Source organism: Panicum hallii, chromosome 9 (genome assembly GCF_002211085.1).
Source record: "Panicum hallii strain FIL2 chromosome 9, PHallii_v3.1, whole genome shotgun sequence".
NCBI classification, from domain to species: domain Eukaryota; kingdom Viridiplantae; phylum Streptophyta; class Magnoliopsida; order Poales; family Poaceae; genus Panicum; species Panicum hallii.
In genome coordinates, this window is record NC_038050.1 from 41,406,159 (window position 1) to 41,477,324 (window position 71,166).

The following is a 71,166-nucleotide window of genomic DNA, read 5'->3' on the forward strand; positions in this document are numbered from 1 at the left end:
AATCGTGCAACTGCTCCCAGAACCGTGAAGTGAACTGAGATCCTCGGTCAGATATAATCTTCTTCGGAACGCCATGCAGACAGACAATCCGGGAGATGTACAACTCTGCGAGTCTAGCACCGGAGTAAGTAGTGTTCACCGGAATAAAATGAGCAACCTTCGTCAACCGATCCACTACTACCCATATGGAGTTGTACCCTTTCTGAGTACGAGGCAAGCCAACGATGAAGTCCATAGTGATTTCCTCCCATTTCCACTCTGGAATCTTCAACGGCTGCAATAACCCTGCTGGCCTCTGATGCTCTGCCTTGACACGCTGACAAGTGTCGCAAATAGCCACGTACTCCGCAACGGAACGCTTCATTCCATACCACCAGAATCGTTCCTTCAGATCATAATACATCTTCGTGCTGCCTGGATGGATAGAATATGCTGTATCATGAGCCTCACTCAGAATCAGCTTCCTGAGGTCATGCACATCTGGCACACATATACGGCCCTTGTACCACAAGGTACCCTGATCATCCTCTCTGAAATGAGGAGCCTTGCCAATCTTGAGCAACTCCCGAATCTCCTGCAGCTTCTGATCCTCCTTCTGATGCTGCCTGATCTCAGCCTCTAGAGTGGGTTCCGCCTCGAACGACGTACCCAAGGTATGATGCAAGAAACCCAGGCTCAACTGCTCAAACTCCTCGCATAACTCCTGAGGCATTTGAAAAGCCACGGCCATGTTAACATAGCTCTTCCTGCTCAGAGCATCCGCTACAACATTGGCCTTGCCCGGATGATAGTGGATCTCCAGGTCGTAATCCTTGACCAACTCTAGCCATCTTCTCTGCCGCATATTCAGCTCACTCTGCGTGAAAATATACTTGAGGCTCTTGTGATCGGTGTAAATATCACACCTCTGCCCAAACAAGTAATGCCTCCATATCTTCAGAGCATGCACAACCGCGGCTAACTCCAGATCATGAGTGGGATAATTCAGCTCGTGCCGGCGCAACTGCCGCGAAGCATAAGCTATCACTCTACCTTCCTGCATCAGAACGCAACCAAGACCATCCCTCGAAGCATCACAATACACTGTGAACCTCTTGTTCTGGTCTGGCAGAGTAAGGACTGGCGCCGTAGTCAACCTCTTCTTCAGCTCCTCGAAGGCCTTCTGACGCTCATCAGTCCAAGAAAAACCCACATCCTTCTCCAGCAAGGAAGTCAAAGGCTTCGCAATCTTGGAGAAATTCTCGATGAATCTCCGATAATAACCTGCTAAACCCAGAAAAGAGCGGACTTCCTTCACCGTCTGCGGTACAACCCAGTCAAGCACATCCTTCACCTTTCCGGGGTCCACCGCAATACCTCCCTTGGAGATAACATGACCGAGGAATGGAACCTCGTCAATCCAGAACTCGCACTTGCTGAGCTTGGCATACAGCTTGTGCTCTCTGAGCCTCTGCAACACGAGCCTCAGATGCTTCTCATGCTCCGCTTTTGACTTGGAATATATCAGGATATCATCAATAAATATCACCACGAAGGTGTCCAGATAATCCATGAAAACCTTGTTCATCAGATGCATGAAGAAAGCCGGAGCATTAGTCAAGCCGAAGGACATGACCGTATACTCGTATAACCCATACTTGCAGGTGAATGCCGTCTTCTGAATATCCTCAGGACGAATCTTCAGCTGATGATAACCCGAACGAAGATCGATCTTCGAGAATACACAAGCACCCTGAAGCTGATCGAAAAGATCCTCAATACGGGGCAATGGATGCTTGTTCTTGATAGTGACTGCATTCAGATCCCGATAATCGACACACATCCTCTTCGCACCATCCTTCTTCTCTACAAGCAGTACAGGAAAAGCCCAAGGAGAGAAACTGCGACGGATATAACCCTTAGCTAGCAACTCGTCGACAGTCTTCTTAACCTCCTCATGCTCGACAGGAGCCATACGATAGGGCCTCTTAGCAATAGGAGCTGTGCCAGGCAAGAGATCAATAGAAAACTCAATGTCGCGATCAGGCGGCATACCTGGCAAATCATCCGGAAAGACATCTGGGAATTCGGACACCACGCGAATACCATCCGTGGGTCTAGCCTCTATCTGATGAAGAAATCCAGAAGGCTCCGTAGCTCCAACAGTAACCTCCTGACCATCTGGTGCTGACAGAAGAACCGTCCTCTGAGCACAATCTATCCGGACTCCCCACTTAGCAAGAGTCTCCATCCCAAGGATCACATCAATGCCCTTGGAGTCTAGCACCATCAGATTCGCACTGAAATCTACCCCCCTTATGGCCACACTGACTCTGGGGCAGAAGACATGAGACCTCAACTGCCCTCCCGGTGAAGACACTATCATGCACCTCTTTAATGTGCTAGTAGGAATACCATGATGCTCAACAAAAGACTGGGTGATGAAAGAATGTGTAGCACCAGTATCAAAAAGCACTATAGCAGGATGGGCATTAACCATGAACGTACCAATAACCACGTTGGGAGCCTCGGCCGCTGACTCGGCCGTCACGTGGTTCACCCTGCCCTGAGCTGGGGCCTTGGGCTGTGCTGCACGTCCCTGCTGTCCTGCCTGCGCCTTCCGAGGGCAGACGTTGGCGTAGTGCCCTGGCTCGCCGCAGTGGAAGCACACTCGAGGAAGTGCCGGAGCCTGCTGCCCAGGAGGAGGAGTGGGCGCTCCCTGCCTCTGAGCTGGTGGAGCCGGAGGCGCTGGAAGCCTCTGACCCTGTCCCGTCTGCTGCTGCTGCTGAGGACGAGGCGGAAGCTGCTGCCGCTGCTGGTACTGCTGGGGCGGCCTCTGCTGCTGCTGCTGTGGAGGGTACTGGTAGCGGGGACGGGTGTTGCTGCCCGAAGAGGATGGAGCCATCTTCCTCTTCTTATCCTCAATCTCCCGGCGCTTGCGCTCGGTGTTGAGGGCCGCATCAACCAGTTGGTTGAAGTTATCGAAGCGGTGGTTCAGCAGCGCATACTGGATGTGATCATCCAGTCCCTCCTTGAAGTACTCCTGCTTGTCGCTATCACGAGCGACGTCAGCAGGGGCGTAGCGAGCAAGCTGAAGAAAACGGTCACGGTACTCCGTCACCGTCATGGATCCCTGAAATAACGAACACAGATAACAAGGATGGAAATTGCTCAATTGGTCAGGTTACAAAAGAAATCAAGGAGGGATCAAGCTCAAAAGGAATGGTAGGGAATTCCGTTAAATTTTACCTGCTTAAGAGCACGGAACTCCTTCTGCTTCATCTTCATGATGCCCTCAGGAATGTGATGGTTCCTGAAACGCTCACGGAACTGGTCCCACGTGAGAGCCTCACGATCTCGAGCTGGGTAGGACTCCCACCAGTCAAGAGCGGAGCCTCGCAGCTGCCCTGCTGCGTACAGAACCCGCTCTCGGTCGTCGCACTGCGCAACAACCAACTGGCGCTCCACCGAACGAAGCCAGTCGTCCGCCTGGAGTGGGTCCGTGGCGTGAGAGAAGGTCGGAGGGTGACCTCTCAGGAAGTCCGCACGCCGGTCACGGGGCTGAGGCGGCGGTGGAGGCGGTGGCTGAGCGTGGATCTGCTGCAGAGCCTGAACGGTGTTGTTCAGGGTAGCCATCATCTGCATCTGGAGCTGGAAGAACTGCTCCGGAGTCAGTGGTGGCGGCATCGGCAGCGGCTGACCGGTACCCTGGTCGTTCTGCTCCTGCTGGTCAGGACCGGAACCGGTGCGCCTGGTGTTCACCATCTGATTGCAACAACCGAAATTTATGAGAAAAAGATATCGTGCCACTGCGGGGATGAAACTTCGGAAGGATATGACAGAAAGAAAAAGAACATAGGTTTTACCCCCAACATTCTAACTCAATTTTATTATTTAGTTCGAGTTGGGTTAGGTCGATTTGCATGAACAAGTTTAACTACTAGCCTATGCAATCAGCCAAAAATCCAAATCAAACATTTGCATAATAACAAACATTCAATATTCACAAATTAGTCGAGTTTTCCACACTACTCGACCAACACACTCGTTCTAGCGTATTTTTATCGGGACAACTTAAACTTATAACTTATGAGATTAGGCGACTCAGGCCAACGTCTACGGAAAACTCAAGCTATTTCTCAGAAAAGACAGGAGAAATAGCAAATCAAGGGTTTAAGACTCAAGGAATAGAAGCAGAAACGTGATGGTTGAGGATTTGCGGAGGCAAGCAAGAGAAAAGAAGTCCTAAACTCGACCAATTCTACCTAGGCTTCGTCCTACAGTCGACACGGCTCTGATACCAATCTGTCACACCCGATTTATAAGAACATAAATCGAGCAATCATATATGCGCCAGGATCAAGTCACGCATATATACAACAGACTATCAAGATATCACAACACATGCCACGAATAACATTAATATAAATCGTAAATGAATCAATAAATGAATTATTTGTTACAACCGAATCAAGAATCGGTTCATGAGTTGCGGAAGCGTAAAAGGAATACATGAAGAGCTGGGCGCCACAGGGACGTCGACTGGGAGACAAACGCCTAGAAGTCGTCGAAGCCACTGACGTAGTCCTCCACATTGCCGGGCACTGAGCAGCAGTCGAAGATATCCAAAATAGAACAGAAGAGTAGAGAGGCAAGTGTGAGTACAAACTCGTACTCAACAAGTATAACACGAGCATGAGGCTCTAAGGTTAGCTGACTCAACTGCATTAGCTTTTAATCTTGGCAAATTTTATTAAAGCTAATTACTACAAGTGGATTGGTTACCATAACCCAAATTGCATAAGAATTAATCAATATTAATTAAGAACTACTGAGAACCACCCAAACCAAACCACCGGGGAATCGCCCTCGTCAAAGGTTGATAACCCCACTAATCAGACGGAGGATCTGGGCCGCTCATGACTGTGAGCACAGCTGATATATCAGTTTTACACTCTCGAGAGGTTGCACAACTTTACCCACAAGTCGTGAGCTACGCTAGTTGTTCATCACACTTCCTTAGGTGAGATGGCTAGCAAGCACACTACGAGACCGTTACAAAGGATCACGTTGGTAAGGTGTAACCGCTAAGGATTCTGGATCAGCGACGATGGGGCCCACCTCCGGGGGTACAAGACACACAGCACAGACCAAGCCGGAGGAGCAGGGACCATTGAAGCTTACCACCCCTCTTGCCCTCGCAGGTAAGTTACTCCCGAACCAAAATGACCTAATTAGTAAGTCAAGACCGTCCCATTCCAGTCTTGTGGTTGCGCGGTTGTCCCAGGTTGTCGCTCTATGAACCGGTCCTTATGGAGAGTGGCCAACCAAGCACTAAGCACCGTGCTGGCCCCCTAAACCATGTTTCTAGCAAAAACATCTTTTAAGGACGCACAAACCACTCAAGCACACAGCACAGAGGGTCGGCTCCAGAATTAAGTTGCATAAGACCATTAATCAAATTAATTAAAAAGGACCAAGTGTGTTATAGCGCAGCAACCTAGCACAACTAACCACAATGCAACCAAAAGGATATATATATATAGGATATAAAGTGGCTAGGAAAGTCCTTATAGGCATACAGTATTAAAATGCAGTATGAAATTGTATTAAAAAGTGATAGGAGGTTCATGTTATACTTGCCTTCCTCGTACTCTCCCGGCTGCTGCTCGAACTGCTCGGAAGATGGCTGCTCCTGGTACTGCTCCAAAGGCTCCGCGTCTACTCACGATCATCAAACATAGCCCACACATACACACATGCATAACAAGAACAAACTATAAGAAAACAGTACAACATTACATAGAAACAGCACACAAAACTAGTCTAAAACTATTCTACGCGTTACAACGATCGCGTGCATATAAAGAACACTTAAAACGGAGCTAAAACGCGAAAACTGCGCTTAAAACAGGATCCAGGGACCTATTTGTAAGAAAAACCTAACTTCCAGGGGCTTCTGCACAAAAACCGAGGACTAAAACCTAATTTAAGGCTAGACACAGGGGCTAGCGCGTGAAAACGCCACACATGGACTGCGGGTTCAAATTCCAGAAAGCTCAGGGGGTCAAACGGAAGGAAAAGGACCTATCTGCGATTATTTTTGACTCACGGGTGGACGGCGGGTTGATTCCCCAAAAAGGCAGGGACTCTTTAGCAAAAGGGGGCGGCTGAAGCGGTATGATCTGTTCTGGGCCCTTGGATCTGATCTGTGCGGCTGGGATTAGATTCTTAAAGCGAAGGGGTACGCGTGGATCTGGACGCTTGGATCCCGATCGGAGGGTGATGGAGGATCTAGGGTTAGCACTCACGAGGGCCACAAGATTTAAATCGGGCGGCCGGGATCGCGTACCGGTCTGGATCTAATCCAGACCGTTGGTTTGGATCGGACGGCCAATCGGGCTCCGGCCAGCTCCGGTGGCGGGGAGGCGCTGGGGGTGGTGGATGCGGCGGGGGTTCGCCGGAGGACGTGCGCTTGGGCGTTTGCGGCCCTGGTTCGGGGCACGGCCAGCACGGGGAGAGAGAGGGGGGCACGAGGAAAAGGTCCAGGGGTGTGCGGGGAGGACCAAGGTGGCCGTAGCGGCGGGGCGGCGGCAGCCCGTGTCTTGGGAGCGCCGGCGAGCGTGCGCGGTCGCGGGGAGACGAAACCGAGGAGAAAGAGAGGCGGGAAAAGTTTCTTACCCCACCGGGGTGCTGCGACGGTGGTAATGGCCGAGGGTTAGCGGCGCCGGCGTCGTCTCGCGTGGCGCAGGAGCTCGGTTGGCGGCGGCGCAATCCCGAGCGGGTGGCACGGCGGCGCTAGGGCACAGAGGGGAGGTGGGGAAGGTGGTTGCGGCTGAGGAGGGACGCAAGAGAGAGAGACCGCGGCTAAGAAGGGGGGGGGGCAGTCCTCGGCGTGCGTTCCTGCGATCAACGGACTCCGCTCCTCACGGGGTTGCCACGGCCCGATCTAATCCGAGCGCGGCCGGCTCCCAGAAGGCTCCGGACGGGGGGGGCTGGGCCCGCGTGCAGCTTGGCCAAGCACCGCGCAGGGGGGAAGGGCCCGGGATGCTGTGACGCGGCCACATCCAGCGGCCAGACGACCGGAGCGGCGAGGGGAAAAAACAGAGGAGGGGGAACTCGGGCGCTGGGAGGAAGGGGAAAGGAAGGCGCCGACGTGTGGGCCCGGAGTGGCAGCGAGAGGGAGAGAGCAGGGAGCGCGGGCTGAGGGGGAAACGGGCCGGGGTCGTGGCCCACGCGGGGAAAGAGAGAAAAGAGGGGGTGCTGGCCCATGCGGGAGAGAGGGGAAAGAGGAGAGAGGGGGAAGAGATGGGCCGGGCTGGGTTGGGCTGCCTCCTTTCATCCCTTCTCCTTTTCTTCTTTTGCTTTTCTAACTCCTTAATTCAAACAATTCTAATTGAATTCAAATGCAATTTGAATTCAAACCTACCCCCTCAACACAAACAAAAATAATGCACCAGCATGAATGCACAACCAAGTTGATCTTATAATAAATTTTATTTCCTTGCGTTATAAATTGCTTTAAATGCCACGAAAATTAAAGAAAAGCATGGAAAATTTATTTAAGCCCAAATAAATTCATTAAAATTAGGGAAAATTTACCTTAGGGTGTTACAGCTGTTGTCGTGGGCGCTTGCCTCGGGAGTTCTAGCCCCTGGTCATCGCAGCAGCAACGGCCGGACCCCCTACCCGTGACTTGTCAAAGCCACAGTTCTTCTTGTTCTTTTTCTTGCCACTGCCGGGGGCAGCGACACTGGGCCCGCTTATCTGAGTGGGTCCTGCCTGAGTTGCAGAGTGCCATGCACGGCCTTCTGCAGCCCTGGTGCATTTGTCCGCCAAAGCGTACAAGGTGGTGATGGTTTCCACCTGATGAGTCACCAGCTTCTCCAGCATCTTCTCGTCACGGACCCCCTGACGGAAAGCTGTGATAATAGATGCATCGGAGATACGTGGGATGGTTCCACGTACCTTGGTGAAGCGGGAGATGAAGGCCCGGAGGGTTTCTCCGGGTTGTTGCCTCACAGCGTGGAGGTGAGCCTCCACGCCATGCTGCTGGTACACACTGGCAAAATTTGCCATAAACTATGCGCAGAGCTCACCCCAAGATTGGATGGATCCCGGAGTAAGGTTCATGAGCCAGGTCTGGGCTGGCTGGTCAAGGCTACATGAAAGTAACTTGCCATGACGGCTTCATTACCTCTAGCCGCCGTGATGGCAGTTATGTAGACCTGCACGAATTCTGACGGGTTGGAAGTCCCGTCGTACTTCTCCGGCAGATGTGGCCGAAACTTGGACGGCCAAGCCACTGCCCGAAGTGGTCTGCGAGCGCTGCGCAACCCACCTCGACCATCGGTGCCTGGATAGGTCCTTGCGGCGTGGGCGCTGCCGCAGCAAGTTCGGCATCAGGTCACGACCCTCGATGTTGAGCCGGCGGTCATGCGCCCGCCCAATGGCGATGCGGGCGTCCTCTCCCGCACGTCTGCGGTTGAGCTCTGCCCGGAGGTCCTTGGTCCGCGCACTCCTCACTGATGATGAGTGCACAAAACCGGATGCGCCGCCCTGACGACAGCGTTGCCTGGACACAGACCCCCCCTGCTGAGCCTGGGGAACCCTGCACGAGGTTGAGGAGGCGGTCGACGTCATCATGTCATTGCCTCTGGGCGTCAGGCGAGGCTGCCTCACCAGGAGGGTTGCGGAGCAACTCCCTGGCTGCCACGAGCGGCCCAGTCGGTGCAGGCACCGATTGGGCCACGGAAGCCCGCTCCACAGGACGCTGCAGAGCAGCACGCGCTGCCACCCTGGAGGGCACGCGCTGCTCATCATGACCTTGCTCAATGTAAACAGGAACGCAACAAGCTCCTACGGTCCTACACACACTGTTTCTTCGACGTGCGTGCCACCATTGTGAATATCTCGGAGGAGGACATTATCGACTGCTTCTACAATAGCATCACCGACCTAGGCATCTACAGAGACTTTAGGCGGAACAAACCAAAACCTATTGCAGGACTTCGTGACATGATGCACGACTGGTCCGAGCAAGAGGAAAAGATGTGGGAGCGGTTCCTGAGGCCCAATGACATCAACCTGAGGCGCACAAATGACAATCGTACTGACAAGAGCCAGCGGGACTACTCGGGTCCATCCCGCAAGCGCAAGCCAGATGACCTCGTCGTGGGTGTGGATCATCCTTCGCGAGGCAGAAGAAATGCCCATGGCATCCAGGTGCCAATCATGCGGCAATTGATTGCTATCACCTCCGGAGGACATTCAGCAATCCCAGCATCAACAAGAAGAACAAGTCAACGGATAAAGAACCCAAAGAGGATGACCAAGGGGGGAAATCGCACATGCCTTTAATACTAGGTTTTATATTTATAGGTCCTAGAGTGTTAATGGGGTGAAATGGGAGATAGCAATAAAACCTAGGACAACTATAATACTAGGTTTTATATTTATATTACCATAGGAAAGAAAGTGAAAAAGATAGGTTAAATCCTAAGAAAAATAGGTTTTTGTGTAAAATAGGGACCTATGTGTAAATAAAACAAAAACCATAGGGCCTTTTATGTAAAATAGTTGATGTGTAAAAGTAATTTTCATGTTTAATTAAGGGCTAACATGTAAGAATACAAGTCATCATGATATCTCATGAAAACTTGTAAACATATCCAAAATTTGATCAAATCCACTTTGGTAAGGACAAAGGTAATTCAAATTCCACCTTTATTCAAAACTTAACATGTAAAGCTGAAAACTTTGAGTTTTTGTCCTTGAACCTTAAAGAAAAATTGTAGAGCTTGAAAAACTCTACAACTTTCATTTTGGGTACTTCCTCATTAGAGTTTTATATCAACGTGGAATTTTACTTTACAGGGAAGTCCCTGGATCTTTTTAATTTTCCACATGAGCCCCTCGGACTTCCCCCTCCTTCTTCTTCCTCTGAGCCCCCTCTGCTCCTCTGCCTCCCCTGCTCTGCCGCCGGTGCAGCTTCCCTGGCCGCCGCTGTGTAGGCCGCCGCCATCCACCTCCTGCTCCCCTTCCTCCCACGCGTCGTCCCCTCCCTGCCCCTGACCTCTTTCCCCTCCCCGCTGTCCCCATTTACGCGCGCCACGGCTGCCGGGAGCTCTGCTCGGCCGCCACCTCGCCGTCGCCGTGGAGAGCTCACTGCAGCACGCCAAAGCCTTATCTCTCACGCGCAATAGCACTACCAAAGCTCCTACATTCTGTTCTCCTGGTTCTTCTGCCAATTCCCGAACCCCAGCTGCGATTTCCACAGCCGCCTTTTCTTCTTCCACTCCGACGACTTCGGCTCATCGTGGGCAGCCACGGTCGACCGCCCACTGCTCTTATCGATCCCCTAATCAGCTTCCCCGACCTCTGCTCGAGCTCCCCAGCCCCCAGCAGCCCTCCAATTTTGACCGGAGCACGGTTGCCGACGATCGTCGTCCGCCGCCGGCCTCGACTCACCGTGGGCAGCTCACTCCGAGCCTTCCCGCGCCACTACAACCCCTCAGCCAGCACTACATCAACCCCGTGAAGCTTTACGACCTCTTCGTTAGTTCTTTAGTGCACTGCATCGCCTTCCCGAAGCTCGCCGGCATCTACCTCCTCCGCCACCGTCGCTGTCTTCGCCGGTCACCTCTAATCCGAAGTGTATGCTCCCAATTGACGACACCAATACCTTTCCCACGGCTCACTGGTGCTTGCGTACAGGTTCTTCGCCGGTGTTGGCCGCCGGAGCATCGCCGTCGACGTTGCCCCCTCCACCACCACTTCGGACTCCCGTCGAAGTCACCCTTTCCGGTCACCCCAATCCTCGACACGTGGTGCAATCGGACCACTGTGAGCTCCTGAGACTTTCCCTCCCCTCGGACCTCGCCGCCGGTGACCCCCCCCTCGCCGGAACATGGCCGCCCAATCCCTGCTTCTCTTCTGCCCCTAGCTGAGGACCTCGGGTTAGAAGATACAAAAGTCCAGGGGGTTATTTGCAAGACTTGTGGCTCATAGAAATAGTGCTCTAAGGACCTCCTGATGTAATTTATGCTGTCCACTTTGAAATTCCATATCAAATCAAGGAAAAATCACAAAAATGCCAAATAAAATTTGTTGGAATCCTCTTTTTAAGATCTACAACTTTCATTAAGGGATGAATTTCAGTTTCTGAATATCTTGTGCTCTAATTTAAGTGTTAAGTTTAATTAGTTGTAGGATTAGGAAATGCTTAGTAATTGATAGAAAAATGATAAAAATGTGAAACCAATTGCATTAATCTTGTGTTGTTATGTAGTATCTAGGAAAAATAATTAACCTACTGTTTATGTAATATTTTCTTAATATGGGGTTTAATTATGAATAATGTATGGTTAACCTTGTATATTTAATATCTGTAGTTTTAAATGCTCAAAAATCATGAAAATAATTTTGAGGTACTATTTTAGAGTGATGTAATCTGTCACTAAATTCTCACCCTAGGATTAGGTGTAAAACCACCAAAACAAATAAAACATGTTATGATAAAAATTATGCCCTTATCTGGATAGTATAAGTCAATAGTTAGGTAATAACCTAGAGTTAGTATCAATAATTAGTTAAGAAAATAAATGAAGTTAGTAGTGATAATTAGTTTAAATGTTTAAAGCTAACCCAACCTACTACCTAATGCCATTAGTTCAAGGTTTGGGGTAACCAACACTATTGCTTAATGTAACTAAACAAAATAGTTAATACCCAATAAATGACTGCCCAGTAGAGAGATAAATGATATGGGTAAAAAGTAAATCATACTTTCGTTGGATTGCAACTTTATTGTGAAATAACATAAAAGATTATGCACTCCTTGACTTATAACCTTGCATATCATGTAGACTCGACTACTCTCGCCGACGGTGACTACGAGCTGATCTCGGATCAAATCGTAGAAGTTTCTGAAGACCCCGGGAACACCGTCGAAGGTCTAACTGAAGCTCCGAACCAAAGTTCGGAAAACTTTGACACCACTACCCCCAACCCTACGCAAGAAGGCAAGCCCCGGTGCATAACCCAGTATTTCAAATTACTACATTATGCAATCTTATACTTATATATTATATCTTGCATTAAGTCTAGGAGATGAAATGGAACCCTAGATGCATTAAATCCTAGGAACCTATGTATTGTGCGTGAGTCCTTATCGCATAGGTGCTCTGCTAATAGGACCGATAGAAGTCGGGTGATTTCCTGTCACTCGCACGATATAGGAGTTGCAATGTTTACATTCCTGTAATCACTATAAGGATGATGGACGGGATTTATGTGAGGTATCATGATTGAGATGATACCCCATCTGTGTTGGTGAATTTGATAAGGTCGCAGTGTGTGATAGCGGTGGTTAAGCGTTTGAAAGTACTAGCCACATGCCGCGAAATATGGTAAGCGGTAAACCTAGTAACCAATCGGCCCGAGGAGTGGACATACCTCCCACCACTCGTATTTTGATTTTTCCTGTTACTCGATTCGACGTGTGGGAATACGTGTTGCCGGGCAACCAGGAGTACAGCTGTGTAGTCACTCTACAAGCGTACGTTCTGCACATTGGATGTGCGTATGGTCCTGTAGTCGCTTGTGGTGGATCTGATCCACGAGTCGGAATGAAAGGCAAACGGTTGCTTCGGAACAATCTCTGAATGTTCCAAGTGTGTGAGTTAGGTTTACCTTGCAAGGCTGAAATTCGATTAAGGAATCGTCCATTTCTCGCGGAGATTGAGACTACTTGATCCCTTTACCACAGAGAGTAACAAGAGTAATTGTATGGTTATCAAAGATGATAATTGGATAAAGATTCTACCATGCTTGATTAGCTATATGTGCTTATCTAGAATGGATAATCACATAGAACTTAAAAGCTAAAAGTTAAAAATAAGGACCTACTTTTTGCTGCTTTTCAGCTGAAAACCCTACCCAAAATCTAAAAGGCCTTCATAAGTCTAGTTACATGGCTATGTATACCATGAACGGGTAAGCCTTGCTGAGTATTAGAATACTCAGTCTTGCCTTGTAACTTTTGTTCAGGTAATCTCCCTGACGACTCAGCTCTGCCTATACTGTGGCCCTACTCTCTGCCTGATGGTTGGTCCGTGGAATGGGACCCGTCCCCGGCCAACACAGACCCTCCGAGTGATATCATGCCAGGGCTAGCATGATATCTGAACTGACGACGTGTACAACGTGTACAGTACCCGTGCTTTAAACTTCGCTGCAAGACTTGGAACTTTAAACGGTTTTGTAATAATTTCCATCAATTGGTAACTAATGTTACTTTTAAAATACTCATGTATGGTATCTGCCTGTGCTGTAAAAATATGATGGTATTTGTATCTCTGAACTCGTCTTCGTGCGAGTTACCTTGTTTGATCCTGCATTCGGTGGTTTATCGGGACGTTACCCGACAGGCCAAGGGATTATACCGTTTGAAGCACGTTGAAGCCCTCAAAAGTGGACTCGCGTACTTGAGCTGTTGTAATTCAGGTTGTTTCTGCCACAGATTTGAACACCTTAGCTATGGATTAGACTCCATCCATAGGACTTAGAAATCCTAAAATCTTTAAACTCACAAACTTATTAGTCCCATTGACTATATTATCATACAATCACCTAAATTACAATAATAGCCTAATGGGATCGCCTTCCTTACGCCGCTCGTATTCCTAGTGTATAGGTACCAAAAACCATACCTGGAATGTACAAATATATACGGTCCTCATTCTATTTGGCTGTAATAATACAACAGTACTATGTTTCCTCAAAAAAAAAAAACAATACTACTCGCAGGAAATTACTTTCCGCATTCTATCGGTCTTCTTCATCTTAAATTTGGCAATTCGGAGTTCACTTATCCCTCGCTTCCTTCATAATTGTTGGTTGCCGCTGATTTTTTCTTTCACTCTGCAATATTGTTAGAAAAGCTCGCTCTAAGACGAGTCATATTTTGGATGTCCGTTGACCTCCGCTTCAAAGCTCTGTAGTCCGGAGCCTCTTTGCAGATGTGCTGAAAATTTAGCTAATATATCCAGCTCAAGGATTGATGAGTTCCGTGAAAATTCAAATAATCCAATCACATATTTATTTTCTAAGAATATTATACCCATTTGTTGCTACGACCTATGTGAGTATCAATTTTCATCATATTAAATATTTGTAAATGACATATGTCAACAGATATACACCTTGAGGTGAACAATATTCATGTTCAATGTACGTATTTCAAAGTACACAACAAATAATTAGACATGTGTGAACGTAATAGAACAAACTTCGCTTTCTCCTTTGGACATGTGTGAACTCAGCAGGGAAAAAGCTGCCTGCATGTCTCCTCCTCTTTCGACAAAACACCCTTTTATTGTTGAACATGCAGCCAACCTATTTTTTGTTAAAAAACAAGAATCGATAAGTACATTAACGGATATATTTTCAATAAAATTTAGATAGGAGATGTTTAGAAAAAAGAAAAAAAAATTGTCAAGTCGTAGATGACATAACAATACCTAATCTTCTCTTTTGCGGGCTGTGGTGAGAGAGAAAAAATTGTCAAGGATTCCCTCCGCATAGGTGCAGCGCTGGCGCCGGCGCATAGGCATAGCATCCCATTCTATTATTCCATTCCGTCCCCATTGCGTTTGCATTGCATACACACCGGCAGCAGGTAGCATGGGCTTTTGTAAGATAGTTATGTGCTATGCTTTGCTACAGGTGATAAAAAATAATTTCACAATAATATATAGAGAATCAAAAAACATAAGATTTAAGGTCTATTAATATACACACACAATCATCCAGATAATAGTTTTTAAAATTAAACAAATCAAAGTACATCATGATATCCAAATTTATGGTTTTTTCCTATGATGCAGCTAATATATTTCTTAACACATTGACCATCAAGACTCTGACATGAGGTGCAATGAGAATATAAGCATGGCATTAGAGGAGTGATGCATCGCTCCCTAACCTCCTGGTTTGATGGTTCATGCACGCCTGTTCCAAACTGGTTCATTACACCTTGGCCCAACTGAATCGTAACGGATGGATTTACCAAGTGTTGTAGATCAGATATCCATAAGTAATTATCAAACAAATCAAGTCCTTGTCTTATGCGTTCCACTTCCACCTCTCTTGCAGGTCCTTCACGTCTAACCATATTAAACAACCACGTAATTTAAATAAGAATACCAATCATAGCTTGACAATTCTTAGCCTAGACTGCAAAAAAACCCTTTGCATTTTAGTTGCTTCCCAACTTGTTAGCAAACAATGTGAAATCATATGGGCAATAATAATGGAGAGAAGGATGACTTATCTGACAGAACTCAGAAATGAAATCATATGGCTTGAGTATCCTGTATAACTTGGTCACCAATAATTTCCAACATTTTTCAGTGCATACTGCAGGCAATGAGATCTAAAGTTTAAATTGGAAGGCACCAGATAATACATGTAGGCTTACAGGTAATGTATGTAAAATTACATGAGAGTTCTATAAAGCGACGATTGAAGAACCAAGTGATAAATTACAGCGTCCATTTAAGTTAAACATGACATGTGGCTACTGTATAAAAATGCTCCCATGTCCATCGGGAATAAAAAATATTCCTTTGTTTCAAACACATTACCACAAGGGAAAAGCACCGGTAATTAACTGAAATATGTGATTCACATATAAGAAGGTCCAGAGCCAAGCATAAGATGCACGAAATTAGCAACAAGATCAAGTTGTGCCTCAATGAGATTGAAATATTGAATACAAATACCATGATCTGCGTCAAATTTAAGAAAATTGGGGAATTGATCATATCGATGGTGTGTGTTGTAACTGATCCCAGAAGCTAGCTGTTTCACGGATTTCTGTTTCCCTATTCTACCAGATGTACCGGATGTTCTCTTTTGTTCAACACATATTGTAAAGGTGGCATGAGACTTGAGAGCGACTACAGATAAGCAGCCCCATTCAAATAAAAGTTATCCGAACCCAATATGGTGAACAAACAGAATAGAAATGTACTCCACACTAATGGTCCTGACAGAAAGAGACTTCATGTATGCACATTGTACCTTGTCTGCCTATTCATATTTGTGCTTGCTGTTGCACGTGACAAGGAACCACGTATCAAATATGATGCCATTTTTTTCTTTAGACTTCACCTTAGCCTCTGTGACGCCAGCAAGGGTTATGCCTCCTGCTGCAATCTCTCAAATTTGAATCGGCACTCTGGCAGCAGGTGTTGAAGATTTGGGTACAGAGTCTGAATTAAGTCTTACAGCAGCATGATTTGAATCGAGCAAATCAAAGACTTCTTCCTTGAATATCTGATAACCATAGCAGCAAACCACAGAATAATAACAAGCTAACAGCTGCTGGTACGAATAAGAAAGAGGCAAGTGCTACTATCTTACCTCAATAAAAGACACCCTAATTAAAAACTCTGCGCCATCCTTTGAGGTGTCAACTTTTTCTTAAAAATTGTCTCCATAACTTAAGGAATTATCCCTCCACATTTATCTTCACCACTATAATCAGTACCCATTGTATACGTCTTGCCAGAACCAGTCTACAATTGTCAAAGACCAGCAACTAAGTAACAGAATAATCATCTAAAAGACAGTCAGCCTACCAAGAAACAATTAAGCGCCTGTTTGGATGAATGGGAAAGAGAAAGAGAAAGTGCAAAACTTTTACTCTTTTACACTTTTTTTGCACTTTTGGATCCAAACACCCCAAAGTGTAAAAGGGCAAATGCTACCGTAATTTTGCTAATTATGGATTAATTAGGCTTAATAGATTCGTCTCGTCATTTAGTCCTCATCTATGTAATTAGTTTTTTAATTAAACTATATTTAATACTTATAATTAGCGTCCAAACATCTGATGTGACAGGAGCAAAAATTTTACCATTTACCTTTTTGCCATTTGGGGGTGGATCCAAACAGCACCTAATTTCATCATACAACAGTATTGCACCTGTGCATATGCTAGAACAGTAGCATTGGATATATGTTCCCCTGTGGTTCCATACCAAAAAAAGTGACCCTTACTCCCTTTTTAGTAGTAGAGCAATTGGATATATGTTCCCCTGTGGTTTCACAGGAATTGAAAACGTTTTTACGGTAAGCTGAACCTTTTACTATCGATACAACTGATGTGTGGAATGGTCAAACTTGCTAAATTCTAACTGAAAGATGGTTTACAAAGAATCTGCAAGGTCAAAATCATAAAGTAATAGGCAAACATGTCTACAGACTGAGAATTAGTTTCTAGCAGTTCTACATAGTAATACTGAAAATGGTAAAAGGGCAGAGTGAGACACAATTTAAACAGAACATACAAGCAAAAAACATATTAAATTCGTAAGTACAAACCTTGCTCACAATCTTCCCCTCTGGGCCAGTTTGCTTCTTGACCTGAATCTGGCCTAGCGTTTTACCTGTAGAAGAATACCAGTACAACTCACTCAGCGGTGTAAATATATGAATTGACTTGGACAAACTAATAGCAGACATCAAAGTCAGAGTAATATAACACACAAAACCAATCAACCAATACATAAAACCAATAAGTCAAAGGAATACGCAAAGGAATCCTTAAAATTCGCAGTATAGGTAAGAATACAGTTATCTATACAGGTTGCAATAATCCCAATGCAGATGTGTTTAGGTTAAATGTGAAGGTATCAAAGTAATCGTCCTCACTCATATGAGCAGAATTTCCATGATAGCACCTAAGAATCAAAAGTAAACATTGTGTATGAGATTAGAAATTAAAAAAGTCAAAAGTAAACATTGTGTATGAGATTAGAAATTAAAAAAGTGCTTGTTCTTCATGTGCGTAGGAGTGCCAAAAAAGATGAGCATAAACAAAGGAACTCAAATTGTAATGACAGAACACAGAAGCCACTATAATACATACCAACAAAAAAAATGCGTAAGAAATCTCAGGAATTCTAGGAATAACTGTTATACATATATACATATTTTTACGCAGCAAGCCACCAATACATAATGAATCCATGTACTCGCTATGAATGCACTTACTTGCAAGTCCTTCAGCTTCCTCAGCCTTAACAATATGAACACCACCGTTCAGCCCACTTTTGAAAGTGCCCAATCTGCGGCCTCCAGCAAGGGTTTGACTCTTAACAACTATCTGCAATGAAAATATCCTGAGTATGTAAATGTGGCTAAATTGCAAATTATGAAATGCCTAATCTTCTCTTAGATTATAACAAGATAGTAGACGCTGAGCTATATAAATTTGTACTGCTACTCCAAATTAAGAATATTTCCCAACTATTTCATAAGAAGCATGCATGCTTTAGAGATCAGAAAGATAGCACACAGCTGTGAGCACAAGCAGTATCTAAGATTACTCGAGGCACCTAGGCTGTGCCATGACTCCATTTGCACGAATATACTGATATAACTGTAACTGATCTATGCCGAATACTATATACCCCAACCAACTATGAAAATCCCCTTAAAAATAGCCCCTTAGTCACCGGAAAATTCCATAAAGCCATCAACATAAAAAAAACATCAATTATCATAGATTGCTATCGATGCACTGCCTGCTCAGTATAAACTCGAAGTAAACTACATTCCAATGACTGTCATATCGACAGACCCTATCCACGGGCGGCTGACATTTTGCATCCACGGAGTGAATAAGATGAAATAACATAAGATAAGGAAGTTGTGGCATTGTCGCCTGTTTCTCGTTGGGGAATACGTTCTTCAAGGCGTCCTTGACCTCCTGAGCGGACCCAGCCGTCGCGCCCCTGGGTGCGTTGATCCCGTATTTCCCCATCAACTCCGCGCCCTGCAGAATAACACAATCCGCAATCCCTAATCCGTCAGCCCTAACCTCCAGAAATGGACCAATAAATTCCACGAAACCGGATGAAAAATGGGAGGGCAAACTGCGGGATCCGGGGGGCGCGAGGGCACCTGGTACTCGTGGATGTTGAGGCGCGAAGCTGCTGATGCTGCCATCTCCCGGCGACGGAGAGGGTGCGGGACGCAAGCTTCTCAAGCGATCCGGAACCCTAACCACGAATCCTCCAACCTGATTAGACAAGAAACAGAAAAATACCCCCAATACGCCAGGACGGGGACACCTCGCGGCGGCGGGATGGCAGGACGGTGGCGCGGCGGGGCGGGGATGGCGCGATAACGCGATGGCGGCGGCGCGAACTGGCTCGCGGGCTGCAGCGGCACGAGGGGAGGGTGGCAGCGGCGGCGCGAGGGGGAGCGAGGGGGAAGGCGTCGTGAGGGGCCGAGCGTCGGGAGGTGGAGGGCGTCCGGGCGGAAGAGACGGGAACCAGAGGCGTGCGGGGTGGGAGGGGCGGGTTGGGGGAGGAGGTGGGAGGCTTAGATCGCACGGGAAGATAATCAGACGGCTGACGTACGCCCGCGCACGAACGACGAGGGAGGGGGCGACGGATCGCACCTGAGTGTAGAGGAGCGAAAAAAAAAAGTCACCCTTACTCCTTTTTAGTGCTAGAGATGTAGCAAAAACTTTTTTTTTTATCTTTTCTGAAAGAAGTAGTAGAGCTTAGAGTTTAGCCGTACAATTGTTAGGCAGGCTATGGTATGATATTTTGGCACGATTGGCACGGTCGAAAGTATGGCACGGTAAAAAACTTCAGGGCTATATTAGCGTAACATCAATGGTTGTGTCGTTTCTAAGATATCAGTACGGTACAATCCGTATTTTGTGGCATGATTGGGCACACGTCGTAAAAATACCTTGTCCACCTAACACTGTTATCTAAGAAAGAAGCAATTTACGAAAATGATGAATTTTGCGTTAGTCATGCTTGGATCTGGTAAAAGTTTGTCATGCCAGTACGGCACGGCATGACGTGCCTAAAAGTCGGAGACACAGCACGTGGCACGAGAAATGCAATTTGAAAGTTAAACTCTCTCTGTCTCTCTGCTCCTAAAAGTATGGTTGCATTGTGGGAATGAAGTGGATTTGGTGCAGAGGTCCAGGTGCCTGGTTTTGCATTCAGGCACGTAACCATGAGATGTGGTTGTGTGAAAATGGAGCTACAGTTGTCATTAACCAAAGAGAGCTTAATTAGGGTATGCACTGGATTAAAGTTGAAGAAAGAGGAAAGAACAAGGCCACCAAAACCATATTGTACAGATTACTATATATAACAGAGAGAAAGTAGTGGGAGACTCATTCGGAGGACGAGCACACAACACGACCTGCTAGTTGGGGACAAAATAAGCACTAGAGTAGCATGTATGCGTGCTCCAGGATTACCTAGACAGATTGAAAAATCTCCAAGTAAGACGAGAACCATGCTGACAATCTGAAATCTGTGGTGTATACCCATCCCAGGTTCTGTCTCACCCAATCCCCTACTGATGCTTTGGATATGGAGCAGGTAACGACCCTTAACCCCAACCACTACCCAAGTTTCCATCAGCTTTGACCTTTAATCAAATCCTAATCCATCCGCGTTCTCCAACTCCATCATCGTCTCCATTCTCCAATCTAGGACTATATATATGCATGCATCTACGCCGTCATTCATAACCCAAGCAAGAAACACACAATCTAGCTAGCAAGCAGCAAAGTACACACAAGGAGCTAGCAGCAGCTTAAGAAGCTAGCTGCTACCACCTGGCCGCCATGGAGCTTCTCCCTTGCATTGCCACCCTGCTCCTCCTCTCTTGCTCCCTGACCGCAGCGACGACGCCATTGGGAACTATCGAGCGCGTGACTAAGCAGCGGATCCTCGCGAGCATCCCGCCGGGCGGGGGCCTACCCGTGCTGTTCCTTACGTCGCCGTCCGGCAAATACGCGGCCTACTTCGTGCGCACGCACACCCTGCCGGGCGCCGGCGGTCTCGGCGCCGACTTCTGCTACGTCGAGGTGGTCGACGCCACCACGGCCGGCGCCCACGGCGGCGCCGTCGAGGGCGAGGAGGAGGGCGGCGTCGCCGCCGCCGACAGCGGGAAGAGCGTGTGGGAGTCGGAGTGCCGACCCATCAGCACGGTGAATACGTGCTCTCTGCTCTTCTCGTGGGACGGGCTGGAGGTGTTCGACGGCAGCGAGGAGGTGTGGCACGGCGAGACCAACAGGGACGGCACCAACTTTCTCGAGACGCTCGAGCTCGTGGATGACGGCGACATGCGCATCCGCGACAAGGACGGCGAGCTCGCCTGGCGCGCCAGCGACGAGCCGCGCCACGCGCAGCACTGCGGCGCGCCGGGGTCGCCAGGGCTTGCCGCCGCGCTCCCGCCATTCGCCGAGCCCCTCGGCTCGCACAGCAGCAACCTGCCCTTTGGCCAGGAACCTGACGGCAATGGCCACTCGGCCGAGCTGCCACAGGCGGCCGACCTCGGCAGCGGAGCAGCGGCCTTCGGTGGCGCCCCAGGGGTGGCCGGACCTGGGCGCGGCCAGGGTGAGCACGACGCGGCGGCCGAAGTCGGGAGCGGAGCAGCGGCTTTCGGTAGCGCCGCGGGGGTGGCCGATCCTGGGCTCGGCCAGGGAGAGCACGACGTGGCAGCCGAGGGCGGCGCCGTGGCGGGGTTCGGTGCCCAGCCGCTAGTGGACAACAGTCCCTATGACAGCAGGGCCTGGAAGGAGGGCCGTGGGACCCACATCACCGCCATGGGTGTCGCCCTGTGCGTCTCAGCCGTGCTTGGCGCCATGGGCGTGGGTCTCTAGACTTGCTCGTGGCTGACGGTGGTGTGCTGCAATTGCTTGGCGAACTGATTAAGCAAGAGGGTGGGGTCGGTGATGCTTGGTGTTGCATTTGGTGATGGGAATTAGTGGTTGTGTTTCTTTTTTCCTATTAATTATGCGCATGTATTCAATACTGTTGTGTAAGAAGGGATGTTTATTTGTGTTTGGATAATTGGGGAATCAATATAGCACATTGTGACGGGTAAATGTACGCCATTGCTTCTATGAAAATGAATATAGTAGCAATTTAATTCGGGGTTAAGACTAGTCCGTGGATTTTGTGCTGTTGAGTTATTGAAGTTCACTTTATTGCTCACTAGTATATTTAAGGAAAAGAAGAAGAGAGAAATTATAGAATATGCCTCACTCCTGCACAGAGAACACCTTTCCTAATCCGTACCCAGGAACAGATAAATATCCAAATCGGCTATATTTTATAAACATTTTACAAAATAATACTAGTCAAGTTTGTGTTCTGCAGATCACATCAATGTCTAGAATGTCACTTATTTGTGGCCAAGGAGAGAGTGCAAAACTCATCAAGAGGGAGACGCACAAGCAATTAATTTATTAAATCATAAAAATAGAAGAGGTTTGTTTACTTCGGAAAGCAAAGAAAAAAATAAAGCATTGCTGCAAAGCATCGAGCAATTATCTTATGTTGGGAAAATATTTAAGTTTGGCTTTATGGGTTACGAGGGTCAAATTTACTAGATGAAAACGCGTTTTAGGTAATGTGGTATTGGTAACGGGCGTTTTATGCCCGATACAAGAAGAAGAGTTAAAGGTAACGGCCATTATTTAAGCCTGCTACTAATAAATCCCATCCGACTTGACAATATTGACGTCCGTTACCATTAACTCATTATTATTAACGCACGTTAACAATGCTCGTTACCAATATCATTAGTAACAAACTTTAACAATGTTCGTTACCAATATGACGCACATTGGTAACGGACGTTAACGATGCCCGTTACCAATATGACGTACATTAGTAATTAGTAATAGACGTTATTGATAACGGGCGTTGTTAGCGTCCTTTACTAATATGGTGCACATAATTTTTTTATTTTCTGATATTTTTGCTGGAACGACGAGCACATAAGTGATGACCATAAAAAAAATCTAGACCAATCAGACTTAAGGTGTGACCTATAGAAATTCAAAAAGATTTAAAAATATTAATATAAAAGTATTGCATCCCTCTTTGAATCATAAGCGATTGTGTGATGTAGTGGTTAGGAAAGGTTTGCGCGAACTAGGAAGTCCTCGAATCCTAGAGGAGGCAAAAATCATGTCCCTTCAAGTAAAAGAAGGCTGGTCAAGTGGGGGTGCCACTATTGGGTATAGAATTATTTTGCTGCCATTTGGTATTTTTACAATGCGATTTTTAATATGTCATTGGTTAACGGACATCAACATAATACCCGTTACCAATGACTATTATTGGCAACTGGTTTATGCCCATTACCGATGATGAGTCATTATTAACACAATAAAGATAACGTTGACCGTATCCGTTATGAAGGACTATCTCCGCCCGTTACCAATGTGCATTTTTCTAGTAGTGAATTCATTGATCCCATCGTCCAATCTTTTTCTTATTTGCCTTCTAGCTGTGTTTGGGGTTCACATCTTCGTCGACAAGCAAGCTAGCTCAAGCTGAGTTCGAGATTCGCGTGTTCGCCAACAAGCAAGCTAATTCAGGCTTCCGTCGTCGTTTCCGGCAACAGGCAAGCTAATTCAAGCTTCTATCGATGTTTCCGGCAACAAGCTAATAACACTTCTTACTTTATCTTTTTATTTGTTGATCGGCTGATTTGTTTTCTTCCTTTCATTGGAGGACTTGTGTCTTGATCCATAGTCCGCAATGACAACGGACGTAAGATGGGTTGGTCTGCCAGGAAGCCCCGTTCGGAGAAGTCCCATGGTGCCCATGAAGGTCAGAGTTCTTCAAGCCGACGCAATCGCAACGCTGGGGCGCGTCTCGGTCGTTACACTGTGTACGCTCCGCGTGGCGAGGAGCTATAGCCAGAGTTGAAAGTGAATCTTCTCGACGTCAACGCACCAGGGAGGTTTCGGCAAGGAGGCTGCGCATGCGCCTCGATATATATAAGCAGTGATGAGGGCGACCATGAGTCTCCTAAGAACTCTACTGCAAGCCGGAACAGGCACGCGACAACGAGAGCGCTCCTCGTAGCAGGCGTGAGGGCAAACTGCCTGAGCACACTTTTATGGTGCTGTCTCATGATGACAAGCTTGACAATGAATTACCCGAGTCGTCCCCTAAAGAAGGGGAATAAGGCAAGCAACGATGGGAAATACTCCTCACTGTAAATCCACTGGCTGGTCACCCGAGGGTTCGTCCAAGCCGGCGCGCTACGCTAAAGTCCAGGATGACGCGTTAGTTGCACCAACTCGACCTTTAGCTGTTAGTTCACTACAGGAAAACAGCAAACTTCCGACGGCCAAAATAAACTTTCAATGGCCCCGTCAGAATTTAAATAACTTCCGACGGCCAAGGAGACAGCTGTCGGAAGTTACTTAACTTCCGACGGCCGGACAGAGAGCCGTCGGAAGTTAAGTAACTTCCGACGGCCTAGGGCGGGCCGTCGGAAGTTGAGCGGACCGCCATTACCCCCCCGGCCGGGCTCGCGTTATCTCCAGTCTATCTGTTTTCTTCCCCCAAATCTCGCGATCTCCCGCCGTCGGCCCCAGCTCGCCTCGCCCGCCGCGCCGCCGCCCATCCCCGCCGCCACCCCGGCCACGCCGCCCGTCCGCGCCGCCGACCGCCCCAGGCCCCGTCCGCGCCGCCGCCTCCGCCCCCGGGCCGCGCGCCCGCCCGGCCTCCCGCGCCGCCGTCCGCCCCGGGCCCCGTCCGCGCCGCCGTCCGCCCCGGGCCCCGTCCGCGCCGCCGCCCGTCCTCCGCCCCGGGCCCCGTCCGCGCCGCCGTCCGTGCCGCGCGGCCGCCCGGCTGCGCCGCCGCCGCCGTCCGTCCGCGCCGCCTGTCCGCGCCGCCGCCCGGCCCGCCACCGCCCGACCCCCCCCCCCCCCCCCCGCCGTCCAGGTTAGTGCAGCACCATCGGAAGTTAAATAAAATATTGTATTTGATATGCATATTATAGTGATTAAACAGTAATCGCTTAAGTTTAGTAACTAAAGCTTTAGAATTATGATATATCTAATTTAAAATTAATCGCTCAAGATAACTATATTCTAACTTTGCAATTATTTAACTTAAAGTATGGGTGAGGATCGACGATGGGTGTACGAAGGTTGGCCTAATTTGTCAGATAAATGGATAGCTAATACGGAGGAATTTGTTAAGCGTGCTTTTGCTATGTCAAAGAATGGAAATGATGTGAGATGCCCATGTAGCCGTTGTCGTATTTGCTATTGTCAGACTAGGAAAGTTTTATCTTCACATCTGATAAAGTATGGTTTCATGCCTAACTATGAGGTGTGGGTGTATCACGGTGAAGCTTTACCTCCTCAGAATGCACCAGAAGTCCCAATACCATTAGAAGTGGCGACATCACCACAAGTTCTAAGTAATGATAATGGAGAGTATGATAGAATGGATGAGATGCTTCGTGATTTAGGAGAAGATATGGAGCTCCCATCCGAGACTGAGGATCCACCCACGTCGGAGGCTAAAAATTTTTTCGAGCTCCTTAAAGCTTCGGAAGAGCCGTTGCACGAGCACACAAAAGTGACTGTCCTTCCTTTCGTGACTCGACTCATGGCTATTAAGTCCAAATTCACATTATCTCACAATTGTTACAATATGATCTTGAATTTGATTGGTGATATACTTCTGGCAAATCACAAGATGCCTAAAGATGTCTACCAGTCAAGAAAATTGTTGTCTGGGCTTGGTATGGACTACAAAAAGATTGATGTTTGTCCAAATAACTGTATGCTTTTTTGGAAAAATGATATAGATTTGAAGAAGTGTCGAAAGTGTCAAGAATCTAGGTTCGTGGAGGTTGTAAATGAAGATGGTGAAAAGGTGACTACAGAGATAGCACAAAAGCAACTTCGCTACATGCCTCTTATGCCTCGGTTGAAGCGGTTATTTTTATCAAAGAATACTGCTAAGCACATGAGATGGCACAAAGAGAGGGTGCGTGCAAACCCAGAGTTGATGGTGCACCCTTCTGATACTGATGCATGGAAAGCTTTAGATGATTTTGATCCAAATTTTGCTAGTGATGCGAGAAATGTTCGGCTTGGTCTGGCGACAGATGGTTTCTCACCTTTTAATATGACTGCATCATCATATTCTTGTTGGCCGGTATTTGCTATTCCGTACAACCTTCCACCACATCTTTGCATGAAATATGATTATATGTTCTTGTGTCTTGTAATTCCTGGTCCGGAACATCCTGGAACACGACTTCATGTGATGATGCAACCTTTAATCGATGATCTAGATAAGTTGTGGCAAGGTGTTGAGGCATATGACTGTTACAAGAAACAAAGATTTACCCTTCGAGCTGCATTTCTATGGTCGATCCATGATTTCCCGGCATATGGTATATTTGCTGGCTGGAGCTGTCATGGACTTTTAACGTGTCTGACCTGTGGTAAAGATACAGACTGTTTCCGCCTTGAGTTCGGTGGTAAGATATGTTACTTTGATTGCCACAGACGCTTTTTGCCAGAGAATCATCCATTCAGATTTCAGAGGAACGCTTTCAGGAAGGATACTATTGTCACGAAGGGGCCACCGAAGCGTATGAGTGGAACAGAGATTCTAGCTATGTTGAAAGATTTAAAGATGAATACAGATGGAAATGGATATGTTGGTTTTGGAATTGAGCACAACTGGACTCATATATGTGGATTATGGGACCTTCCTTATGTCAAAGCGCTGATTCTAATGCACAATATCGATTTGATGCACTAGGAACGTAATGTTGGTGAAAGCATTATAAGTACGTGCATGGAATTCACTGATAGAATGAAAGACAACGTAAAGGCCAGAAAGGACTTAGCACAGATTTGTAATCGACCGTCCCTAGAGTTGACTGAAAGTGGTGGTAAGCCATGGGCTGCTTTTTGTCTGAAATCCAAACAGAAAAAAGAGGTAATGAAGTGCTTGAAGAATTTGAAGTTCCCCGATGGTTATGCGGCAGGTTTTAGGAGGGCTGTGAATTTGAAGACCGGAAAAATAAATGGGTTGAAGAGTCATGATTACCATATAATTATGGAGAGACTTCTTCCTGTTATGTTTCACGGATTTGTACATGATGATGTGTGGAAAGTGTTGGCTGAGTTAAGCTACTTCTATCGGCAACTTTGTGCTAAAGAAATCAAGAAAGAGATGATGGAGAAGTTGCAGAAAGAGATACAATACTTTTATGCAAGTTGAAAAAAGTTTTTCCTCCAGGCTTTTTCAATCCAATGTGATAGAGTCGGAGTGCCCGATCTTTCGGTGAGTGGAGATAATTTCGATCTGGTGGAAGATGACCCTCACGATTCGACTACGACGAGCAAGCCCGAAGCGCCAATGCAATCGCTGAACCAACTTCCTGTGGTTACCGACCTTGTTGATGCAAGATCATCCTGATCACGAAGATCGTTTCCTGCACGCAATCGAGGAACGAACAAGAAAAAGATGCGAGCAATCACAATATCACTCGAAGGTGGAGTTCTGAATCTCACGAGGACAGCGCGTATTTGCGCGTGTTCGAGAGTAGCTAAAGCTAGATGTAAAACAAAACTCAAGTCTGGAAAGCAATGATGCCTCTATCTAAATAGAGGAAGAGAGGGGTGCAACCCTAGGAAAGGGACGGCCAGGGAGGGGGCGCAGCCCCTAGTGGTGGTCAGCCCTAGGCGCCCACGCAAGGGCCTCAGTTGGGCCAGCATATTCTTCTGGGCCTTCGTTCTTCAGTAGCATGACGAAGTTCAGTTCTCTTGCACGGGCCCGAGTGATTGGCCCAGAAGGAGGTGGCACCTGGGGTGGGGGAGCATCTGGTGTCGCTGGAAAAGGTGCTGCTGGCGTAGACGTACTCGTGTTGTAGTTGATGTCCTCATCATCCTCCCCTTCTAGAACTGAAGTCGTCCTCGACGGCAACTCCTCATCCTCGCCCACATATGGCTTCAAATCTGCAACATTAAAACTAGTGGAAACACCAAGCTCCGCAGGCAGGTCAAGGACATAAGCATTATCATTAATCTTGGTTAGCACCTTAAAAGGACCAGCAGCACGAGGCATCAATTTAGAACGGCGTAAAGTAGGAAACCGATCCTTTCTCAAATGCAACCAAACCATATCACCAGGTTCAAAAGTAACAAGTTTTCGACCTTTACTACCAGCAACCTGATATTTAGCATTAGCAGCAGCAATGTTTTGTTGAGTCTGTTCATGCAAATTAATCATGTGTTCAACATGGGCAACAGCATCTATGTGTGGGGCGTCCGCAGCATCAAGCGAAAACAAATCAATAGGCGCCCGAGGAATATAACCATAAACAATCTGAAAAGGGCACATCTTTGTAGAAGAATGTGTTGCATGATTATAAGCAAACTCAACATGAGGCAGGCAATCTTCCCAACGTTTCAAATTTTTGTCTAAAACAGCCCTAAGCATGGTTGACAAAGTTCTATTAACCACCTCAGTTTGTCCATCAGTCTGAGGGTGACAAGTTGTGCTAAACAGCAATTTAGTTCCCATTTTATTCCAAAGTAATCTCCAAAAATGACTGAGAAACTTAGCATCACGATCAGAGACTATTGTATTCGGAATACCATGCAAACGAATAATCTCTCGAAAGAACAATTCAGCAACACTGCTAGCATCATCAGTCTTATGACATGGTATAAAATGAGCCATTTTGGAGAATCTATCAACAACCACAAAAATGCTATCCCTCCCCTTTTTAGTTCTAGGCAATCCCAAAATAAAGTCCATAGAAATATCAAGCCAAGGGGAAGTAGGGATAGGCAAAGGCATATACAAACCATGGTTGTTCAGTCGTGACTTAGCTTTCTGACAAGTAGTGCAGCGGGCAACAAGGCGCTCGACATCACGGCGCATCCGGGGCCAAAAGAAGTGGGCAGCCAGCACCTCATGCGTCTTGTAGACGCCAAAGTGTCCCATGAGACCGCCTCCGTGTGCTTCCTGTAACAACAAAAGACGAACCGAGCTTGCTCGAACACACAGCTTGTTAGCGCGAAACAGGAACCCATCCTGCATGTGAAATTTGCCCCATGGTTTGCCATCCATACAATGAGCTAAGATATCTTTAAAATCAGCATCATCGACATATTGATCTTTCACAGTATGCAAGCCAAAGATTTTAAAATCTAACTGGGACAGCATGGTATATCGACGAGACAAAGCATCAGCAATGACATTTTCCTTCCCATTCTTGTGTTTAATAATGTAAGGGAAAGACTCAATGAATTCTACCCAATTAGCATGACGACGGTTCAGATTTGTTTGGGTACGAATATGTTTCAAAGCCTCATGATCAGAATGGATGATAAACTCGCGATGCCAAAGATAGTGCTGCCATGTTTGCAAAGTGCGAACTAAAGCATAAAGCTCCTTATCATAAGTAGAATATCTCAGGCTAGCACCGCTTAATTTCTCACTAAAATAAGCAACCGGTTTTCCTTCTTGTAACAAAACAGCACCTAGCCCAATACCGCTAGCATCACATTCAAGCTCAAACACTTTATTAAAATCAGGCAATTGCAAGAGGGGAGCATGTGTTAACTTATCTTTCAAAGTGTTGAACGCTACCTCCTGCGAGTCGCCCCAAGCAAATGGCGCACCTTTCTTTGTAAGCTCGTGCAAAGGGGCTGCAATGGAGCTGAAATCACGGACGAACCGACGGTAGAATCCTGCAAGTCCAAGAAAGCTCTGAATCTGTGTAACCGTCGTCGGTGTAGGCCATTCCCGAATGGCATCAATCTTGCTGCTGTCCACCTCAATGCCCTGTGGAGTCACAACATAACCAAGAAACGAAACACGTTGCGTGCAAAAGATGCATTTTTCCATATTACCAAATAAGCGAGCTGCACGCAACGCATCAAAAACAGCACTCAAATGTTCTAAATGCGCTTCCATAGTCTTGCTGTAAATAAGGATATCATCAAAATAGACAACAACAAAAAATCCTATGAAGGGCCTTAGAACTTCATTCATCAAACGCATAAAGGTGCTGGGAGCATTAGTCAAACCAAACGGCATAACCAACCATTCATATAACCCAAATTTCGTTTTAAAAGCTGTTTTCCATTCATCACCCAGTTTCATTCAAATCTGATGGTAACCACTATGCAAATCAATTTTAGTGAAAAGAATGGCGCCACTAAGCTCATCTAGCATATCATCAAGGCGTGGTATAGGGTATCGATAACGAATGGTGATGTTATTAATAGCGCGATAGTCTACACACATACGCCATGAGCCATCTTTCTTTGGAACAAGTAACACAGGAACTGAGCAAGGGCTAAGAGACTTACGAATGTAACCCTTGTCAAGCAACGCCTGCACCTGGCGCTGGATCTCCTTCTTCTCATCCGGATTTGTACGGTATGGTGCGCGGTTCGGAAGCTGTGCACCGGGAATGAGTTCGATCTGATGCTCAATTCCACGGAGCGGGGGAAGACCTGGTGGCAAGTCTTTGGGAAAGACATCAGCGTACTCCTGCAAAAGGTTAGCAACCGCAGGAGGAATATCCAAAGACGGTGCATCATCAAGTGAAACGAGCATACTAGAGCATACAAGTGCATAGCAGGGCAAGTGAGCATCGCGGAGATCATCAAAATCAGCACGTTGAGCAAGTAAAACAGGAGCATTCAACTTGATTTCAGAATTAGAAGTCGATGGTGATGGTTCAAGTTGTTTAGCATTCCTAGCAGCTCGAGCAAGATCATCTTTAACAATTTGTTCAGGTGTCATTGGATGTATAATTATTTTCTGACCCTTAAACATGAAAGAATAATGATTCAAACGACCATGATGCAAGCTATCAGTATCATATTGCCAAGGTCTACCAAGTAACAAAGAGCATGCTTCCATGGGAATAACATCACAATCGACAAAATCAGAATAAGCACCCATGGAGAAAGGGACACGCACTGACCGTGTTACTCTAATTTTTCCACCATCATTAAGCCACTGAATGTGATATGGATTCGGATGCTTACGAGTGGGTAATGACAACTTCTCGACCAGCACGGTACTCGCCAAGTTGTTGCAGCTGCCGCTGTCGATGATGATGCGAATCGACCGCTCCTGCACAACGCCCTTTGTATGGAACAGAGTGTGTCGCTGATTCTTCTCGGGCGGGACGACCTGTGTACTAAGAACACGCTGCGCAACAAGACTTTCATACCTATCGGCGTCGCCCGGGTTTACATGTACCTCCGCCTTAGCTGCATGGTCAGTGGCAAGCATAGTATGATGAGTGTCCTTAGAATCACTAGCGGACGAGTACTCACCATTGTCACGTATGAGCAAGGTGCGCTTGTTTGGGCAGTCCCGAATCATGTGCCCAAATTCTTTGCAACGATGGCACTGAATATCCCATGTACGTCCTGTGGAAGGAGCAGCGCATGTGGACGGGGGTGCTGCAGGTTTGGCCAGCCTCTCGCGCGGTGTAGTGCTGGTCGTGGATGGCGCATGCAGGGCAGGCGCTGAGCTGGTTGCCGGGCTTCTTCCTGCAAAAGAGTTAGAAAATGTCTTCGAGCGGCGACCCTGCACTTCATGTTCAGCTTTGCAAGCATATGCAAACAATGTGGTCATATCATTATATTCCTTATAATCAAGTATGTCCTGAATTTCGCGGTTCAAACCACCGCGAAAACGTGCCATAGCAGCGTCGTCTGTCTCAAACAAACCACAACGAATCATACCTTTTTGTAGCTCCTGATAGTAGTCCTCAACAGATTGTTGACCTTGTCGAAAGCACTGCATTTTTTCAAGCAAATCTCGTGCATAATATGAAGGGACAAATCTGTGTCGCATGGCAGCTTTTAATTGAGTCCAAGTGGTGGGAGGGGAATGTTTTTGCTTATATTCATGCCACCAAATTAAAGCAAAATTAGTAAATTCACTAATAGCAGCTTTAACTTGAGAACTAGCAGGAATATCATGGCATGAAAATTTCTGGTCGACCTCTAGTTCCCAATCAAGATATGCAGCAGGATCATATTTGCCATTAAAAGATGGAATTTTAAATTTAATCTTAGCAAATGGGTCATTATGTTGGTGACGTACCACACGGCGGGCACGACCGCGGCGAGCTCCCTCTTCCGGCTCCGTGTCACTGCCATAATCCTGCTGCAACTCCATGATCGTTGTGTTCAATGCGTCTAGCCGTGCCACGATGGTGTCGAGCGTGGTCCTAGCGGCCGTCTGAGCGAGGTCGAGCTGATCGAACCTCTCGGTCGATGACGTGATCGTCAAGTCAAGCCGTTCATGCATCGTCTTGATGTCCACAGCAAGTCCGTCAACTCGTGTCCGCATGTCCTGCAGCTGTTCATCCGCTGTGCCTTCATCTCCTGCCATAGTTAGCGCAAACACAAAAACAAAGCCTACGACAACAAGGGTGTAACTTCTCACAAGGCGCTCACAGTAGTGCTGTTATCAAATTCTTATCCGTTCTTACCAAGCACACAGGGGTGATCTGCAACCAACAGGTAGAACCGGTGAAAGATTGGAGGAGCGATTGCCTGGAGAAACAAAATCTACTCGTCGTAGAACTATGTGGAGTTCTGGGTAGGCTGCACTCAATTCAAGGGTTAGCACAATCAAACAATAATGCAAGGTTGAATTATAGTGCCAAACACGTAATCAAAGCTGCTGGAAACAAAGTGCAAAAGTTGAGCAAGGGTATGGGGGGCAAAGGAAAAACAGAAGAGAGAAAACAAGGAACCTGGGCGTCCTGCGGAGTACGCCCAAATGAAGGTAACCTCCTTTCGGTTTCCCCCTTTTTTGTTTCTGCGTGTCTATTCTTTTTTTTTGCCAGGAGTCCTCAAAACTGATAATATGAACACAGAGGATCTAAAACAGCAAGTTACGACACACACTTTTTCCGAAAATACAGGGGTATTCCGGTAAAAAGAAGATACTCTCTCTCTCTCTCCAGAGTAAGGCGAACCTCAGAATATGGTACCAAGAAAGAGAGATATGGATATGAAAAACTGGCACGGCGTGGAGAAAGGGGGGGGGGGGGAATGTGACCTGGGCAGGTGACCGAGTCGGTCACGGTGCGTTGTGGAGGTGGGGTGGAGGGAAGGGGCGATCGAGTCTGAATCGGTCCCGACGTGTGTACGGGGGATTTGCGGCCGTCCTCTGCCCGGACTCCTTTCCCGTTCCTCTTTTTTTTTTACTTTCCTTTTTTTTGATTGCTTTCTTTCCTTTTTTTTGACTTGCCTTTCACACAGGCGTGCGGGAGGATGAACAGGGCCGGCGGCGCTACGGCACGTGTGACCAGGGCGCGATCAGGGGAAAAAGGTGCGGCGTGTGTGGTAGGGTTGTGGCGTGCGTGGGGCAAAAAGGAAGGCGAGCAGCAAGATGGAAGGGCGGCGCACGAGGTGTGAAGAGACAGGAACAAGGCGATGAGAAAACAAAAACACAAGTAACCAGCAACAATTGAAGTGTATAGCACACAAATTCAACAACGCAAAGTATTGAAAGAATGCGCGAGGCTAAAAAGGTTGCTGGGACAAGATCTAACCTGAAAATAAATTTTTGTTTTGGTTTTTGTGGACTGTAGGACGGGAAAAAAACACTCGAGAAACTCACCGATCAACCTGGAAAGCTGATACCACTTGATAGAGTCGGAGTGCCCGATCTTTCTCACAATGCAACATCTAGTTGTCCACCTTCCATATGAAGCTAAGATAGCTGGTCCGGTCCAGTATAGGTGGATGTATCATATTGAAAGAGCGTTAAAAAAGCTTAGTGCAATGGTTGGCAATAAAGGAAGAGTTGAAGGATGCATTGCGGAAGAATTTAAGTACAAAGAGATATCATCCTTCACAAGTGTATACTTTGCAGAGGAACACAATGTGAATGCACCTAAGTTGCGTTACCATGTAGATGAAGAAGTTCGATGCAGTGATCTTTCAATTTTCGAGTGCAAGGGAAAGACCGTTGGAGCCTCTACAAGATGTGACCCTGATCGTGAGCAAAATTTGTCTGCTTTGCTCTACATGTATGCTAATATTGATGAGATGGCTCCATATTTCAAGTAAGATTAATTTTTTACTTAATTTATTTTGTTAGTTATCGTGGCCGATATCTCATCCGTTTACTTGACAAACAGGGAATTTGAATTGCAAATTTGGTCATCTAGGCATAAATTTTCTTCGAAGCAATATGAAAACATGCTTCGATATTGTAGAGATGTGAAGCCAAATTTTCTTAATTGGTTCCGGGATTATGTAAGAATTTATAATTTTCTGTGATATTTTCTTACTATATTTTAAATATCTAATTGAGTCATATAATTGACAGTGCGGCAGAATGCCCCACATACACAAGGATTTATGTCAGATGTCGCTTGGCATAGTAACTGTTAGAAGCTATGGTCGGTATGATATCAATGGGTTTCGGTTTCGTTCGACAAAATTTGAATCTACTCATCCTTTAGTAGCCACAACAAATACTGGAGTTGTTTGTACGACAAAGGATGATCGAGAAAGGAGGATTAATTATTATGGAATTGTTAAGGACATACTTGTTTACGACTTCACGGGACCGAACAATCTTCAAGTAGTGTTCTTCCAATGTGATTGGTTTGATCCCTATCACGGCACTTGAGAAAATCAATTCGGTATGGTAGAAGTATGACTTGAGAACAGAACACGTGCGTGCAACGAATTTGTGCTTGCTCACCAAGTCAATCAGGTGTATTATATGTCGTACCCATGCAGGGATCTAAAAGACTGGTGGGTAGTGTACAAGGTCAATCCACGTGAACGGATACACATCGCTGACGATCAGGTGTATTATCAAAGAAATTTGCAAGAAGGGTTTGAAGAAATTTATCAAGAAGATGAACTCCCGAGCTCTTTCAACATAGATACAGAGTTGTTGTCAGATGCATTAGTGGGAGATCAAAATGATGTAGTAGTTCCTCCAAAAAGAAAACGAGTGCCAAGGAAGAAAAAAGTTACTTGGCGTCCTTCGAAGCGTGCAAAACAACTTGATCCTAATTTTGAATATGATTGATAAGTAAATACCTTATGTTTCCTTTATTTTATATGTACTATTAATTATACTTGTATTGATGTACTAACTTCTTTTTTTTAATAGGATGTCAAAAAGGATTGTCGCGGTCAGCAAGTCGTAGCACAAGTAGTGGCAACGACAGCGCGGAGGTTGTAAGGCTGCGTGAAAAAGTAAGACAACAAGAGCTACAGCAGCAGTGGTTCCAAGCTCAACTTGCACAACAGAATGCAATACTGCAGGTAAATCTTAATTGTTACAACTTAGGTTAAGTTACATTCTTGCTGACAAATTTGATCTTTCAGCAAATAGCGACCCAACAGAATATACAAGTGCCACCACTAGTACCTCCACCTTTTGCACAGGCCGGTTGGCCATCAGCTTCACCTCAGGTATGATAGTCAAGGATTCAAATGTTAGTTCATAGTCATTGCAAAATATGGTCACTCTAAATAAATATTATCCAATTAGTTATCCAATTAGTTATCTTTCAAACTAATCTTGTCCATTTATCTTTTATAGCCTTTTCACACCCCACCACCTAACTTAGCGGCATCGGGAGACTCACACGTTGATCCAACATCGAATTGGGCGGATCAATTCATTGGAAGTGGCGGATCAACTCAACCAGGTGATGGAGGTGGCCAAACTTAAGTGAAACATTATTGTTGTATGAATTTGTTTAATATGATACTTGTATGAAGTTTGTGAACTTTGATTATGAACCTGTGAAGTTTATGTATGTGGATATATGAATTGTATACCTGCGTGCAATTTATGATTGTGAATTATAATTGTGTATGAAATTTGATTATATATAATGTTTGTGGTTGGTTTTGGGGTTTCAAGCTGTGCTGTTAGTTTGGGAAGCTTAACTTCCGACGGTTTCTGGGCAGCCGTCGGAAGTTTGCGGGGCTTAACTTCTGACGGCCGTTGAAATCGTCGGAAGTTAAGAGACAGCTGTCAGCCGCCGTCTGCTGGCTAACTTCCGACGTTTACGATTAAGCCGTTGGAAGTTGAATATTTCCGACGACTTCGGCCTGTCGAGCAAACTTCCAACGGCTTAGCGTGACGGTTTAGCGGTAACTTCCGACGGTTTAGCCGTCGGAAGTTACCCATTTTCCTGTAGTGGTTCTCCTGGCATATCTATCAGGTTTTATCCTCCAACAACTTCCCATGCATGGAGTCTGCGGAGGATGCAAAAAGTGAACCAAAGATGTATCACATCATTCTGTTAGCTTGATACTATTGGCCCAACATCATGGAAGATTGCCTCAGGGTGGCTAGAACCTGCCATAGTTGCCAAATCCATGGCAATTTCAAGAACCAACCGCCAATTGCTCTTCATCCAACGGTCCCCTCATGGCCGTTTGATGCTTGGGGATTGACGTCATCTTTGTTGAGCCATCGCTTCATCCTTATTGTAATGCTCGACTTCTCCAGGTGGGAAGAAGTTGTAGCCTTGCGCGAGGTGAAGCAACAATGCCATCAACTTTCTGAAGTGACACATCATATACCACTTCGGAATCCCACACCGCATTACCTCCAACAACGCCAAGACCTTCAGATCAGGTAAGATGCACAGGTTCATGGAGAAATACATGATCAAGTGGAACTACTCCACCGGCTATGTCAAAAGGGGTTTGACAGTATTATAAGCTACCTCCTTAACACACCTGTTGTGGTTGGTTCTATAAAAGGGCGCCCCTCATCCTCTACATCGCAACACCGCCATCTTCGATAGGCGCCTTACTCGCTCTGCACAATGAAGAAGGCAAAGAGGTGGCGTGCTACTTTCTAAGCAGCACCATGGTCGGTGCTAAACACAGCTACCCTCCCATAGAGAAATCATGTTTGGTGCTGATTTTTTGCCGTGAAAAAGCTAAGGCACTACATATTGGCACACCAAGTCCAACTCGTCACAAGGGCCAACACCAGAAGGTATGTGCTAAGTCAGCCTACACTCACAGGGTGACATGGAAAATGGGCGCTACTCATCATGGATTTCGACATCACATTCGTCCCACAAAAAGAGGTAAAGGGCATGCCTTGGCATAGTTCCTAGCAGCGCATCCAGTACCTGATGACTCGCCACTCGTCACCAACTTGCTGGATGAGGAAGTGTTCTCCACTGAGTATACAGTCATCATCGTATTTTACATAACCGGGAATTACATTACAAGAGTTTTCCAAAAGTAATATGAAGTTTCAAATCTAGAGAAAAAATTACAAACCGTTAAAGCTATGGTTTTTGGCAGCGGAAAACATTCGCGATGATTTACAGCACGTCGTCAAGACGGATGTCATGCTAAGCCCAGGCACGACATCACTCAGGGTCATTAGTGTTGGCCGAGGGCGGATCCCAATCCCTGGACAAACCTTCTGGAAGAGCACAGGGTCAAGGCAGGGGAAGAGTATGGTCTTCAAAGACTTTACCTAAAAAACATAAAACTAGCAAGACTGAGTATACTAATACTCAGCAAGGCTTACCCGTTCATGGTATACTTAGCCATGTAACTAGACTTATGAAGGCTTGTAATAGTTCTGGGTTTAGTTTCAGCTGAAAAGCAATAAAGAGTAGATCCTTAATTTCAACTTTTAGCTTTCTGGTTCTAGTTGAGTATCCATTCTAGATAAGCACCTAAATCTACTCAAGCAAGGTAGAGCTCTTTATATCAACCATCAACATTATTCATCATATAGTTGCCCTTGTTACTCTCTGTGATAAAGGGATCAAGTAGTCTCAATCTTCGTGAGAAGTGGACGATTCTGAATCGAATTTAACCTTGCAAGGTAAACCTAACACACACGCTTACAACAACAGTTATCAATCTAGCCTTCAGATGACTCCTTTTGAGGCGTTATACGGTCGCAGATGTCGAACTCCTTTGAGTTGGTCCGAGACCGGTGAACGCAAAATCTTTGGACCAGACCTAGTTGTCGAAGCCGAAGATAAGGTCAGGATTATTCAAGCCAACCTTAAAATAGCTCAGTCCAGACAGAAAAGCTATGCAGATAAAAGAAGGAAACCTCTGGAATTCCAAGCAGGAGATTTTGTCTATCTCCGAGTATCTCCTACCAAGGGTGTTCAGCGTTTTGGCATAAAAGGGAAATTAGCACCACGGTATGTTGGACCCTTTGAGATTCTTAAGGTATGTGGCCCAGTGGCTTACAAAATTCGCCTTCCATCTCAATTGACTGCCATTCACGATGTCTTCCATATCTCTCAACTCAAGAAATGTATTAAAGTACCTACGGAGATCATTGAAACCACCGCCATTGAGATTGAATCTGATCTATCTTACACCGAGCAACCTATTCAAATCTTGGATACCAAGGAAAGAGTCACCAGGAGGAAGACAGTTAAGATGTATAAGATCTTATGGGATCATCACACCGAAGAAGAAGCAACTTGGGAAACGGAAACCTATCTTCAACAAAATTTCCCAAACTTCCTTCAAGCCAATCTCCAAATTTAATCGTCTGTTCCTTTCTGCCTTCGAATCTCGGGACCAGATTCTTTTTAGGGGGGAAGGCTGTGACAACCAGGTAATTAGATTTATAGATACTAGACTTGGTGTAAAGAGTATGTGCTTGCTATGGTGTCTATGTATGGTACAAATAAAAAAAATAAAAAAAATAAAAGGGGTATTTTTGTAATTACAGAAAAACCTAGGGTTGTTTTTGCAAAAATGTATTTGATGTGAGATAACTTCAAAATAAGTGAAGGGTGGTTCTGCAAACATATTTTTCTTATTTTATGTCCTGTAAAAAAATATATTTTTATCCAAAAAGTGTATTAGAAATGCATGTGTTGAATTGTGTAAAAATTTTGGGTAAAGTTGTGAAAATAAGGGTGTTTATGTAATTTTCTGAAAGTACAAGTCCTTTTATGCAAGTATTTGAATTACAAAAGTAACTTTCAAAATTACTCAGGACTAAAGTGTAAAAGGTGCAAGTCATCATGACATGTCTATCCACTCATTATGACGTGTCTATCCCGTCATCATGACATATCATAAATGCTTGCATTTAGGTCCTCAATTTTATAAAGTTACGCTCTTTAGGACAAAAGTAATTCAAATCCAACTTTTGTTCAAAACTTCACGTGTAAAGATATAAATTTTGGGTTTTTGAACTTGGGCCCTAAAGCAATGTTGTAGAGTTTGAAAAACTCTCCAACTTTCGTTTTGGGCATTTCTTCATTAGGGTTTTAGATTGATGTGAAATTTTACTTTACAGAAAGGTCCCTGCAATTCTCTGAATTTACGTATAAGTCCTTGGGAAATCCTAATTCCCCTTCTTCTCTCTCTGTTCCTCCTTTATTTGACTTCCTCCTCTTTCTCACCGGCGGCACACTTTTCTCTGCTCTATCCTTAAACACCGGCCATTCCTCTCTCTCCCCTCTACCGGCCTGAGCAAGCAGCGGGTGCCCGAGCAGGCGCGCGGGCAGTGGCGCAGGCGTGAGCTGGCGGCAGCTGGGCAGAGCGCGCGGGCGGCAGCGTGAGCCGGCACGGTGCAGCGCGACTGGGCGGAGCATGCGGGCGGCAGCGCGAGCCGGCGCGGTGCCGAGCCGGCGCGGTGCGGAGCGGGCTCGGGCGAGCGGCCCCGAGCAGCTGGTGGCGGCGCGGGCGCAGGCGCCGGGCAAGCACAGAAGCGGGACTGAGCGGTGCAGTTGCGGCGGCCGTGTTCTGCGTCGGGGAGCTGCAACGCGAGGTGGAACTTGGAGGGCAGGAAGTTGCGCTGTGCAACCAGGAGGACCGTAGGCCAGGGCCGGGAGCCGGACGACCTCGCCGCCGGCGAGGCTAGCGGCGCCGCCGCCCATGTTTCTCAGCCGTGGCCATGAGCAAAGGGGAAAGGAAAAATAGAGGAGGGTCTCACTTGTTAGAAGAGATCAGAGAGGAAGGAGTAGGTGTGTAAAAGATAGAGAAGTTCAGGGGGTTTTCTGCAAGTTCTAGACTCATAGAAACAGTGCTATTTGAGGACCTCTACGTAGGAGTGTTTGTTATTTCATGTGAGTGGTGTTGCTAACTTGTAAAATCAATAGAAAATAGTAGGAAATTCCAAAAATTACAAAACCAGTTTTGTTGGAAACTAGATTTTAAACTCCACAACTTATATTAAGTGAGTTTGATATGAAACTAAATATTTTTGAATCTATGTTAAATCTAAGATAAGCGAGTGTAATGCCCATAGCTCCTACATGTTAACTTTGTTGATCATGATTTTTGGTATGCAATTTCTATAGATTAAGTATGAATTGATGTGGAATTTTCAAACCTAATTTTGTTTTGTAACTTAAATTCTTTTAAGTGGATCAATTCAATTTGTTCTATAGTAGAATTAGCTAAGTATACCCAGTAAAGCTTATCTCATTAGGTCTCTTGGTCATAATCTTTTAAGTATGCAATTGATCTATGTTTAAATTTTCAAAACTTTATAACTTTAATTACCCAAGGTTTACATTCAAATTTGAATTTAATTTAAACTAGAAATACTTTAATTCTTGTTTTCAATTAAATCAATGCTATAGTCATGAGTTGAATGTAAATGATTCAAAGCTTAGGTCCCTTTTTGTATCATAAGTTCTTGAGTGTTAGCCTTTTGGATTGCAGCTTATCGTGAAATAAAGTAAAAAGGCTATGCATCTCTTAATTTTATATCCTTGCATATCATGTAGATCCGACTACTCTCGCCGACGGTGATTACGAGTTGATCGCAGACCAAGCCGTGGAAATTCCTACAGACCCCGAAGACACCGTCGAAAGTGTAACTGAAGCCCCGAACCAAAGTTCAGAAGATCTTAACTTTGCTGACTTCAGCCCCACCAGTAAAGGCAAGCCCCGGTGAATAACCCAGTATTTCAAATTACTACATTATGCATTCTTATACTTATATTATACCTTGCATTAAGTTTAAGAGTTGAGACGAAACCCTAGATGCATGAATCCTAGGAACCAATGTATTGCACCTGAGTTCACATCGAATAGATGCTCTGCTAATAGGACCGGTAGAAGTCGGGTGATTTCCTGTCACTCGCGCGATATAGGAGTTGTAATGTTTACATTCCTGTTATCACTATAAGGATGACGGACGGGAGTTTTGTGAGGTATCATGGTTGAGGTGATACCCCGTCTGTGTTGTTGAAATTGATAAGGTCGCGGTGTGTGCCGATCGGGGTTAAGCGTTTGAAAGTACTAACCACATGCCGTGAGTTTTGGGTAAGCGGTAAGCCTAGCAGCCAATCGGCCCGAGGAGTGGACATACCTCCCACCACTCGTCTTGCTTCTTCTGGTTACTTATGTTCGACGTGTGGGAATACGTGTTGCAAGGGCAACCAGGAGTACGGGTTTTGTAGTCGCGCTACAGACGTACGTCCTGCACTTTGGAAGTGCGTATGGTCCTGCAGTCGCTTGTGGTGGACCTGTCCACGAGTCGGAATGAAAGGAAAACGGTTGCTTCGGAACTATCGTTGGATGTTCCAAGTGTGTGAGTTAGGTTTACCTTGCAAGGTTAAATTCGATTCAGAATCGTCCGCTTCTCACGAAGATTAAGACTGCTTGATCCCTTTATCACACAGAGTAACAAGGGCAACTATATGATGAATAATGCTGATGGTTGATATAAAGAGCTCTACCTTGCTTGAGTAGATTTAGGTGCTTATCTAGAATGGATACTCAACTAGAACCAGAAAGCTAAAAGTTGAAATTAAGGATCTACTCTTTATTGCTTTTCAGCTGAAACTAAACCCAGAACTATTGCAAGCCTTCATAAGTCTAGTTACATGGCTAAGTATACCATGAATGGGTAAGCCTTGCTGAGTAATAGTATACTCAGTCTTGCTAGTTTTATGTTTTTCAGGTAAAGTCTTTGAAGACCATACTCTTCCCCTGCCTTGACCTTGTGCTCTTCCAGAAGGTTTGTCCGGGGATTGGGATCCGCCCCCGGCCAACACTAATGACCCTGAGTGATGTCGTGCCTGGGCTTAGCATGACATCCGTCTTGACGACATGCTGTAAATCATCGCGAATGTTTTCCGCTGCCAAAAACCATAGCTTTAACAGTTTGTAATCTTTTCTCTAGATTTGAAACTTCATATTACTTTTGGAAAACTCTTGTAATGTAATTCCCGGTTATGTAAAATACGATGATGACTATATCTCTAGACTCACCTTCGTGTGAGGTAACCTTATTGATCCTGTATTCGGTGGTTTATCGGGACGTTACCCGACAGGCCAAGGGATTATACCGTTTGAAGCACGTTGGAGCCCTCGGGAGTGAACTCGCGTACAGCCGGTATAATTCAGGTTGGTTCTGCCATAGCTGGTATCAGAGCTATAAGGTTACCCTGGAGATACATTTTACCTTAAAAATACTTTCAGTATAAAAGTTTGACCAACAAAGTATTTGGTAAAACTACGTTGGTTTCGTTAAGGATTGTACTTAGTACGTAAAGCCCTAGGGTAATGCTTATGAGGGAAATAAAGGTGGCTATAATATATATATATATAACCCTAACTACCAGCATTACTTTTCTGTCAAAATTTAAATTCATGCACAACCCAACCTTACATTCTGTAATGACACCTTCGACGATGAGGTAAGAAGGTAAGGATCCTCAACCAACTGAGGGAGCTTGGCCTTCCTGTCGGTGATGCGAACCGAACGCTGTTTCTCAAGCAGTGGCCTATTGAGATGCTGCCAATGTACCAACTTCGGTTGACTACATTGGGAGTATATGGTTCGGCGCAGGGTATGGCGATCGCTGTTCATACCCCCGCATTTTGCGGTATCCCAGTGAATACGTTGTTTCGATAACGTATGCTAACGTTGTCTGTACGGCGGTAATTGTACAGATGCTGTTTCTATAGTGAACAGTAATGATTGGGGACACTTTCATGATATGCTGGCATGAAAGGTTCATTGAATATATATTGTGATTTTTTTTTCTGCAGGTACACTAACCACGATTACGAAATTAGGACAGCTAGGGTTTACCAACTAGTTAATAGTGAGAGACGTATGTATTATGCCACCAAAATTAACCACGTAAGTCCAAAGATATTTGGCAGTTATTTTGGATTGTGAGGACGAGTAGAACGTGCATGCATAACTTATCATCAAATACATGAATGCAATGTGTGTTTTGGTTCTTCTAAGGATATGTAGTAGGTTGTTGATCTCTGGTGTGGTTAACGGGATTCTTGTGGTAGTGTTGGTCAAGTATCTTAAGTATCTTTCTGATTTCCAGCCTTTGCTGTTATCAGAATCTGTTGTCTCGTTCCATTTACCTTGTAAGTTTTCAGCAGGGTAAATAAATTTTATCATCTGAATTTTTGTTTCAGATGGTTGGAGCCACACGTGGAACCCCGGAAGGTTTCCGGGCAGATCAGTCCAGCAATTCCCAACAACCATCCCTACCACCTTCACATCTAGCCGAGGTTATGGCTCGGCAAACTGAACTTCTCAATCTATTGGTACAAGCACAGCAGAATCAACAGCGTCAGCAATCACGAGGTCGTGATGAACCTCAGGTGGCAACCTATCAAGATTTCCTCAGTACCCAGCCCTCGCTATTCAGCGAAGTGGAGGAGCCCTTGGATGCCGATGCTTGGCTCCGCACCATTGAATCTAAGTTTGCTCTTCTTATGATTCCATGTGCGGACTATAACAAGGCTCATTTTGCTGCCCAACAATTACGCGGAGCTGCCCGTATTTGGTGGGATAATTATTGTGCTATGCAAACTGATGGCCATGTTATCTCCTGGGAAGAATTCCGGAATGCCTTCAGGGCACATCATATACCTGAAGGGCTGATGGAACGGAGACTGACTGAGTTCTTGGCACTTACTCAAGGCACCCGCACCGTACTGCAATATGCACAGGCTTTTAATCACCTGTGTCAGTATGTGGGTTATTATGCTGATAATGACGTCAAAAAGCAAGATCGTTTTCGTCGAGGCCTGAACACTAAGCTCAAAGAACATCTGAACCTTATCAAGGCGAATACCTTCAGTGAGCTGGTTAACATGGCTTTGACTCAGGAGGATTGCATCATGGCACACCGTGCCGAAAAGAAGCGAAGGCTCTCCATTGGACCCGCGAGCATTCAACCCTCGCAGTAGCAGATGGTTCAGAATGTACCGCCTAGAGCGCCATCGCGAAATGCCCTGATCGGCAGACTGGCTTTCAGGCCGCCTCAACAACAAGGAGAGTATCAACCTCCCGTATCTTTGCAACAATCACAACAATCTGGCCCACGGCCAAATGTTCAACAAGTCCAACAGAAAAGCAGTACTTATTGTTGTTTAAAGTGCGGAAGTGCGGATCATTTCAACAGAAATTGTCCGCAGCCCAAGAAACCTAATCAAGGGCAGAGTTCCAGTCAGAATAACCAGAACAAGGGCAAAAGACCGATGACGCAAGTCCGCCAAGGGCAAATTAACTTCACTACCCTTGTGGAACTTCTGGATGGAGCCCCTATCATGTCGGGCACATTCTCGATATACCACAAACCAGTTGTTACGTTATTCGATTTAGGGGCAACTCATAGTTTCATCAGTAATAACTGCAGTACCCGAATAGGACTTGATCTTTGCCCTACCAAGGGGTCATATGTGATCTCTACCCCTGGAGGAAAAATTACATCTGGCCAAATGATCAAAAAGGTGCCAATTCAGTTGGGTAGCAAGGAAATCAGAACTGATTTGATTCTATTAAACCTAGAGGGTATTGATATTATACTTGGGACAAATTGGATGACAGAACATAGAGTACTGTTAGACATCTCTTCCCGAGTTATCGAGATTGACTCACCACATCAAGGAGCAACTACCCTCTATCTGCCCCAGCAGGAGTACCTGCACTCCTGCACTTATGCCATCACAGACATCAAGGTAAAAGATATTCCTGTAGTCTGTGAGTACCCCGATGTCTTTCCAGACGATTTGCCTGGAATGCCACCGGACAGAGACATTGAGTTCATTATTGAACTTCAACCTGGCACTGCTCCTATTTCGAAGAGGCCATATCGCATGCCACCAAATGAATTGGCCGAGTTAAAGATCCAACTCCAAGATCTTCTGGACAAAGGTTTCATACGCCCAAATGCTTCACCTTGGGGTTGTTCTGCTCTCTTCGTAAAGAAGAAAGACAATAGCCTAAGGCTATGTGTCGATTATCGTCCACTCAATGCGGTCACCATCAAAAATAAGTACCCTCTTCCCCGCATTGACATCTTGTTCGATCAGCTAGCTGGAGCTAAGGTCTTCTCTAAGATTGACTTACGCTCTGGTTATCATCAGATCAAGATTAGGCCTTGTGACATTCCAAAAACGGTCTTCTCAACCAGATATGGACTTTATGAATATCTGGTTATGTCATTTGGGCTTACTAACGCACCGGCATATTTCATGTATCTTATGAATTCAGTCTTTATGCCGGAACTTGACAAATTCGTCGTGGTCTTCATCGATGATATTCTGATATATTCCAAGACTAATGGAGACCATGCTGATCACATACGCATCGTTCTTCAACGACTACGTGATCATCGCCTTTATGCCAAATTCTCAAAATGTGAATTTTGGCTAGATAGTGTGAAATTTTTGGGACACACTATCTCTAGTGAAGGCATATCGGTTGACCCAACCAAAGTCCAGGAAGTTATGGATTGGAAGCCTCCAACTTCAGTCCATCAAATACGAAGTTTCCTCGGATTGGCGGGATACTATCACCGATTCATCCTAGATTTCTACAAGATAGCTAAACCTATGACTGAGCTGCTTAAGAAAGATGTTAAGTTCCGCTGGGATGATAAGTGTGATAAAGCATTCCACACTTTGAGAAGACTTCTAACAACTGCCCCAGTGCTAGCTCAGCCAGATAATACTCAGCCTTTTGATGTCTACTGTGATGCTTCTGGAACTGGCCTTGGGAGCTGGAGCAGGACTGGTGTTAGAAATTTTTGGCCCATATTATAGTTCAGCTTGATGAATTTGGCCTAATATAAAATTTGGCCCATTTGTTAATTCATCTCAAATCTGGCCCAATTATTAGCTCATGCGTAAAAGTAACCCATATCAATTTATACAAATTTCATTTCAACACATTTGAAAAGCGTCATTCTGCCCAAAACAACATTGTAATAGAAAATTAATATATTACTTCAACCATACATCTAATATAGCACCACAAACATCATGTTTGGTGTCCAATGTTACTTCAACACACAAACAACAAAATATTACAGCATGAGCCACACATGATGAAGCACCAAAACCAGAATGGAATGTTTCCACTTCAACAAAAGAGGTTTCAACAAAAGCTATGTCAAATCTGACTTGCCACAGACCATCCAATTCAGCTAACTTGGTTGAATTTTACTTAAAAAAAGTTGAAGCTTCTTCATGTCTGTTTCCATCTCAACTTGCCTCTTCTTCATCTCCTCTTGCTCCCTAACCCTTAACTCTTCTCTTTCCTGCATTTGTTTTGACAACACATCAAGTTGCTCGCATTGGGTGTTGACAACAGATCGAAGGTCTGTATTTTCCCTCTTCTCCGCTTCAAGTTGTGCTGCAATATTTCTTACACTAGACCTAGGACAAGAATTTTGTATCCCCACATTTTGAAGGAACAAATTCTTCCTTGTATTCTCAGCAAGAACGTCTGCTACAACTTTTATCACAGACATTTGTTCTTCACATTCTGCTGGTGTAGACAACTTGTTTTCCATTTGAGTCTAGCATGCAAGAAACAAACATGGTTACTGATCAGAAAACTTTCAAATATGCATTAGAAACAGAATTCTTTGAATGACAATGACTTACTATAGCTTGCTGCACATTAGATGAGTAGCATTTCTTTTTCTTGCTATAGTGGCACTCTTTAAACAAATCCAATGCATCAGGTTCTTGGTCATTGTATTTATCTCCCTAGAAAAAATACAGCAATAAGAATGTGCAGCAGTAATTAATTTATGTTGGAATTCATATGAGCAGCAACTACTTTGATCAAAACACTTCACTCATGTGTATACAAAGATACATCTTACAACTAGTTATTTGATCACAATACTAGTGCATTTGATCAGGAACTTGTTCACAAGTTAGCTAATTTCTGCTGCAATTTTTCACTCATTAGTAACTAAGAACACAATCTGGAACAACAATTGTTCGCAGCAAGTTATTAAATTTCTGCTGCAAGTTTTTGCTCAGTAGGAACTAGGAACATAATCTAAATAGAAACACATTCTAGGACAGCAAATAGATTAATCCAAAACAGCTACTTTTGACTGCATTAGCAGATGTACTTTTCTCATATTAATCAATAAATCATAAGGCTACAAGTAAAGACATGTAACTTACCAAATTTTCCATATGAACTTGGTAACTACGAGAGCCGGTTGTTTGATGGTATATAACATGGGTTCGATTCTCTTTATTCTTTTGAGATATCTCCTACAACAGTTATAAAGTAAATGTAAGCAACATGTATGTCCAAGATTTCAGTTTTTAGAAAGAAACATACCATTCCTTTTGAAGTTTTCCAATATTCCACAAGTTCATTCCACTCTTGATCAGTCATCGATCTGATTGGAGATGTTTTTGGCACCAAATTTAGTGGAAAAGGATTAAAGTACTTTTTCTTGAGCCGATGTCGTTGTTGCCAAACTGCATTCTTCATCATTTGGTTACAACCATTTTGAACTGAAGCGTCACTCATGTTGATGTCAAACTTTGCCTATTCAAGTGAATGAATATATTAGATATGTACTTATGATTATGTCAAACCTTGAAGGAAACAAAAGAGTACAAAGGAATGAGAGAACTACTATCTTAGATAACCTAGACATGCCAATATAGATGACAATGAAGAAAGTAAAGTTATCATGGAGGAATGATGATATTTATACATCAATTCAAAATGGTGTAAAACTACCATCTTATATAATCATTCAAATGATGCTTCATTAAGTAGTGTTGAACAACGTATGCAAGTAATTAGTCACCAATTTTCAAAGTGGTGGAAGGTGGAGAATGCACTTACACTAAGTCTTCCTGTAAATACTTTAAATAGGCCCTGTTTTTTCTTGTATTCCTTCCAATGCTTTAACACCGGCACATGATTTCTAACTGCAATGTTGCATTCAGTTGCAAACTTAGCAGCAACAAGTGGTGCCATCGGCCTTATCTTCCCTTCAGGAATGACAACTTGCAACTTTCCACACAAAGCTCGGTTAATCCTATATAGACCATGTCCCATATTGGTTCCCCTTTCCCATCAATCATTTTCACCTAGTTGTAGATCTGCACAGAAGTAGAAATTGTTGAGATGGATATACATGGATCCAAGTTAAGCAAGCAATGGCCAATTGAAAGCAAAACCAAACTGGTAATTCATAAAATCACCTTCACTGAGCATCTGGTTGTTGTCATCATCAACTTCATCTCCATTTGTCATGTTGCCATCAGCTTGGACATGCCCATTATCTAAAAGATGGCAGAGATAAGAATGCATTCATTATGTAAAGAAACTAACAGAATGGTTGTTGCAAATCATCACCTTCATTGCATGCATAGTTCTGCCCACCAAGAGGAGCAACAACATGACCTTCATCGGCGACGTGGGTGTTCTCATCCAAGTGCGTAAGGCCACCAGCTGGAATAAACTATAGCTAGTGAGTGCAGTTATCATACAATTAACAGTATAAAATTACAATAAGAAACATAGAACTAGCCTCTAACTGTAGCCTGATTGTGGCCATCAATATTGACACTTTGTGCAAGAGTTGCATCCACTTGGGCTGTGAGTCTTTTTTTGATCTTGTATTTCTGGTACATTCTAGCTCTACAAGAACTCGCTTAGAGCGAAGTTTGATTGCACCAACAGACTTGTAGGCAGTTGTAATGTTACGTTGTTTGGAGTCCTTCATGAAATAGAAGTGTGAATCAATCAATAAAGTGGAAAGATATATTTATCAAGCATCATAAAAATAGAAGTGTGAATCAATCAATACCACCTTAGCATTATCATCATCAGTGTCATCTTGTAGTTTTCAGTATTTTTATGACTTGGCTTATTCTTCTTATGAGAAATGGAACTTGGTTCTTCAAGCTCACGACTTAAAGCATAAATTTCTAGCTCTTCTAGCCTTGCATTGTTCTGCATACATTGCATCAGGCGCTTCTGTTCGTACGGATGCAATGGTGGTGGTTCTAATAAGAGATAAAACATGAACAAAATATTATTACTATGCAGCAATACTTTACTACTCATACAAAACATTGACACAAACAGAAAACATATTCAAAAGAAGATGAGTTGAGGACTGCACCCGATAGCTGAGTTCTTTTTGGATTTTTTACTCCAACCTTCCCACGACCAGGAGGCATCTTGTGATGACATGGCATAGTAAAAACAGAAAATATGTATCAGTGATCATTTTATATCATCACTAATGTTCATATATAGCTCAGAAAATAAGGAACAGATTTTTCACGTGGAAGAACCCAAATACTTGTGGTAACAGAACACAAATAGCTCAGAACCAATAGACAGCAACATTGTTTTCAAACGACAGATCAAATTACAAGAGCTCGAGGATAAACTAGTTTTAATAACAACACATAAACAAAAGAGAAATGCAGTACCAACTAATTCGATCTAACATATCCTGCCTATATCAATAATACGAGAAGGTACCATGCGCTGCAAAATAATTTTCTAATTGGATGAATAAGCAGAACAGTAAGTTACAAACAGGCAAGAAAGAAACAATATGATTTATCAGTTAAATCTAGACCACCATTAATAAACATCAGTATACAGTATGTAAAAAAGCAAAAGACGATGGTCACCATACCTTTGCTGCTAGCAAGGGATGCCACCAATTCCCAGAAGGAAGCACCAGTCCTCTCATTTCCAGACCTGAAGAGAAGATAACAACATTCCTTTACTAAGATGTACAAAATAAAAAGGAAAAATTTCAGCTTTGCAGTGCAGATCCGAACACCCATGCTCCTCCTATACTTGGTCTGCAATACCTGTGCTCCTCCTCTACTCGTGCGCACCGGCGAGGAGGAGGGGTGCGGTCTAGGCCGCCACCACCGCACGGACGACCGTGCGTAGGAGCCCCAGGCGCGGGCCACGCCCGGCACAAGCGAGGAAGAGGGGTGCGGGGACTGGAGAGCAGGAGGCACGAGGTGCGTGGCGGCGCGATGTGCGTGGGAGCGGCGGAGAGTTGCGGATGGTGTGCGACAGGCGGCAGGAAGGGCTTGGCGGCAGGAGACGGAGATGGATTTGAGAAATGAAGTTAGGCTTAAAGATTCCACGTATTTATATGGTTTGAATTTACAGGTGGGACTAGAGGCGGGGAGAAGAGATTTACTGGCGGGACTAGAGGCGCGGGGTGAAAATTTTACAGGCGGGAGATGAAATTTTCCAGCCCAGCGCGCCACCGGCCGCTCGAAGCCAGCGCTCCGCCGGCCGCTCGCCCCTGGATGCGGTCCCCCAATTCCGCCCTCCTGTAGTTGCATTTAGAAGACCACCAACTGCAATCAAAATTGTTATAAAATTCAGTAAAAAAAGTAATTGTATGCAAATAATTGAAATGCTAAATCAATAATGAGCTTTTAATTAACTAATTTGTAGGACAAAACATGGGTAATCTCACCCCTGCCTACCGCTGACTGCTGCCCTACCCTGCTGCTGCTGGCTGCTGCCCTGCGCCTGTTGTTGTTGGAGAGCCCGAAGAGTCTGGAGAGAGAGGCCCCTGCCCTGCACCTGCCGCTGCCACTGCCGGCCTGCTAGAGATAGAGAGGCCGCCTGCTCCTGCTGGAGACCGGCCCCTGCTGCTGCTGCTGCTGCCCGCCTTCTTGAGAGGCGCGAGCGGCGAGCTAGACCACGAGAGGGCAGCCGAAGCAGCGTGAGGTCGGTAGGGACGGTTTCGCTGGCTCGCCGCCACCAGCGTTGGGCAGCTGCCTATGCGAGAGGAACGGGGTGCGGTGTCGCGAGATTCAAGGAGCGGAGCATTCTGGTCGATTGGACCTTGGGGTTAAAGAGAAGAATAGAAATGTATAAGTGTAATCAATACATCACTTGTTAAACAAACGAGTTGTGGTTCAGTAGTTAGTTGTTTACCTTCATTTTAAGTGGTCGCGGGTTCGATTCTCGGCTATGCCGATTTGGTGGAGCTCGAGTGGTAGATGACCCATCTAACGTGGTTGAGGTTGAAGGTTCAAATCCTTCTTGAGTTATTTTCTGTTTTTATATTCCCGGCTTATTTGAGAGTTTGTTTAGACCAACAACCAAAATAAATTTTCTAATCTTAAATTTTTTATTTTTTTTTCAGTTTGTAACACGGATATGTTAAATATATAATGAATCAAACAATGTAACGGGCTTAATCTTGAATTAAACACACCATGATGAATTCATATTCGTCACCACTATATTACTTTAGGTGCGCAAATCCATGATGTTTTCAAGTTAGGATTATGACGGTTTCGTGCATTTCGTCATAAATTATGGGCCCAGAAGCCCACCATTGAAAATCTGTGATGGAAAATCGATAATTGTCACTAATGGTATTGAATTTGTGACGTTTTGTCAATATGTCATCGCAAATTCGTCACAGATTAAAGGATTTCTTGTAGTGTTTTCCAAAATAAAATCCAATTAAGTCTTTACTCCGGTTTTCATAATTAATGTTAATTTGATTAATATCAACTTAAATATGTTTGTAATTTAATTTGTTAGTTCAACACGAATCATATGAAGTTATACGTTTATATGCTCTCACTAGTTTCTTTTATAATTGATTGTTTAAATTCAAAATTTGTAAATAGACAAATATATATAATTTTGACTAAGTTGTACCTCGTCTTTATGAATGCAAATATAAAATGAGATAATTATAATTAGGGATATTTCTCTTTTATATCTTTTATATTAGTTTTCTAAATTAAAAATAAATGAAAGCATATAGTTCTTTTATTTCTTTATTAACATAAATCTCGCTGCTTCTTTTCAACCCTAGCTCCGTTTTCCGTGTTCCTTTCGCTCTCGTGACCGTAGCAACGAGCCCTATCCTTGTTTGGTGTATCTGTACTTAGTCATTCTTGTTTGTTTGCTTGCTTGTATGCTTGGGCCCGATGCTTGTGTGACGTTAGAAGGAGCATGATCCAAGAGCTTTAAGATTTAGAGTTTCAAGAACAAGAGTTGAAGACTCTGAGTAGCTATTCTCTAAAATAAAGGCAAGTGTTTCCTTGATCATTATTTTGTCCTAATAATCATAATAATACAACTTTTCTATATGCATGCATGTGTCCTAATTTTGATGAATCCTAATTAAGGATATGCCTAGTCTTTATGATCATTCCTTGTCAACCTAGGTTTTACCTTTATGTTGGGTAGCTATTGCTTAGTTGCTATGATTGGTTATGGTTCGGGAATAATATATAATCATGATGATAACGATGATGATGCTACACCTATTTTGTCTATGTTCATACTCTTGGTGATGTTAATCACAAGGTTATATGTTTTAATCCAAATATGGAGAACCACCCAGGAAAACAGTGCAACCACAATACTATATGGCTCTGGTCTTGGCTAATTAATTAGAGACTCTAGCTTATGATAATCTTACCGAAAGGGCAAGAGGGGTTGCATCGTCGGGGTATAGCTCGGTCCTCTTGAGGGTATGATATGGTCCTGGTTAAGGTGTCTGCCTCATTAGGGAGAGTTATGACCTCTTTGACTTGAAACCTTAGTGGATTGTCGTAAGTTAGGGAATCTTTGTAAAGGCCTTGTAGTGAATCCCTTGCCACTCACCTCGGAAGTGTTTAAGAGGCTAGCTACCTCGGGCAAATCGGGAGACACAAATTGTGGGTAAAGTGTATAACATCTGCAGAGTGAAAAACTGATATATGAGCCGTGCTCACGGTTAAGAGCGGCTTGGACCCTCACATGATAATTGAACTTGAAGATGAATAAAATCATGGACCATGTTTATGGTTATGATTATCGTGGACCATGTTTATGGTTATGGTTATCGTGGACCATATTTATGGTTTTGGATATGCTTATGCTATATCTCTTCTATTTTTTTAATGTGGGTTTTGGTATGAACTTATATCTTAGTAATCAGGTGCTAATAAAATTTGACCAACTAAAATTGCTTATCACAGTAAGCTAGTCAGCCTTTCCTTAATTTTGCTCTTCATGTCATATAATTCCCAACACTTGCTGAGTACCAACCATAAGTGTACTCACGCTTGTTATAATTGCTGCTCAGAGGAGAAAGTTGATGTGAAGTCTTTTGAAGATGATGCTGAGTTCTCGACCTGCGCAACCCCCGGTCGATTGCCTGTGAATTTTGGAGTCTTCATTTCCAGGATAAGCTGTATAACTCTGATAATCTTTATAGTCTTTAATTCTCTTTTCGTGATACTGTTGCCGATTATTCACTGATGAAGTCACTATATGTATGGAACTTGATCCTGGCATATATATAGTTGTGCATTCAGTTTTGTCCTTCAAAAAACCAGGTGTGACAATTGGGCTTGGAGGTTAAACACTGACAGCTGGTGCGTCAGGTAGGTGTGTACATCGAGCATCCACCGGAGAATTCGATGGCATCTTTCAACTTCACCAGTGCCATGCTCGACGAGGGCACAACATTCATCTTCAGCTCCTGGATCTGCGTCACCAATGGCTCAGGTGGCTTCAACAGCCACCTAGCCGACACTAGCAAACTGGAGGCCTTTGTAGCAGCCCGATGCAGCGATCTCGACAAGTTTATCGATAACCTCAACGAGATGCTGCTCCCTAATCTTGCCTGGGAGATCGAGAAGATGTGCGTTCTCGACGCGACTTCAAATCATGCTACACCAGGACATCCCGGATCGGACTCAACCCAATCTAAGAAGGGCCGTACCCAATTCACTTTCGGGTTACGCAATGCCGCCTCGGTCTACCAGGAGGCTATCAAGTTCGAGTCCCTCTCCGACTTGGAGGAGGACTTAGATCATCTACTCAAGATCGGGGATGAGGGAGCCACCGCTTGCTGGGGGCCCCCTGTTTTTGTCGACTACTCGTATTCAGATGACAACCCTGAATCCTTTTTAGTTATCACCTGGGTCTGACCATAACTACTATGCCGCAAGGCCGGTTCGTGTACTGGAAGGGCATGGAGCCATCTGAGCTACTCAAATACGACTCCCACCTTTTGGCCTTCATGCAGGAATTGTCTTTCCAGGAAGCCAAGCCCCTTTCTCGCATCATTGGAGAGGAAGAAGGCATCACAGGGCTAGTTGAGTACAGCTATACGTCTAAGACCTCGCCAAATCACCAAGTCTACATGGCTTCCCTCTGCAATGTGGAGGACGACGAGCCAGGTCCAGAGTACGACGCCGAACTACTCGCAAATGTATCCACCGATGAGAGACGGCGGATGCTCCCCAGGACGAGAACAAAGAGCATAGGAGGATCCAGCGGTTGAAGAACACCAAGTGAGCCAAGCATAGGCGGAACACAGAAAACCACACACGCAAGCAGTTGTACCGCAAGAACCTTAACAACGCCTTCGCAGCAGCAGAAGATCGGGAGTACCGCACCCCAATCAATGCAATTGCAGAGGCAGCGCTCCTAGTTCAACAACTGCCGCCAAACCCCTAGGTGCAAAGGCTGCAGTACCTGACCCAGCGCGCGCTCATGCAACTTGACGAGAAAAATCCATTATCTTTGACACAGAGCACCCTCTCGAGATCCGAGCATCACGGTGACTCTGCATAGGTCAGTCGTACCCCCGGAGGTGGACTCAGACCCGGGGGGCGATAACCGCCAGCGCAACTAGGACAATCAGGGCGGTCACGGCAATCGGCAAGGCCAGCAGTCCGTGTGTGGCAACATCGACCAAGAGGTGCAAGAACCTCCATGACCACTTCGCAGCCAGCACACCGCAAGGCCTCATGGCGAAGCCCAGCCTGAGGCCAGCCTACAGAACGCCCCTACGGCTGATCTGAGGCAGAAGATCACTGACGATCGTAACATGTGGCGCGTCATTGAGGCAAGGAGAAGAGACCGACCTGACAGATACCATGACGCTGACGATAGTGACCGCTTCCCCGTGTTCACCTCCAACAAACTGATCGTTCCTACCCCAAAGACTTCAAACCAGTCGGCATCCAAAAGTACAATGGTAAGCAAGACCCACGCCAGTGGATACGCTGCTACTCCATTACCATCGAGGTGTCAGGTGGATCCAACTCTACCAAGACGATCTACTTCCCAGTTGCCTTGGAATTCGTGCCTCTCACTTGGCTCGAGAGCCTCAAGCCGAACTCCATCGACTCCTAGGAGGATCTCAAGAGGGCCTTCATCAACAACTTCCAGGGATCCATGATCAGAGTAGGTACTCATCATGACTTGTCCCAGGTTAAGCAGGAGATGAAGGAGACCCTGAGGTCCTACACCCGGCGCTTTATCGAGATGCGAGGCACCATCGCTAACATCTTCGATAAGGACGTCATCCACTGCTTCCAGAATGGCTTTTTCTCGAAGTTCACCTACCATGACTTCGGACGCAACTGCCCGACTACTACTGTGGAACTCTGCAACATGATGGCATGGTGGGCCGACCAGGAGGACGAGGAGAACCAGCGCTTTCCCAAGCGCAAAAATGATAAGCAGGGCAATCACAACAACCACTCTGACAAAGGCCAGTAGAACAACTCGGGTAACCCCCAGAAACGCAGGCCAGACAATGAAGTCACGCCTGTTGAGCACAATCCATGGGGCAAGAACTCGGGGAACAATCAAACTCAGTTTGAGAAAGTCATGCACAAGCAATGCCCCGATGCACTTGAAGTCCAAGCATTTGCTCTTCAAGTGCATCAGCCTCCGCAAGTCACTTGACGCCCCACTCCCTGATCAAGATAGCAAGCACAAAGATCAGGAGGACGATGATGAGGTCAACAAGTTGGGGGACAAAATTTCCAAAATCCAAAGAGCATCATCAACGTCGTCTTCAGTGGAGACGGCGGCTTCCCCTCGAAACGTGCGTAGAAGCTAACTCTGCGCGAGATCCTTTCTGTCAACCCGGCCATACAGAAACCTTTGAGATACAGCAAGCTCCCATCTCCTTCTCCAGGGAGGACCAGTGGACCAGCTTCTCCAAGCTGGGAAAATTCCCACTCATCCTAGATCCTATCGTGGCAGGCTCACAGTTGACCCGAGTACTCATTGATGGCAAGAGCGGCCTCAACCTGCTCTTCGCGAGTACACTAAAGAAGATGGGGTTGGACATCACTAGTATGCCCACCCCTAGCTAGGCTTTGTTCTATGGTATCATCCCAGGGAACACGGCTACAACACTCAGTTCAGTGGTCCTGCCAGTTACTTTTGGGATCAAAGAGAAGTACCGCACGGAGTACATCAAGTTCGAGGTGGCCGACTTCAAGTCATCATACCACGCCATCCTCACCAGACCGGCTCAGGCCAAGTTTAGGGCCGTACCCCACTACATCTACCTGCTACTCAAGATGCTAGGCAAGACAGGGGTCCTCACATTCTGAGGCATCTTGAAGAAGTTGTATGACCGCGACCAAGAGGCGATCGAGTACGCCGCGACATCACGCATGCCAGAACCATCTGCAGAAGTCTTCGCGTCCGCACAGAGGCGCGCCGACACAAATATGGAAGTCTCCAATAAGAGACCTAGCCAGTCTAGGGTAAAACTCAACCTTAGCGACATCACCGTCAAGACTATCCAACTGCGAGAAGGCGACCCATCCAAGACAGCTTTGATCGGAGGCGGCTTGAGTGACAAATAGGAAAGCGTTCTCATCAGTTTTCGTGGGGCCAACCATGACATATTTGTGTGGAAACTAGCAGATAAGCCGGATGTGCCCAAGGAGCTAATTAAGCACTGCCTAATAGTCGACCCCAAAGCCACTCTGAAGAAGCAACGACTACAATGTTTCACTCCAGACAAGAGGGAGGCCATCAAGAAGGAGTTAGCAAAACTACTCGTAGTTGGTTTTATTAAAATAGTCTACCATCCAAAGTGGCTAGCTAACCCTGTACTAGTTTTGAAAAAGAATAACAGTGAATGGAGGATGTGTGTGGATTACACTGAACTCAACAGAGACTGCCCGAAGGACCCCTTCACGCTCCCACGCATCGACCAAGTCATTGACTCCATGGCTAGCTGTGTCCTGCTCTCCTTCAAGGAAGAAGATCAGATCAAGACGATGTTCATCACCCTCAAGACGGTGTTCATCTCCTTCCTTGATTGCTACTTGGGCTACCATCAGATTTCCCTCAAGGAAGAAGATCAGATCAAGACGGTGTTCATCACCCCATTCGGTGCATACGCCTACACAACTATGTCCTTCGGGCTGAAGAATGTAGGAGTCGCCTATTAGCGGGCTATCCAATTATGCCTTGCTGACCAGCTACAACACAATGTTGAAGCCTACATGGACGACGTGGTCATCGAGACCAGAACCCACGATGTGTTCATGTCCAACCTCGAAGAAACCTTCAACAGCCTGCGCAAGTTCTGGTGGAAGCTCAACCCGACTAAGTTCATCTTCAACGTACCGTAAGGGAAACTGCTCGGTTTCATCGTCAGTCATCGAGGAATTGAAGCAAACCTAAAGAAGATCACCGCCATTACAGACATCGATGCTCCACGGACAATCAAGGATGTTCAGAAGCTCACAAGCTGTATGGCAGCCCTGAATAGATTCATCTCGCGACTTGGAGAACAGGGATTACCTTTCTTCAAGTTGCTAAAATGACAGGATAAGTTCCATTGGACCGAGGAGGTGGAGCAGGTGCTGGAAGGTGCTGGAAGACCACAAGCATCATCTATAGTCGCCCCCCATCCTCACAGCTCCACAACCAGGTGAGAACCTACTACTCTACATCTCCGCGACTACTCACATCATCAGCACGACAATCATGGTGGAATGCTAGGAGGAAGGCCATGCCTTCGGTGTGCAGCAGCCAGTCTACTTCGTTAGCGAAGTCCTTTCTGAATCCAAGGTTCATTACTTGTCAATTTAGAAACTACTCTACACTATACTCATCACCTCCAGGAAGCTTCACCACTACTTCGACGCATACAAGATCTTAGTTGTCACTGATTTCTCATTATCGGATATACTCCACAATTGGGATGCCACTGGATGTATCTCCAAGTGGGCAGTGGAACTAGGGGCTCTTAGTCTCGACTTTAAGCCTCGCACCATCATCAAGTTGTAAGCACTAGTCGATTTCATGGCAGAATGGCGAGAAAACCATGTGGAAGCTCTAGCCAACCTGCTAGAGCATTGGGTGATGTACTTCGACAGCTCACTCAAGCCCGAAGGTGGTGGTGTCAGACTACTCTTCATCAGTCCAACAGGAGAACAACTCAAATATGTATTCAAGATACTATTTGAGGTCTCAAAGAATGAAGCCGAGTCCGAGGCACTACTGCATGGGCTACGCCTAGCAGTCTCTCTAGGCATCAAGTGACTACTTGTCTACAGCGACTCCTTCCTGGTGGTCCAACAAGCCAACAAGGAGTGGGATATCAGCAAGGACACCATGGACGCGTATGTCGTAGAGATACGCAAGCTCGAGAACAAGTTCTCGGGCCTAGAAATTCATCATGTGATTCGTGACAACAACATGGGGGCGGATGTGCTCTCGAAGCTGGCCTCCGATGGAGCAAATTTCCCGCCAGTAGTTTTCGTCCACGAGCTGCATCACCCATCCATCAATACCAGATCAAAGCACCATCATTTAGGGTCCAACAGAACCCGGCCGAGAGGTCATGATTATCAAGGTCGACTGGCAGGTGACTTTTATCCACTTCATCAAGGAGCACAAACTACCCCCCATTGTTGACTAGAAGAGCGTTGAGGCTGCACGCATCTTATGGCAGAGCAAGGGGTACGTTCTGGTCAGAGATAACCTATACAAGCATGGATCAGCATCACGCATACTCATGAAGTGTGTCGGGAAGGCTTTCAGATCTGGTTTCTACTGGCTGACGGCTTTGGGAGACGCTGAAGAACTCATCCGCCGGTGTACCAACTACCAGTTTTTAGCACACAGCCCCACACATCCCGGCTAACAATCTCATCACCATACCATCTTCATGGCCGTTCGCATGCTGGGGCCTGGACATGATAGGGCCCTTAACAACTGTGCCAAGAGGTTTTACTTACGTGTTGGAGGCCATCGACAAGTTTACGAAGTGGATCGAGTACAAGCCAATTACAAAGCTCTCCACAGATCGAGTAGTCAGCTTCATCTACGACATCTTGCATCGATTCGGCTTCCCCAACACTATCATCACAGATCTGGGATCCAATTTCCACTCGCATGTGTTCTGGGAATTCTGCGAGCGCAGTGCCATTGAGGTCAAGTATGTCTTAGTGGCTCACTCGCGGGCCAACGACCAGGTTGAGCACGCCAACAGCATGATCGTTGATGGACTGAAGAAAAGACTTACGATCAGAACAGCAAAAGGGCGGCAAGTAGATCCATGATATCTCATCAGTAGTTTGGGGGCTTCGCACACAACCAAAGCAAAGCCACAGGATAGTCACCTTTCTTCCTCGTCTATGGGTCCGAAGCTATACTACCGGCTGATGTCATATGGCAATCTCCACGACTGGAGATGTACGAGGAAGGCGAGGCCGATGATGCAAGACATCTCGAACTTGACTTAGCAGAAGAAGTCAGATGCAATGTCCTGCTCCAGTCGGTCCCCTACTTACAAGGTGTTCGTCGTTAGCATGACCAGAACGTTCAAGAACGATCCTTCAACATTGGAGATTTGGTCTTTCGCCGCATCCAGGATGAAACTGGGCTGCACAAGCTCAACTCGTGATGGGAGGGGCCCTTCATCTTGCTCAAGGTTACAAGACCAGGGTCGTATCGCTTATAATACCCTAATGGCTAGGAGGTCCCAAACTCCTAGAATGTTGAGCACCTACGTTGTTTCTACCCTTAGATAACTTGTATCAAAAGTTGTTACTTGCAACGCAGCATCTTGTAATCAATAAAGAAGTGATTCAGTCTCAAAATGACTACGTTTTTCTTTAGCAACATTGAAAGAATTCGGGGGCTGCAACCACAAGTACTAACAATATGCTAACTAGGATAAGTCCTCAATTATACTTGGGGGCTACACCACGAGTACTTTTCGACACGACTACTTCGCAACGGCCCCACGGGTCGCCAAACACTGAGTACTTGCGAACACTACCGACTACTTCGAGTACTACCCTACACAGTTCACCAGAACTAGTAGCTCTAGTTACTATAATATAGTTGGAGAGGATTCTACGCCTACAAAACAATCTAGGACATCGCACAACGCGATTTCACCCTAGTTTGTCTACATGCCTGTTTGGGTTTAACTTTTGAAAGCACAACCATTGACTACCTCCAGAAGCGTTGCCTTTGGGGCAGCTCTACAAGGGCATCTCTACTATTTCTAAGTCCTATGATTTTTGGTCCTACTATACAAGTTAGCACACCGAACACATCACCAGGCAAGCATCTAGTACCTATTGTAGGATCAAGAACATCGACTAGAGTGGGGGGGGGTGAATAGGCGGTTTAAAACTAAAACCAACAACACTAGAGAAATTTAATTAGTAACAAAAGAAAGCCCTATGTCATGCTACTACTATCTCTAGATAGGTTTGCAATCTAGGGTGACAAGATACAATTCAAGCTCTAGTAAAGTAAATTTCTCAAAATAAAACAACAATTAAAGTGAGCAAGAGAGATAACCAAGCTTGACACACAAATTTATCCCGTGGTGTAGATGACTTGCCGGTCACCCCTAATCCACATTGAGGTGGATTCCAAGAATCAACCGCTCCTCTATCAAGAACCTCTTGATCTTGAGCCGGCTTGAACCAAGGAACCGCTCCACACCTCGATTTCACTAGAGTTGCTCTTCACCACTCCGGCAAGGTGAGCACAAAACCTCTCACAACCGAAATCGGGGCTTCTCAACAATCTCCTTCAAGAAGCTCTACGAAATCACCTTCTCCAAGCCGTCTAGGGAGCGGCGACTCCCAAGAGTAACAAGCCAATGATTCTTGCTTGAAGATTCCCTAGTGCCCCAAAGCTCAAACTCTTGATGCAATGCACTAGGAGGCACTCTCACTTTCAAAAATGCAAATCCTTAGCAAGTGTGTGTGTGTGAGAGAGATGTCTTAGCTCTAGAGTGTCAAGAATGCAGTCCAAATGGCCAAGAGAATGACCCAATGGCCGGGCATTGGGTATATATAGACATCCCATCAAAAACTAGCCGTTACAGTCTTTTCTGCGAGATCGCGGACTGTCCAGTTTCAAAAATCGGACCGTCCGCCGTTATAAGCTAGAGAGATAGAGTGCATTAAATGCCTATCAGAACTAGCCGTTACAGCCCTGGCGGACCGTCCGCGCACAATCGGCGGACAGTCCGCAGTTAAGAGTTCCACAGCTCCAGAGACGAAACAGTCTCTGGAACAACACTGAAATTAGCCAGTGGACCGTCCGCTCCAAAAGAGCGGACCGTCCGCAGTTCATCCTAGAAGAACAAACAGAGACAACAATGTTTCTGGTTCAATTTATCAAAAAGCCTGTGGACTGTCCGCGCCCCAGCGGCGGACCATCCGCAGACCAGACCACAAGCGTGACCAGAGAACACCCTTACTGGAACGAAGAGAGTTAGAGTGGCGGACCGTCCGCCCATGTGGGCCGGACCGTCCGCCAGCCACATAAGATTTCCACCAGACCTTCTCTAATGGTAGCGGACCGTCCGCGCGCATGGAGCGGACCGTCCGCGCTTGAGCAGTTAGCTCTCTAACTTGTTCTTTTTCAAAACCCGACAAAGCGTTGTTAGCCCTCATGCATGCATCTAGACATTTTGAGCAAAATGGCACTAGAAACCCATCAAGCACGAGTACATGACCCCTCTTGATAGTACGGCTATCTATCCAACAAATCCGGTCACTTTTCATCCACTAAACACCTTGTGATCGGTAAAATTCAAAAGACCTTATTTTATACCTTTGCCTTGAGCCCAAGCTTTGTTCATCATCTCCAAAAATCCACACGTTCACAAATAACACTCATTCATCCGTGGATCAACCTATACTCATTTTCTCAAATGGAATTGTTAATCCACAAACCGTTGTCATTAGTTACCAAAACTCGAATTAGGGGCCTAGATGCTTTCAATCTCCCCCTTTTTGGTAATTGATGACAACACTAAGTTTTGGAGTGATAAAAGTGTTCAAGTCAACTTTATACACTAGGCATAAGGTGGACTTGGAATTGAACTTTGGAAGAACTTACTCATTTTTCTTGAAAATTTCAGAATATTGTATGAATAAATTCACCAAGTTTGATGAGTAGAGAGAACTCCCCCTTGATATGTGCATATAAATTATAATGAATACCAAGAGCACACATATCTATATATGAACATTTTGACGGAGGTTCCCCTACAAGTGGAAATCGAGGCATACAAGATACAAGATATATATGATATGAATTTTAGCTTGATTACCATAGCCTCACAACCACAAGATGAACAAGTAAATAGGAGTAGCACAAATCAACATAGTTCATCACAAATTGCAAGCCAGATCCACGCAAGATATAAAGCATAAGTCCATGCAATAGAGTTCAACACAAATAAAATATGAGTGGCAAGCGGAAGCGAAAAGCGAATGAGTTCCATGAGAAATCCATGAGCTCCCCCTAGATCAAAGCACTCCAAAGCTCCTTCTCCCCCTTTGGCATCAATTGCCAGAAAGATCAATCCATCGGTGGTAGAGGAGGTGGTGGTGGGTAGAACGGCTGGTGCGGGTAGAACTCTGGAGGCGGCACTGGAGCCGGGAACACTAAGTAGAAGTGGTCAGAAAACTCGGTGAAGGCTGTGCTGAAGGTATCAAAGCACTGCTCTAGGTGCTGCTGCCTATGCTCGAGCTGCTCAAACTGCTCAGACGAAGGCAAATCCTCAAAGCAGGAGTCAAGAGCTGCAATATCTGAGTGTAAACTCTCCTGAACCCCCTGCATCTGAGCCGTCATGGGCTGGAACATCTGCTGCTGCATGTTCTGGAAGTTAAGGTCCATCTGACTCTGCATCTGGCTAGTCAACCCGGCAATCTGAGAGGATAGACTCTCCTGCATGGATGCAAAGTAAGGATCAAAGTAGCCAGCTGGAGGAGCCCACTGCTGCTGTACTGGAGGGTGTGGTGGTGGCATGGCATGTTGAGCAGCAGCTGCTCCTATGTGAGCATCATCATCACTATCGTCAGCACCATCATGCCCCTGTGCTTCAGCATCTCCAGGGAAAGGAGTCAACGGCCTCATATGAAAAGCATGGTCATTCTTGAATGGCCGAAAGGGAGTATGCTTGCACTCACAAATGCCTCTAAAAGATGTCTTTGCCTTGATGATGGACATGATGTATAGAGCAAAGTATAAGTTCATTTCCATATTAAGCCTTAAATCTGCAAGCTGATCCATAATGGGAGCAATGACATCAATCCTATTCCCATTCATGATATGAGATATCACATTCCAATAGAGCCCTCTAACTTTGTCCTTGTTTCCACTCTTAGGCATGAATGTGACTCTTGCAATTTTATTGATCACTGCAAGATGATGCCTCAAACCCTGAGTTCCCCCAAAGCTTCTAGCAATACCAAGATGTGCAGGCTCATAGTACATGGGGTAGTCATTCTCATCTAAAGGATTTTCTAAGACAACATTCATGCTTTGCTCACTAGTAATGAAATCATAGTCCAACTGGTTGGCTGCAGCAAACTGAGCAAATGTAGCAAAATATGTTCTCTTCCCAGTTGACCACTTAAATGTTGCCTCTACCATATCAATCTCTAGGGTAGCATAGAACTGACGTATGACTGTTTCATTCCAATCACATCTATGTTGCACAAAATTTGCTAACCCCATTTCCTCAAATCTATCCACTAGATCAGTCATGACTTGATGTGATCTCATATAGCCTAGGTCAATGGTCTGATGTTTGAACACAGTCTTCTTAACTAGATGACCGAAGTAAGCATCTTGTTGTACCTTAGTTTTGAAGAAGAGGATGTTGGTGTCACAAGGCATGTCAAACTGATTCACTGCTCTAGCATTGGCATAGCTCTCAGCAGTCCACTGTCGGCTAGGAAGATCTAGCCCCATCAGAACAGTGACATCATCTTCAAACTCCTCAAATTCTTCCTCTAAAGATTCATCACCAACACCACCCACAGAGGATGCTGCAGCCATCTCACTAGGATTAGGATCATAGTCCGAGTCATTGGAATTATCACCGTCTCTTTGCCTCTTTGATGTCCCAGCTTTCTTGATTTTTGATGTGAATGCTTTGAAAATTTTCCGGGGTGGCCTGAGATCAAGAATTGACCATAAGAATAATTACAAAAGTAAGAGATCCAATCCATAATCATATAAGTCAATTCAGAATCTTGCTGAAAAAAATTGACACTCGCGGACCGTCCGCCTGCTCAACGCGGACCGTCCGCCTACTGAACAGGGACCGTCCGCGACTCATCTGTTCAGCGCAGGAACACAACAGTCACCCCAAAATTTGATCCAACCACAATTTGAGTTTTGATTCAAATCCACCAACCAAATTTTAACTACACCATCTCCTCATCACTAGGAACATGATGCCCCAAGTATTTACAAGAATCCATGGCCCAAAAGTAGATCGGAGCAACTAACCCTAACTCTTTCCAATGAAGAAATCCAAGAACAAGAGTTAGGGATTCATTGAAATACCGAGAGGACATGATGAAGAATCTTGATAAGAGTCCGGGGATGTGCTCGGACTGTCCGCGAATCACGCCAAAAAGCCTTGACCTTGAAGTCTTCCCCACATGCTTGAGAGAGAGAGGGTGCTTTTGGAGAGAAAGGCTCGGTTTGGTGGGAGGAGAGAAAGTGACAGCCAAATATAAGCCAAGTCTGGTCGGCCCCATCTTTCTGTCCAGTGGCGGACCGTCCGCGACATCCCGGCGGACCGTCCGCTTGTAATTTCACTGCTGAGATCAATTCTGCAGAGCCTCTGGTGATCAATCCTTATGAATGGCGGACCGTCCGCCTCTTACCACCGGACTGTCCGCTTCGCAACTCTGCGGCCCAAAATAACTTTGCAGTGCCTCTGATGAACAATTGTCACAAACTGCGGACCGTCCGCCTCTTACCTGCGGACCGTCCGCCTCTTACCTGCGGACCGTCCGCTTTGCAACTCTGCGGTCCAAAATAACTTTGCAGTGCCTCTGGTGAACAATTCTCATGAACTGCGGACCGTCCGCCTCTTATCCACGGACTGTCCACTGTACCAAAGTTCATTCTGTTCAGAATTTTGCCAACTTTCACAATTTCAACTTCAATATCGGATCATTGCTCATATAAAAATCTAAAAATCTCAAATCTTGCATGAAAACCTTCCAAAATCTCATATGAGCAAGTTATAACAAGAATTCAAAAATAAATCGAGTGAAATCATGAAAACTCATAAACGGCTCAAAAATCCCTCAAAAATTCAGAAAAATGAAATAAGGAAAACATGGAAGAACCATATGTTACATGTGCTAGTTTTCAAGCCACATTTGAGAAGTCAGTGATGTTTAACTCATTTCTCAACTTGTAAAACCGAGATTTATCCAAGGGCTTAGTAAATATATCGGCTAATTGATCATCCGTGCCAATACCATCAATCTTGATATCACCCTTGTTCACATGATCTCTAAGAAAATGATGGCGGATATCAATATGCTTGGTTCTTGAATGTTGAACCGGATTAGTAGCAATCTTCACGGCACTTTCATTATCACATAACAAGAGAATTTCATCAAATTTCACACCATAGTCAAGAAGAGTTTGCTTCATCCATAACAATTGTGCACAACAACTTCCGGCCGAAATATATTCCGCTTCGGCAGTTGAAAGAGCCACGGAATTTTGTTTCTTTGAAGACCAAGAAACAAGAGACCTACCAAGAAATTGACAACCACCAGAAGTGCTCTTCCTATCAACCAGCCACATAAGATTTCCACCAGACCTTCTGTAACGGTAGCGGACCGTCCGCGCGCATGGAGCGGACCGTCCGCGCTTGAGCAGTTAGCTCTCTAACTTGTTCTTTTTCAAAACCCGACAAAGCGTTGTTAGCCCTCATGCATGCATCTAGACATTTTGAGCAAAATGGCACTAGAAACCCGTCAAGCACGAGTACATGACCCCTCTTGATAGTACGGCTATCTATCCAACAAATCCGGTCACTTTTCATCCACTAAACACCTTGTGACCGGTAAAATTCAAAAGACCCTATTTTATACCTTTGCCTTGAGCCCAAGCTTTGTTCATCGTCTCCAAAAATCCACACGTTCACAAATAACACTCATTCATCCGTGGATCAACCTATACTCATTTTCTCAAATGGAATTGTTAATCCACAAACCATTGTCATTAATTACCAAAACTCGAATTAGGGGCCTAGATGCTTTCACCTATATTTACAGTTATACATAGCTACGACAGAGTATTTCAATGTTTGCACATCCGAACCTACTCTTGCTCTAAGCTATCGACTAGCTTCTAGGCTTCTGGCTTCACCTCTTCAACAAGTTCCTTGAACTTGTCTTCGGTGTAGTCTGCGGACATCTCAGTTGCTAGCGGCTCCAGGTTGGCCTTGGGCCAATAGGACTTGAAGAGTTCTAGGATGTGCTCCACGTAGGTCCTGGTGGTCTCTGATACATAACTGGAAATTATTTGGGGGGTTTTAGCGAAGTCGCTCTAATAGTGTTTTGTTGCTCACCACCCCTTCTTCTGGCAGATCCACCATGTCGACCACAACCTGGGCAGCACCCTTGAGCTCTTCAAGTTCCCTATTGTTTTGCTCTTTTGCAGTGGTCATCTCCCTAATCTGTGTCATACACTCCATGAGTTGTACATCTACATCTTGGAGGGCTTGAATTAACTTCTCCGCGTCATCTGAACGATGGTATACAAGATTCTTCAAGTCATTGATCTCGTCGTCCTTATTTCTTATGATATTATCAAGTTATGCAAGCAAAAGGAGATGGAGAAGCACTTCTACTAGTTCAGATACTACTCTTCACTCATGGCAAGTGTTGGCACTCCTTAGCTTATACAAACTAATCCGCAAGCGCATGGATACCAATGTAGCTTTCACCAAGGAGTTTACCTAGGATATCGAATCCAAGGAACGATAAGCGAGACCAGACCTAGAACTATTCAACCGGACCCACTAGGGGACAAGAGGTAAGAGGGTAGAGGTCTTAACTTTAGTTAGCCAACTTGTTACCTAGATAACTTGCTATCTACTAACTTGATCTGCTTCGATGGCTGGAAGAGGAAGGACTTCAGAAAGGGGTGAGAGGGGAGTACAATGGCAACCTACTACTACTACTATGAAAACACCTATACATGGTGGACTACGAGGGATGGACAGGGCTGTCACCACATGCCGCCTACCACACTGTTCCGTGGGGCGGAGCACAACCCGAGGTAACTAACCAAGTCTAAGCACCACACCTAAACTATCAAGTCAGTGACTTCTGCCACACGTTAAGGCTAGAAGAAACCTGAAATGGAGAGAACTTGCTAACCACGCAGACAAGGGATCCCACAGATCAATGAATGTAAATAAAAAATTAATGAAAATAAGAGAAGAACTAGCAAGACACTGAAGATAAACGAGGAACTTACTTGAATAAGCTTTATCCCTCCGAGGTGGCTACAGAGTCAGAGTATGACCGAGGGAACCTGGCTCCTCACCAAACTTGGCTCTCACCTCACTCTCTCCCTATTGTACACTAAGGTAGAGTGATTAAACCAAGAACTCAACAACTCTCCAAGGATGGTGTGTTGTGAATGGAGGTTTGGGCAGCTATTTATAGCTTCTCATGGTCATTACTCGCTGCTTAGCTTGTCTTGTAAGCAAGTATGATGGTTAACATAACTTGTACGTGAAGATGGACACGTGACGTTGCCGGGCCAGGCCGGCCGGCCTCCCCTAGGCTGGCTGGCCTAGGGATGCTGCCACGTGTCACCGTCTTTCTTGTGGACGCCTTTGATCACTCCAGCAGGTTGGTAACAGTTGCGTCACTTTGAGGCATTGAAGTTAGAGGCTGGCCGGCCTGGATGAGGCTGGTCGGCCTATCTCTAGCTCCTCTCTGCTCTCTGATGCACCGACATGTTGATCAACGTGTGAAAAGGCCTCAGGAAGGCGGTTTTGAGTCTAAAGACCTCGGTAGTCACTGCAAGTGGGCCCATCAATCCATGGTTCAAGCCTTTCGACCGTAGGATATTTTACTTGGTGTTGTGCCGGTCAAGGTTGATTGGATTTGTGTTTGAGGCCTTGCAGGTGAAGTTTGGCACATGTTCACTTCAATGCCAGGCCGGCCGGCCTAAGGGAAGCCGGTCGGCCTGGGTTTTCTCCTAATTTGGCCAAAATTTATGTAGTGAGCTCCTAAAATTAAATAATCACCAAAACTAGTTGAACTCATCAGGATAAATAAATTAAGCATGATTTTGGCCATAAAAGTATGAAATCAGGGAAATGTTGGCGTTAAAAATCATGAAAATCGACCGCTAACACACCCCCACATCCAGACTTTGATCGTCCCGAGCAAAAAAGGTTGAATTAGACCCAGAGGATGAAGCAAGTCTAGGGTCATGAAAAGCAAAGTGTGCTTCAGAATATACTTTGAAGCTTTTCCTCATACCTTGGATTCCTGGTGGCTAACACCTTTTCCTTTGCCTATTGATCCTAAGAACAAGTCATTGTGGAACGTGATTCTTCCTATTCTAAGTACTTGGAGATTTTGTAGGATTTTCAAAATTTAGAGGCATACTCTTATTCTCTCAGAACCACTCAGTCGCTCATAATGTTTGAACCTCACCAGGGCTTTTCACGAAGCCTATCATACTTCTAAAAGGTTGTATGTAGGGCATAAGGTATGTCGGAGTTTTACCGCCACGCCCACCGAGTGATACCACCGAGGTGTTGAGTTTGTAGGTAGGGTGTGTTATCGCCATAATTTGACTGGGCTAGAGGATGGGCCGAGCGCAACATGGGTTGAAGGAGGTAATCGTGACGGTTTGCGAATCGGCTTCTGTGCGAGCGTATTAAGGGCCGGGATGGCCGTGTGTCTAAGTAAGGATAGTTTAAATATGGTAAGATTGTATCGTAATCAGCTAGGGTTAGTTAAAAAGATCAAGTCTCCGGACTATAAATATGTATCATGAGATTCAATAATCAGGAATCCAACATTCACAACGAACTGTTGGCGCATCGCCACCCCTTCTCCAAGGGTTTCTCCAGGTACTCGACGTGGTGCCCCGATCATGCTCCGCATGGTCGGGGTAGCGTCGTGTCTATCTGCTTATCTTTGTGTTTCTCGTGCTGAAGCGTTGTTGATGGCGAGTAACACTAGTTATCTTAAACGATTATGATGTTGCATTAGGTCTTGATTTTCGCTTGCTGTTCGTAATCGTCTTGCCTTTGTGCACGATCCCAGGTGTAAGGGCAGCGCCTTGCTCTATTTTTGGCTAGTAGATCTAATCTGTTATGGTAATTCTTTGTACTACAAGAATTCGGCTTAATATCCGTATGATTAGACCCTTCAAACGGGTTGAATGTTCCGGCTGCATGTTTGGTGCTTTATGGTGATCTAAGAAGGGATTGTTCCGGGAATCAGCTTATTAGTTGGTTTTAGGCCTCTTTCTAGGTTAGCATCTTGTTATCTTTCATGTTCGTTAGGCTTAACCACACGTAGGATGTTCCGGTTGCACGGTGAAGACTTTTACTATCGTAGATTGGATTAGATTGGTGATTACAGAGCAGGCTTCTATCTTTTCCATCGGATTCGTACGGACATTCGAATATTGGTAGATCCGATCTGTTAAAACGGGCACAATTGGCTTCTTTCAGCCGATTTTGAGGGCTACCCGGAGGTCCGACCTAGTACAAGGACAGGTCCGACCCAGTGCGGAGGCATCATCGGCTCTTCTAGCCGATCTTGGGAGTCATTTTAAGAGACGATCGCGGCTCGGACTAACGTTTGACATGGCTGTGCATGCAGGGAAATAACTAATAACGACTTCTTCACCTCCCTGATCAGGTATAGGTCAGGTGGCACGCCTAGCATTTCATCAAGTCAGGGCGTGTGCCGGACTTCTGGACCGTTGACCGAGGGACCGGGACCCACCAACCATCTCGGAAGCCTCCCAGCTCCTCGTGTTGTCTACCGCTGCTCGTAGGTGGGTTTTGAACGACAACACATTCTGGCACGCCCGGTGGGACCTTTTTGACCACTTCATCGACTACATCGACTACTTCGTCGACTACATCAACTACTTCCTTCGACTACATCGATTACAATCGACTGCATCATCTTCTTCGGCTACATCGACTTCCGCTGTCAAGATGCCGAACGAGAACCCGGTTACCTATGAAGATCTGTCTGATGAGCACAAGTAGAAGTATAATGATATAAAGGCTCTCTTTGAAGCCGATCTCATCGGTTCATTCGAAAGGACCCGTCACCACGGCATCAGATGGAAGGGATTTTCATCTGAAGGTGCGCTCGATGAGGTGGATCTGTCTACTCCTACAGAAGAACGCATGCGAGCTCTCCGCCAGGAAGTCAACTACATGGTGGCTCATTCATTACATCAACATTCTGAGAGTTTGGTAAACACCCTTGAGCGCGTCGTGGTACGTTTAGTGCAAGAGATTATGAAATACCAGTACTCTCAGACAGGACCTGCTTTAGGGAGTCACAAAGGGGAGTTGCCTTCTCAAACCAGGCCACCAGTGCCTTACGCATTTGCAGCTCCAGAGCAACATAGTTCTCTAGCATATGTCATGTACAGGGTAGAAGGTGACCATGCTGATCACCAATTCTTCAGTGAACCCCCCAAGGAGGTACCGCAAGGGTATGTTTGTGCGTACATACCAGACGGCGGTAACCCGGCGCAACCCATGCAGAGGACAACCGGGGGAACATCTATAGTCGATGCCGACAAACAGGCATGGCTGGCTACTTACGCAATAGGGCTAAGTCACGAAGGTACGCACTCGGCCCCAGGAGTTCATATAGTGGATCAGATTAGTGCCATTTTGAAAGATCAATTTGGCATGCTCCCGAGAAGGCGAGTGATCGGCTACACCAAGCCGTAT

The 71,166-nt window shown here is 45.5% G+C and overlaps 3 protein-coding genes and 1 long non-coding RNA gene across 13 annotated transcripts; 1 reads left to right on the forward strand and 3 right to left on the reverse strand.

The window, feature by feature from the left end:
* Positions 1–14,123: 14,123 nt before the first annotated feature.
* LOC112874993 lies at positions 14,124–16,489 on the reverse strand. Of its 6 annotated transcripts, none has more exons than XR_003225088.1 (6): positions 16,408–16,426; positions 16,273–16,320; positions 16,066–16,193; positions 14,966–15,399; positions 14,502–14,700; positions 14,124–14,376 (listed from the first exon to the last, which is right to left on the reverse strand). It is a non-coding gene; the product is annotated as an uncharacterized LOC112874993 (long non-coding RNA). The 6 variants fall into 6 exon arrangements; XR_003225089.1 differs by having other exon boundaries at positions 16,066–16,190; positions 16,408–16,422; XR_003225087.1 differs by lacking the exon at positions 16,273–16,320 and having other exon boundaries at positions 16,066–16,222; positions 16,408–16,489.
* On the reverse strand, positions 16,487–19,350 carry LOC112874992 (succinate--CoA ligase [ADP-forming] subunit beta, mitochondrial-like). 2 transcript variants are annotated; one of them, XM_025938646.1, is made up of 6 exons: positions 18,955–19,350; positions 18,632–18,826; positions 18,043–18,154; positions 17,701–17,729; positions 17,371–17,435; positions 16,487–16,562 (listed from the first exon to the last, which is right to left on the reverse strand). In XM_025938646.1, the coding sequence occupies exons 1-4, from the start codon at positions 18,997–18,999 to the stop codon at positions 17,701–17,703; spliced, it is 381 nt and encodes a 126-aa protein (XP_025794431.1). In that variant the 5' UTR covers positions 19,000–19,350; the 3' UTR covers positions 16,487–16,562; positions 17,371–17,435. The 2 variants fall into 2 exon arrangements, with proteins under 2 accessions (XP_025794431.1, XP_025794430.1); XM_025938645.1 differs by lacking the exon at positions 17,701–17,729 and adding an exon at positions 16,949–17,084 and having other exon boundaries at positions 16,531–16,639.
* Positions 19,351–20,570: 1,220 nt separating this feature from the next.
* LOC112876890 lies at positions 20,571–21,972 on the forward strand. The gene has a single exon (XM_025941071.1). The coding sequence runs from the start codon at positions 20,654–20,656 to the stop codon at positions 21,692–21,694; it is 1,041 nt and encodes a 346-aa protein (XP_025796856.1). The 5' UTR covers positions 20,571–20,653; the 3' UTR covers positions 21,695–21,972.
* Positions 21,973–46,060: 24,088 nt separating this feature from the next.
* On the reverse strand, positions 46,061–50,900 carry LOC112875860. Of its 4 annotated transcripts, none has more exons than XM_025939863.1 (14): positions 50,615–50,900; positions 50,302–50,464; positions 49,958–50,187; positions 49,777–49,841; positions 49,249–49,306; positions 48,934–49,129; positions 48,652–48,840; positions 48,477–48,572; positions 48,323–48,403; positions 47,961–48,220; positions 47,442–47,654; positions 47,279–47,371; positions 46,742–46,846; positions 46,061–46,653 (listed from the first exon to the last, which is right to left on the reverse strand). In XM_025939863.1, the coding sequence occupies exons 10-14, from the start codon at positions 48,174–48,176 to the stop codon at positions 46,279–46,281; spliced, it is 1,002 nt and encodes a 333-aa protein (XP_025795648.1). In that variant the 5' UTR covers positions 48,177–48,220; positions 48,323–48,403; positions 48,477–48,572; positions 48,652–48,840; positions 48,934–49,129; positions 49,249–49,306; positions 49,777–49,841; positions 49,958–50,187; positions 50,302–50,464; positions 50,615–50,900; the 3' UTR covers positions 46,061–46,278. The 4 variants fall into 4 exon arrangements, with proteins under 4 accessions (XP_025795648.1, XP_025795647.1, XP_025795644.1 ...); XM_025939862.1 differs by having other exon boundaries at positions 50,597–50,900; XM_025939859.1 differs by having other exon boundaries at positions 50,587–50,900.
* Positions 50,901–71,166: the final 20,266 nt, after the last annotated feature.

What these genes read in the sequence shown, in the direction of transcription:
- LOC112876890 (XM_025941071.1), top strand. Translation starts at nt 20,654, where the DNA reads ATGGAGCTTCTCCCTTGCATTGCCACCCTGCTCCTCCTCTCTTGCTCC.
- LOC112874992 (XM_025938645.1), bottom strand. Translation starts at nt 18,999, where the DNA reads ATGGCAGCATCAGCAGCTTCGCGCCTCAACATCCACGAGTACCAG. An exon ending in GGAAGCTGAAGGACTTGCAA is followed by an intron (nt 17,436 to 18,042) that starts GTAAGTGCATTC and finishes ATTCTTCTACAG; the next exon opens with GTAAAACGCTAGGCCAGATT. An exon ending in AGGGGAAGATTGTGAGCAAG is followed by an intron (nt 17,085 to 17,370) that starts GTTTGTACTTAC and finishes GTGAAACCACAG; the next exon opens with GGGAACATATATCCAATTGC.
- LOC112875860 (XM_025939863.1), bottom strand. Translation starts at nt 48,176, where the DNA reads ATGGGACATGGTCTATATAGGATTAACCGAGCTTTGTGTGGAAAGTTG. An exon ending in AAGTTCATATGGAAAATTTG is followed by an intron (nt 46,847 to 47,278) that starts GTAAGTTACATG and finishes TATTTTTTCTAG; the next exon opens with GGAGATAAATACAATGACCA. An exon ending in CTAATGTGCAGCAAGCTATA is followed by an intron (nt 46,654 to 46,741) that starts GTAAGTCATTGT and finishes CTTGCATGCTAG; the next exon opens with ACTCAAATGGAAAACAAGTT.